Source organism: Panulirus ornatus, chromosome 40, assembly GCF_036320965.1.
Source record: "Panulirus ornatus isolate Po-2019 chromosome 40, ASM3632096v1, whole genome shotgun sequence".
NCBI classification, from domain to species: Eukaryota; Metazoa; Arthropoda; class Malacostraca; order Decapoda; family Palinuridae; genus Panulirus; species Panulirus ornatus.
Window position 1 is genome coordinate 15,545,870 of NC_092263.1, and position 71,611 is coordinate 15,617,480.

At 41.5% G+C, this 71,611-nt stretch overlaps 12 protein-coding genes across 13 annotated transcripts in view; 4 read left to right on the forward strand and 8 right to left on the reverse strand.

Moving 5' to 3' along the window:
• Positions 1–1,852: 1,852 nt before the first annotated feature.
• On the forward strand, positions 1,853–3,659 carry LOC139761592 (uncharacterized). The gene is made up of 2 exons (XM_071685850.1): positions 1,853–1,888; positions 2,517–3,659. The coding sequence occupies exons 1-2, from the start codon at positions 1,886–1,888 to the stop codon at positions 3,405–3,407; spliced, it is 894 nt and encodes a 297-aa protein (XP_071541951.1). The 5' UTR covers positions 1,853–1,885; the 3' UTR covers positions 3,408–3,659.
• A 3,406-nt stretch (positions 3,660–7,065) lies between these two features.
• Positions 7,066–9,181, forward strand: LOC139761593 (uncharacterized). Its single transcript, XM_071685851.1, has 2 exons — positions 7,066–7,095; positions 7,838–9,181. The coding sequence occupies exons 1-2, from the start codon at positions 7,093–7,095 to the stop codon at positions 8,663–8,665; spliced, it is 831 nt and encodes a 276-aa protein (XP_071541952.1). The 5' UTR covers positions 7,066–7,092; the 3' UTR covers positions 8,666–9,181.
• Positions 9,182–10,436: 1,255 nt separating this feature from the next.
• On the forward strand, positions 10,437–11,152 carry LOC139761594 (uncharacterized). The gene has a single exon (XM_071685853.1). The coding sequence runs from the start codon at positions 10,737–10,739 to the stop codon at positions 11,142–11,144; it is 408 nt and encodes a 135-aa protein (XP_071541954.1). The 5' UTR covers positions 10,437–10,736; the 3' UTR covers positions 11,145–11,152.
• A 5,240-nt stretch (positions 11,153–16,392) lies between these two features.
• Positions 16,393–23,046, reverse strand: LOC139761516 (uncharacterized). Its single transcript, XM_071685782.1, has 3 exons — positions 22,969–23,046; positions 21,060–21,764; positions 16,393–17,666 (listed from the first exon to the last, which is right to left on the reverse strand). The coding sequence occupies exons 1-3, from the start codon at positions 23,044–23,046 to the stop codon at positions 16,467–16,469; spliced, it is 1,983 nt and encodes a 660-aa protein (XP_071541883.1). The 3' UTR covers positions 16,393–16,466.
• Positions 23,047–25,199: 2,153 nt separating this feature from the next.
• LOC139761595 (uncharacterized) lies at positions 25,200–26,632 on the reverse strand. Its single transcript, XM_071685854.1, has 2 exons — positions 26,597–26,632; positions 25,200–26,055 (listed from the first exon to the last, which is right to left on the reverse strand). Exons 1-2 carry the CDS (start codon positions 26,600–26,602, stop codon positions 25,471–25,473), a joined length of 591 nt encoding a protein of 196 aa, XP_071541955.1. The 5' UTR covers positions 26,603–26,632; the 3' UTR covers positions 25,200–25,470.
• Positions 26,633–28,708: 2,076 nt separating this feature from the next.
• Positions 28,709–30,109, reverse strand: LOC139761596 (uncharacterized). The gene is made up of 2 exons (XM_071685855.1): positions 30,087–30,109; positions 28,709–29,549 (listed from the first exon to the last, which is right to left on the reverse strand). The coding sequence occupies exons 1-2, from the start codon at positions 30,090–30,092 to the stop codon at positions 28,980–28,982; spliced, it is 576 nt and encodes a 191-aa protein (XP_071541956.1). The 5' UTR covers positions 30,093–30,109; the 3' UTR covers positions 28,709–28,979.
• A 3,156-nt stretch (positions 30,110–33,265) lies between these two features.
• Positions 33,266–34,488, reverse strand: LOC139761597 (uncharacterized). The gene is made up of 2 exons (XM_071685856.1): positions 34,469–34,488; positions 33,266–33,942 (listed from the first exon to the last, which is right to left on the reverse strand). The coding sequence occupies exons 1-2, from the start codon at positions 34,469–34,471 to the stop codon at positions 33,475–33,477; spliced, it is 471 nt and encodes a 156-aa protein (XP_071541957.1). The 5' UTR covers positions 34,472–34,488; the 3' UTR covers positions 33,266–33,474.
• Positions 34,489–41,271: 6,783 nt separating this feature from the next.
• Positions 41,272–42,749, reverse strand: LOC139761598 (uncharacterized). The gene is made up of 2 exons (XM_071685857.1): positions 42,722–42,749; positions 41,272–41,900 (listed from the first exon to the last, which is right to left on the reverse strand). The coding sequence occupies exons 1-2, from the start codon at positions 42,722–42,724 to the stop codon at positions 41,283–41,285; spliced, it is 621 nt and encodes a 206-aa protein (XP_071541958.1). The 5' UTR covers positions 42,725–42,749; the 3' UTR covers positions 41,272–41,282.
• Positions 42,750–52,257: 9,508 nt separating this feature from the next.
• On the reverse strand, positions 52,258–53,548 carry LOC139761599 (uncharacterized). The gene is made up of 2 exons (XM_071685858.1): positions 53,516–53,548; positions 52,258–53,117 (listed from the first exon to the last, which is right to left on the reverse strand). The coding sequence occupies exons 1-2, from the start codon at positions 53,516–53,518 to the stop codon at positions 52,359–52,361; spliced, it is 762 nt and encodes a 253-aa protein (XP_071541959.1). The 5' UTR covers positions 53,519–53,548; the 3' UTR covers positions 52,258–52,358.
• A 10,185-nt stretch (positions 53,549–63,733) lies between these two features.
• On the forward strand, positions 63,734–65,528 carry LOC139761600 (uncharacterized). Its single transcript, XM_071685859.1, has 2 exons — positions 63,734–63,753; positions 64,344–65,528. Exons 1-2 carry the CDS (start codon positions 63,751–63,753, stop codon positions 65,196–65,198), a joined length of 858 nt encoding a protein of 285 aa, XP_071541960.1. The 5' UTR covers positions 63,734–63,750; the 3' UTR covers positions 65,199–65,528.
• Positions 65,529–67,521: 1,993 nt separating this feature from the next.
• Positions 67,522–69,102, reverse strand: LOC139761602 (uncharacterized). The gene is made up of 2 exons (XM_071685860.1): positions 69,007–69,102; positions 67,522–68,542 (listed from the first exon to the last, which is right to left on the reverse strand). Exons 1-2 carry the CDS (start codon positions 69,007–69,009, stop codon positions 67,796–67,798), a joined length of 750 nt encoding a protein of 249 aa, XP_071541961.1. The 5' UTR covers positions 69,010–69,102; the 3' UTR covers positions 67,522–67,795.
• Positions 69,103–71,164: 2,062 nt separating this feature from the next.
• LOC139761603 (uncharacterized) overlaps positions 71,165–71,611 on the reverse strand; it is a 1,665-nt gene continuing 1,218 nt past the window's right edge. For both annotated transcript variants that reach the window (XM_071685862.1, XM_071685861.1), the window contains one exon: positions 71,165–71,611. This exon is cut by the window's right edge. In XM_071685862.1, the coding sequence (XP_071541963.1) occupies positions 71,439–71,611 (173 nt within the window). In that variant the 3' untranslated portion in view covers positions 71,165–71,438.

The window sequence follows — 71,611 nt, forward strand, 5'->3', positions numbered from 1 at the left end:
CTAGGAACAGCACCGCAAGTTGTTCACACGACTTATACGGTGAACAAAGAAAGAAAATTACTGTCATGCAGCGCCAATATTCATCACAAAAGCAACGTACGTTTTCTGGTGCGGTAGGAGGAGTTCTGTATGAGAGCAGTTTGGTCGACAACCACTTGTCTAGGTTTCTTTATGAATGGGAGTTTGTTAGTAAGGAGGATGCTCCTCCACCACGAGCGTAAATTATCTTTTGTCCAGGTAACATATTCATGATTTCGATGATTGTTGAAAATGAGACAAAGATATAAGGTTTCATAGTAGAAAAAGATAAGTAAGTGTTATAGACTTTGAAAAAGACAGTTGAAATATTGTATGTTTGTAGTAGAAATCTGGTATACACAGGTAATATATCTATTTCCAACGTAATTCAAATGAAACTTTTATAGTCTTCATTCTAGCTCAAGATGATCATGATAACGTCTATTGAAATTCGTAAACTTTACAAGTTTGGTGAGGATCAAACCATAACACAAGAATGTGTACTGAAGAGTATGCTTTCCTGTCCCAGCCATAGTTGGTGGACACATGGCCCACACTCCTTAATCCTTCCTTCTCTTCTTCTTTCAGTATTACATCTTACTCACTCTATTGAAAGCCTAACGTCCATAAGACTTGTGTCTATGACTGGAGCCTCCGACATATAAAACAACAAGAAATTCCATCTCTATCATACGTATTGTATGGGTTAAAGATATGCATACGAGATCGTAAGGATACGTCCACGATATAATCGAGTATAACGTACAAACTTTTCCTGATACTCTGGTTATAATGTCATTGCCTTCTCATGGTAATAACACCATCTTAAAAAAAAAAATCTTGCATTAGATTGATGACATCAGAATTACTGATGGAAAATGGTTTTGCTGTCTCATCAAGAACGTTCTTTGGAAATTGCCTCGTTTTCCTCGTTACGATTTCGTATCAACATTCTTGGCTTCCCTGCTGTTCATCATGTTCCTCTCATTCTGTCAAGTACAAGGTCTTCACTCCCGCATAGAAAAATCTAACAATCACGAACGGGGAGTTCAGTCACTACTTTGTTGACGAAGCAGTTTCACATATGTTCTGATTATTCTCAACGTTCCGAAATAATGAATTTTACTTGAAAACAAGTTTTCTCACTCCTTGTGTCAACCTGATATTCATTCTCACTATAATAAATTCATAATAGAAAGCTTGCATAATCATTGTGGCCTTTATACATAAAGTGAAATTTTGCTTCATGAATGTTACTTCCATGTATTTGGGAAATACCATATAGATTACAACGACCTAGACTGTTCTTCTTACTGATACCTTAAGGCCGTAGTTCCCATGTTTCTTGTTTTAATCTTCATAAATCAAATCATCACACGAAGTATATAGGACTTCCAAGTTTGTTCACACTTAAAGCAGTCATGAGTCTCATAAACAGCTCCACAATATTTACAAATATACCACTTTTCACATCGTTTTCACTCTTAAAGCTACAGTCATTAAACTCCCCCTTTGTGCTTATCTAGCTCATCCATGACCATGTGTTTACAAATCAAGAAAGTGCTGACTCACACGACTGATAACCCATGGGTATGTTGCCACGAACGATTCATCAGTAACCCGACAAATTTAAATGCGATGTGGATCATGTAATACAGTTTCGTCCACAGCTCGAATCACAAGATGGTTCTGAAAGTTTGAAATTTTGAGTTAGTTCTTATCTCGTGTGTAGCTCAAGATATTACACGACTTTCTCCCACCTGGCAACGTATGGCAACGTTACGGCACGAAGGCGTTCATATAAAAGCCTTCACTGTAAGTCTTCCATCAACGTTATAACATCTCTCACTCCAGTCAAGAGTACACAATGGTAAGGTGTAGCCTGGGTAAACTTTTAGTGCCACTATAGTAGGTGAAAGCTAGGTTAACTTGTGGTGCCACTATAGTAAGGTGTAACGTGGGTAAACTTGTAGTGCCGCTTGTACCAACCATTCACGGTAGTAAATATCATCACTACAATGAAAAGCTATATATGAACTGAGAGAGTTGTCTCATATCAGTAAGTTGCTATCACTGTTTCATGATACAGGCATGGTAGAGGGTGCTTTATGTTCACTCGCGGTTGATGAATACGGTAAGATGCAGGGAATAGCAAAACCATTGATAAAATCCGTATGTATGTGTGCATGCGTGAGAGAGGGTTATCCAATCGTGACAATTTACCTATCTCTGCTCGTTCGGTTTAGAATAGTTATTGAGCCCAAAGTTAAGGTTATAAGTACCATTAAAGGGAAAAGTTAATGCAAATGACAGATGACAGTAGCTGCATAAGTTATTCAAAGTTATGAACCCGTGATAGAAAACCTAGTTTCTGCTTGAAGAAGTATAGTTTTCATGTAGGAAACTTTAGCAAATTACCCCACACACTGGAGGTGGTTTCATGCCTCACACACTGGAGGAGGTGTCAGCGTGTTAATGTAGTGTTCGTGTGTTTTCAGAGGTTGGTGTTGGGGTGTGTGTGCGTGGCCCTGCTGGTGGTGTCCAGTTGTGGCAGGCCCAGCGTCAGTTCTTTCTCCAGCTCCTCCGTCGGTGGACATAGTGGGGGCAACGGTGGAGGCTATGGCTCCTCTGGAGGAGGAGGAGGAGGAGGAGGCTTCGGTTCTTCTGGAGGAGGAGGTTATGGTTCCTCTGGAAGTGGAGGAGGAGGATTTGGTTCCTCTGGTGGTGGAGGTGGAGGGTATGGCTCCTCTGGAGGTGGAGAGGGCTACGGCTCTTCTGGAGGTGGAGGAGGAGGGTATGGTTCCTCTGGAGGTGGAGGAGGCGGCTATGGTTCCTCTGGAGGTGGAGGAGGAGGCTATGGCTCCTCTGGAGGTGGAGGAGGAGGTTATGGTTCAAGTGGAGGTTCATCTGGTGGGTATGGGGGTGGGACGGCCACAGCGACAATCAGCTTTAACCTCGGGGCTCCTCAGGGTGGCTATAGTGGTAGGGACTCCGGTGGTAATGGCTACGGAAGTGGTGGCTCTAACGGTGGAGGTTCCAGCGGTGGCGGCTACGGAGGTGGTGGCTCCGTTGGTGGCTCCGGCGGTGGCGGCTACGGAGGTGGTGGATCCAACGGTGGTGGTTCCAGCGGTGGCGGCTACGGAGGTGGTGGTTCCGTCGGTGGCGGCTACGGAGGTGGTGGTTCCAGCGGTGGCGGCTACGGAGGTGGTGGTTCCAGCGGTGGCGGCTACGGAGGTGGTGGTTCCGGCGGTGGCGGCTACGGAAGTGGTGGTTCCGGCGGTGGCGGCTACGGAGATGGTGGTTCCAACGGTGGTGGTTCCAGCGGTGGCAGCTACGGAGGTGGTGGTTTCGGCGAAAGTGGTGGTGGTGGTAGCAATTATGGAAAATAGATTGTGTTGTTACGTTACAAAGTGACCTAACATTGGAAGAAACTAATTCATAAACCATCTTCATCTCTTTACATACAGAAGATCGAGAGCAAAATTATAGTTCTTATTTTGGAATTTCAGCGCTTCTACTTTCCTTCCTACAATCGTTATATATATGGTGTATGGTAATATTGTAATGTTCTTACCAATTACCTTAAACAACTGTTCTCGATGCAGCAATGTATATATGTGAAATAAAGATGATAATGTAAATTTACTGACTTACTAACCTGGATGGTACCTACTCCTATGGATATCATGAAGATATGCATCCCTGTAACTGGGTCCAGTTGAAGGTTACAGTTTGACCTGGAAGAACTCGATTGACGATGACAGCTTCTTCTCTGATGGATGAAATACGACGAAACTGAGCACAAGGAGAAATACAATGCTTTTCCTTTGTTCAGTGGCATGGAAGACTTTTTCCAGCTGAGGAGTTTCTTCACCATTGCTGAAATATCTGTGCAAAACTCTGACTCACTGACCTTATGAGTCCTTTGATTTTAGAATCAGTCTTTATCTATAGAACTTCAGGATATCAGTGAAAGTTGAAACTGTCGTGACCTGATATGTGTGAAGTTATTACATCTACGTTTTGAGAATGATTTGTAGTCTAAGGAATTTCATTCATGTTACCGTCAGCTTCATTTCAACATGAAAAAAATATATCATTATTTCATATAACAAAAGAATCCTTTCTCCAAGGGTCCCTGCAGGTCTTAGGATGCGTTACAATCTCTAAGAGCTGCACTACGATTCCTTCTGAGCGAGAAGTTCTTCGACGTGATCGCATTCCAATAAAACAGGCTTGTCGAAGATGACTTTTCACACTGCGAGTGAAAACTCATCCTCGACAAGGTTGTATCACTGGAGTGCGATCTGTTTGAAGAACGCCTCACTCCAAAGGGGCCCATCCTTTCCCGCTGCGGATTGTAGCACAGACTAGAAGCAGCAAGAGCCTCAGGAGAGGGGATCCTTTTGATATATAGGCAGTAACGTGTGCCAAAAGTAAACATGTGGTGTACAACATTAGATTATGATGTTAATCATAGATAATTCATGAAAACAAACAACCAGGTGACGCTTCGGCCTGTCTTGTTAGAAAATTTAGACAGAAATACACTCCTTGTCCTCATAAGAAGAAGGATTAGTTATTTCAGGGATTTTCAAACTCTTCTGGTGACAAGAACTCTAAACCAATAATCATCCATTCCACTTGTATAAATGAGAACGTTCAAGTGCAGCTAAAAGCTGAGCAGAACAGTTTGTTAATGAAATCTTCCTTATCTTACTGCTGCAACCTGCATGATGAACAGTCTTTAAGTTGTTCTTGATAGTAACCATTTCCAAGTAGAGTTCACTTTTTTCGTTTTTTTTTTTTTTTTTTTTTTTTTTTTGGCATTGCACGTCTTCCTCCAGATAGGGTATGTATATGAATCATTTAAATCTCACCAGCTCTTTCTGAAGCTTCATAACAGACCCGTCTTTAGATTTTTACTCTCTTAATGATCATAACAAGTATATACATTAACAAGTATATACATCTAGGGTATGAAGCCACTAATGGCAATAGTCGTACACACACACTGTTCAGATATTCGTTATGATCCGCGTATTGATCTACAGCCTCTCAGTACCACCAGGGGAAGCTTACCTTCATCTCATGTAGGAAGGCCAAGAGGTCGTGTGTACTTTGTCAAAACACTGGTCCTTGGTCCGTAATGAATCAGCAGAGTGCCACTGTTTGCTATTCAGTCATTCCCCTCGAACACAGAGAAGGTGACTGTAGTTCAGCAGCCACTTTTACTTCTGTTCAATATCAATGTTGCTGAAGGTTGATATTCTATGTCTCAACTGATCATTTGTTTCACCACGCACTTGGAGATATTGTTGGTTTTGTGGTGTTTATTTGAATGATTTGTAGGTCCAAATAAAGCAACGACAAGTTTCTAAATCAGGGAACTAGGGCGGGATATATCATGTAACTTGTAGCTACAATAAATCTTTTGAATTGTGGTCGTAGATCAATTTTCTGACAACTATGGAACAAGATGGGTGAATCAACATGGTCATCAGTGGCACTGTACTGCTCTCCTTGTGCTGACGATGGTACCAGAGGTCTGGTAGCTCTCTCTCTCTCTCTCTCTCTCTCTCTCTCTCTCTCTCTCTCTCTCTCTCTCTCTCTCTCTCTCTCTCTCTCTCTCTCTCTCTCTCTCTCTCTCTCTCTCTCTCTCTCTCTCTCTCTCTCTCTCTCTCTCTCTCTCTCTTTACTTAAAATTATCACTTTCTCACGGGTGTCCATGATGAGTCTGTTTACCAAGTATCCGTGGGATCTTTGGACGTTTGCACCAGCCAATGTGTCAACCCGTTCAGGATTAAGTCAAACTGAGACCTAAGTAGGTCTTATGTGAGAAATGTTTCTACCATAGTATGTGCAGCTGTTGTTACGTAATTAGTGATCATAGGCATTAACGACGAGTCACCAGACACGTTGCAAAGAAACCCTTGGTTATGCAAAGAAGCACAGGGCAATGCCTGGTAGGTAAACATTGCACATCTCGGGGTCAAGAGAGACAGACTGGAGGTACCACGTCTTTCAAATATTTACAGGAAGTAAAACTTGCATAACGGAACTACTTCTGCAAGATGTATGAAAACGACTTATATAGTATCATTATTATTATCATTATCATTATCATTATCATCATTATCATTACCATTATTATCATTATCATTATTATCATCATTGTTATTATTATTATTATTATTATTATTATTATTATTATTATTATTATTATTATTATCATTATTATTATTATCATCATTATTATCATTATCATTATTATTATTATCATTATTACTATCATTATTATTATTATTATTATCATTATTATTATCATTATTATTATCATTATTATTATCATTATTATCACTACTATTATCATCATCACCATCATCATCATCATCATTATTATTACTATTATTATTATTATCATCATCAGTATCATTATTATCATAATCATTATTTCTACTGAGATTATCATTATCATTCTTATCTTTCTTGTGATCATCACGAGAATTTCCTGTTGATTTCTGTCTTCATCTTTAGTTCTAACATTATGATTAATGTAGAAATTATTAGATAACTTAAAAACACTCCAGTTAATGTAATGGTTAGATATAGTGCTCTGCAAATCATCTTTATAATGCTAATGAAAAATCAAGAGAAATTGTAAGAATACATTTGCTTCTGATGGATTCAGCAAGTTGTTGATCATACTCTGTTGTCTTAGCCAGTCAACCATGGGCATCGCCCTATATTCCATTCCAGAACGTGTTTTATCATTAGAAGGCAGATAAATCTGTGGTTGCCTGATGGGAATAGGACAGAATTTCCAGCAATGTTATAATTTACGTTCCAATCTATTTCAATTATAATCCCAAGTATATCCCCATGATTGGTTTGCCGGTCAACTGAAAATGAATTGTTTCGTTCATTTATTGATTTTACCCTAGGTTCAATTAGCATACGTGGCACCATGCCTGGCCCTGACTTGAGAATGGGGATGCCTCCAGCGGTGGTATAAAAGCTCTCCACAGTCTCTCCTTTCATGAGGCAACGACCTGTCTTACGACAGCCAACATTATGGTGAGGTGGAGTTCCTCTGGACACATTTAGTACCACAGTTAATTGTTAAGGACTATGGCAAAGAGTGGACACAGTCATTATTACTTGTTGGTCTCTTTGTTTCAGTACTCAGCCTTTCGGAATAATGAAATACCAGAATCATATCAAGTTTATTGTCAAGCAATCGTTATGGAATATCAGTGTCCTGAAACAGATTTCTCACAATAGGCTTGTGGCTGACAAATTTCGGAGTTAATAAGAACTGACCATGCAATGGTTCTTGCACAAATACCTTTTGTGAATATCTAATTCCATGTAAAGTTTCCACAAGGAAGTTGACTCAAGATATCTAGAGGTCTATGAATATGGAGTCTGCAATATTGCTCAGTGAATCGTAGATATTTTGCTTAATCAAAATGTTTATACTGCTTTTGTTATTATAGACAAGGATATTGTAAACCCTAAAATAATTTCTCCTTAAAAGGAATAGCTAAAAGCAGTTCAATATGCCATTCTTTTTGATGTGTCAGTAAAAACTGTACATTCAGACGTTCATTTACAGTGTATCCTTCGATTCAAGTTGGACATCCGTTCTTAAAAGTGAACTCGATTTGAAATGTCTGTTTGTGTTATGTAGTGACACAAAAACCGTCAGTAGATACAGCGAGGTCATTCCTTCCTCCCATTTTGGTTAAGAAAACTTTACACTCACATATATGATAAGACCATAGTAATATGACACTAGTGTTGCTCTCTGTTTCAGAAGCTGGTGTTATCCTGCGTGGGAGTGGCCCTCCTGGTGGTGTCATGTTGCGCCAAGCCTGAAGTGAGCTCCTTCTCTACCTCTTCTATCGGAGGAGGTGGAGGCTATGGCTCCTCTGGTGGTGGGGGCTTCGGCGGAGGCCACGGCTCCTCTGGTGGTGTTGGTGGCGGCTTCGGCGGAGGCCATGGCGGCAGCGGTGGAGGTTATGGCTCCTCTGGTGGTGGAGGCGGAGCTACAGCAAGCATTAGCTTCAACCTCGGAGCCCCCCAGGGTTCCTATGGAGGTGGAACAAGCGGTGGCTTTGGTGGTGGGTCTGGTGGAGCATTCGGCGGCAGTTCCAGTGGCGGTTATGGTGGCTCCGGTTCCGGCTTCAGTGGTGGTTCAAGTGGTGGCTTCGGTGTTGGTTCCAGTGGAGGCTACGGCGATAACTCTAATGGCGGCTTCGATGGTACCTCTAGTGGAGGCTACGGTGATGGTACAAACGGAGGCTTCGGCGGTGGTTCCAGCGGAGGCTACAGCAGTAGTTCCAACGGCGGTTTTGGAGGCGGATTCGGTGGTGGATCTGGCAGTGGACACAGCGGTGGCTCCAACGGCGGCTTTGGAGGAGGATTCGGTGGTGGATCTAGCGGTGGATACAGTGGTGGTTCCAACGGCGGCTTTGGAGGCGGATTCGGTGGTGGATCTAGTAGTGGATACAGTGGTGGCTCCAACGGCGGCTTTGGAGGTGGATTTGGTGGTGGATCCAGCGGTGAACACAGTGGTGGCTCCAACGGCGGCTTTGGAGGTGGATTTGGAGGAAACTCTGGAAGTGTTTCTTATGGGAAATAAACTGTAAATTGAGTACCTACGTGGGGATCACAGCTTGCAGTTGGCTTTGGTTGGAAATCTGTGCATTAAACCTGACTCTCTTATCTTCTATCTTTAAAGAATTATTCCTCACAAAACTATTTCTCTTTCGTTAAAACTGTTATGTTTCAGCATTCAGGAAATTATGGTTTATCTAGTATCATGTATGTGAGGTTTATCTGGTACCATGTATGTGCGTTCATCTGGTACCGTGTATGTGACATCTTACTCCATCTGTTATCATGTATGTGATATCATGTCAATTTCAAATACATCGTGAATAACGGTCAATGCTAACTGACTAACTTGATCAGTTGCTGTAAACCGAGTAAACAGGATTATACAACTTGAATGCTAAAGTAAAACTTGACCATCAAGAAAACTTACTTATTCATCTATATATTTATGATGTATGTATTTACAAATTATTCATTTTTCTATTCATCTTGCTCTCTAGCTGAATAGGATTTCATTTCAGAAATAAATGCTGTGAGCCAATGGAACGATTTTCATTCACCCTTTGATGATATCCTAAAATTAAGAACAAAAAGCCAATAAGAATGAGAAAAGGTTAAGATCAAAGATCTCCCCTTCAGCCACTGCGCATGGTAACATGTGAACAATTTGTCTTTACCATTTACCAGATGACTTATATTGCTCCATTGACACGAAAGATTTATTTCACTCTCATTGTAAACGTTTGCATGAATCTGCGTCCTTTGTGCCCCTACCTTAACATGCAAACAAACTGACAAGCCAATCTTGTTGTAAAAGACTAATCACAGAATTCTTGAATCAGGGGACAAAGAAGACCGTCACAATCGCAAGGGACTGAAACACGACCTAACAGGATCTGATGGTTCTGGCGCCTGCTATTGCCACATCTAGTCATGCTAGAGCTGTAGGATACAAATCCTTCGAAAGCAAATTGAGTAAACCCAAGCCTAACATTCCTAGACTTGTCAAAGGATCATAAGATGATAGAAGAGACGGAGCCAAGCCTTTTACGCAAGGTAAAAAAAATGTTGTCCATTAGAAAAATAGTCTAAGGATTTCTGATGGATTGTTTGGTTATTATTAGCTATCATTACAAGAGTTGGGTACTACTAAACAGAGCAGAGAGAGAGAGAGAGAGAGAGAGAGAGAGAGAGAGAGAGAGAGAGAGAGAGAGAGAGAGAGAGAGAGAGAGAGAGAGAGAGAGAGAAATGACTTGTAAGAATTGTAAAACTGTTTTCCACTTAAGTGCAAAACCTCAAGTCAGATAGTATCATATACACACACGTATCATATGAACACCTAATAATGTATTTAATGTACTAGTGAGGTTCGAAGACTATTTTTGTGGTATACGATACGGTGCCATGATATACGATACAGTGACAACATGAAATCATGTCATGGAATATGATACCATATTACCACGATATCAAGACCCATGAAACATGAAGTGGTGTAGTAACTTATATGGATACCATAGTCTGATCATGTTTCCTAAAAGAAGCCTATACTTACTAGATATATTGCTTGTTCTCGTGTTCTGTAACGATCCTCCTGGCTGGTCAGTGATCATGAACTTCTCAGATATTTCAACAATATAAGAAAAGTAATCACGTCCAACACTTTTCGCACAAGATATATAATTTTCGCACTAAGTATATATTTTCAGTACATAAGATTATCATGTGTGAATTAGAGAGACACTATACTTATAATTTTCATTACTTAGTAGACTTCTGTATGTTGTATATTCAGGTAAGAGAGAGTCTCACTACTACATGCAGATAGACTTTATTCAAAAAATAATTTTCACTCTGTAGATCTCTTTCAAGAAACTTACACAGCTATATGTTAGAACAGTCTGATCAATATACTTGAATTTCATACCTAATGAAGATACATTGGTTCGCCTAAGACACAAAAGGATTTCCATATTGCCAGTCAGTTCGTCTTCCACAATCCTGAGCATCTATTTTCCATAACCGCCTCCGTGGCTGCCACCGAAGCCACCTCCAAAACCACCGCCGGAGCCGCCGCCACCATAGCCACCACCGCCATGGGTGACAGTGACGACTCTTACGCCTCCAACACGTCCTCCACCATAACCACCTCCGCCGCCGCCGAATCCGCCACCACCGAATCCACCTCCGCCATATCCGCCGCCGCCGCCGAATCCACCACCGCCGAATCCGCCTCCGCCGTATCCGCCGCCGCCGAATCCGCCACCACCGAATCCACCTCCTCCATAGCCACCGCCGCCAAAACCGCCGCCTCCTCCGCCTCCTCCGCCTCCTCCATAGCCGCCACCGCCAGAGCGGGTGACAGTGACCACTCTTACGTTTCCGCCACCGCGGCCACCACCACCGCCAAAGCCTCCGCCGCCACCACCGTGGCCGCCTCCATATCCACCACCTGGCATGGCGGAGCCAGAGATGGCCAGCAGGGTCACGCCGATGGAGACTAACACAAGCTTCTGAAAATGGGTCACAGTTTTACTTAGATGAAGTTTCTGAAATGTGACTGAACATCAAATGAAACGTAGTGTTCTTGTGGATTGCGTCAGGCAGATATATGATCAGATAAGATGATATTACTTATGATAAGTATATCATTAATGTAAGTAAAATCCTTTAAGTAAGATACATTAACTCCCTGATGAGTCTATGAAACATGATTTGATTCCCCTGTGTATACCTGATCTTGTAGCGAATAACGCGTACCATAATAAGGAGGGTGAGAGGTTTAGTGTTTTGGTTTATAGCTACATACATTGAAGATGTAACACTGATGTCAAGTGATCTATCTGGCCCAACTACACTACAGTGAAGTGCCCTGACTGAAACAGAAGCTCTAGTTTTATCCTATCGTTCCTCTTATTTCTAACTTTCACCTCTTACAACCCTTTTCCAAGTTCTTCAGTCTCCAATAACTTATCCTTCCGGTTAACACCCATGAAAGATATTCATAGTTTGAGGTACAGCCACGGGGACAGGGACTGTGTCGTGAAAATGAGGCAAACTGCCTACTACATTCTACCGCACTGATTTTGGCTACCTGAGTGCAGTCAGACAACATTAGAACAATAGATGATACAGCTCATGTTTGTCTTACCATGTTGGTGGTGGCAGGATCAGCTCTAGCTGAGAACTTGCTGCCGAGAACTAGAGTTCACACCTTATATACCAACGCTGGTAGAAGCCTCGTCACTGCGTCCTTGCCTAGCATGACCATGACAACTTTATTTTCGAGCTAATTTGCCACTTATTCGAATTTTCATATTTCTACTTTTTTCCTTACCTACGTCAGGCACTGCTGAGAACAAAATCGGTAACGTCAAGGATGAAGGACCTGTATTCTCTCTTCCTTGAAATGTTGGGAGGGCAGTATGTCTGAAGCTATCCTTAACAAAACTCATATACACATGTATGATATCTTTCAGTTGGCTTTACCAAAATCCTCGAATGGCTGACATTAATGTTTGAGGACTGAATGTAGAGAAATTTACTACTATGGGAATGTTCATATATTTCTTATATAAAGACCTCATGAGAAAAAGAGCATCCTATAATGAGATGATACCCTATATAAGTAACATGTGAAATCTGTCTCATAAGAACGAAACACTTGGAGCAGTTGCATAGGCAGAATAGATTTTTCGCATCAAAATTTTCATTCAAAATCACTTTTACTTACATTAATGGGAAACGTATGCGACATATTTGTGAAAAGTGAAATTGATAAGAATCATATGAACTTCCCTATCACTGTATGACACTGTCATGATCTGTCACAGTGACACAGCAACAGTAGCCATACAACAGAGGGCATGCCACCAAAATACGGTAACAATAGTCATAAAACAGACAGCCTGTCATTGACAAAAGGCAACCACAGCAGTCATGCAACAGAAGACCTGCCACTGAGGCACAGGCAGCAACAGTACTGTCACAAAGCAGAACATCAGTTACTGTTAACACTTTGGAAAAAAATTTCTTGGATGTGAAATGCTTCATTTTTTTTTAACAAATCGTATCTGCTGACATATCCATTCCCTTATCAGCATTTAAGCTAAGTACAGCTTACCGTGCGTGAGACAGAATAGATATCTCTACCATCAGTTATATAATGGAGTACTTTTCATATATCCTGGAATACTATACCTCTCAGTTCTGCTGATTATATTTTGATAATTTTTCCTAACAGCCAACTTCTCAGCTGCATATGTCGTACATATGAATTATGTGAAATTATAACTTCCTATGCCGAGGACTGCATATAAATTTTTTCTTGCATTTATAGCACATACAGCATTAAGTCGAGCATGATATTATGCTAATTATTCATCTGTAAGGATCAGGACGCGCTAAGTGACGTAGAAGATCGGTAAAAGCTGAAGAAACAGCTGTAGATATATGTAAAAGGAAGATCATAGTGCTAAGTAACGTCAAACCACTACATAAGTCATGGAAATAATGTTTATAATGCTACACTCCAGAGGCGAATAAATTAACGAGAATCATAAGTTATCACGTTTTACCAGAGGATAATTCTCCTTTGCGTTTTACGACAAAATCTTCTTCCTGTAAGTCAACGAAAGGTTATGGATACATGAAATCTCAATCAGTCTAGAAGTTTGTTTATTTATTAGTTGGTTTCATAGTTATAAGGAAAGTGGTGATTTGGAAATACCGAGGTACTTGCGCGTAGTGTTGCTTCCTACAGTTTCTGTGTGAAGTCCAGCCACTTGAGGATTGGCTGACATGATGCCTTCTTCTTCCATCGAACAGCCAAGCAGTGGAAACCTCTTCCTTCATTAGTGTTTCCTACTTCATGCAACCTTCCTTCCTTTAAGAGCCAAGTGTACAAACACCTAACTAATTCGTAATTTCTTTTCCTTTTACATTTTTCTTCAATCCTGAATGACCTCGACTGGGGTAAATTTTGCCCGTGCCATGTTGAGTTCTACAAAAAAAGAGAAACCTTTTAAAGGATGATTTCTTCATCTACTTCATACATATCTATGTGTAAGACATAACACTGCTCAAAGTATTACCAAAGAGCTTTTGATATCATCGGTACATATACTTGATCGTATATATTGTGACACATTCACATAGAAATGATAATGAGGCGAGGAGTGTCATTAAAATTTAGTTTTTGATATTTAGATTTAGGTACGTTATTTGTTATCTAATGTGTTCATGGGAAATATGACAACAAAGAAAACCGTATAGTGCCAGACTGATGTTCACCTCTGCAAAATAAAGCTTTGGTTCTCTCCTCTATCGCTAATGCTGAGAGAACTGTCGTGACAGGTCACAATTGCGTCAGCTGGTGACGATTTATTGATACACTGATGACAGTGTATCAAACACAAACCTGTCTATTTTTTCTCTATTTTTTTGCGTTGCTACACTGCGTCCGGAGGATTTTCCCGCTCCCAAGGAAAAATCGATTTGACTCACGCAGTATCAAGAGGAGGAAGGAATGGCAGTTCTCCATCCTCTCTCTCTCTCTCTCTCTCTCTCTCTCTCTCTCTCTCTCTCTCTCTCTCTCTCTCTCTCTCTCTCTCTCTCTCTCTCTCTCTCCCACCCGAACACTGACATGATAAGTACTGACGAAAGAGACTCCATCTTAAGGATAATTTTCATGGAGCTCATCTCCGATGTCCTAATGATAATCGCATCAATCATTTATTTCTTATGACATTTCTTCATTCCTACATGACTGTGTGAACAGCAACCCGAACACTGACATGATAAGTACTGACGAAAGAGACTCCATCTTAAGGATAATTTTCATGGAGCTCATCTCCGATGTCCTAATGATAATCGCATCAATCATTTATTTCTTATGACATTTCTTCATTCCTACATGACTGTGTGAACAGCAACCTTTACCACCGTGAATTTCTGTACCTCAACGTGACACAGATAGCACCAGTTCTTCAAAGTTTTTCTACACCTTATGAATCGGTTAGAAGGTATGGTTTCAGTTTCAAGCATATTCATCTTGGCAATTGTCACAAGGAAGCGTCAGGACTGGGTCACTAGTTCCTGTGGCATTCCTGGTGATGGTTGAGCGCGCGACAGTCACGTGTTCCCTGCGGCGAACGGTAGCACAGTAACGGGTCTAAGATTACCTCTCTTTGTCCACTGACTGATGGAAGTTCGCGTCAAGGTAAAGGTGCGAATACGACTTTTTGAATAAACTAACATGAACAGATAGCTTACGTGTTAATGCCGTAGTTGTAAACCTCTTGATTCCCTATATATTCCCAACATCTATATAAAAGATTTCTTTGATACTCAGTAGTGATGCATACTTTCAGATAACTTTTGGTCCTCAATTTATTTATGACTCGGGGCAGGATAGTCTGATCTCTCTTTACTGAAAACAGCTGAATAAAGATATCTATCTCTTTAAAATCAACAAGAAAATTATTCCTTAAGAAGAAAATGTATATCGATTTTAAAGCTGATGAGATACAGTTAAATTCTCTGGTTCTATGTGGCCAGGTAAGGCAAGAGTCACCTTGGCTACCACTGTTTCCTGTGAGGGATGTGAGGAAGCGGATCGTTTATGATATAAAGAATGGTCAAGTGGTGTGAGAGGAGAAGAATAGAGCTTAGGCAATAAATCTGAATGTTGATAAACCAGTATTACTACAGATAAATTATTGATAGATTCTGTGGAATTTGTTAAGCGTTAGAAATTCATGATTTTTCAGTGATTCTTAACATAAGAAAGATACCCATCAACATTGATAAACTTTTTGTATTGGACCCTATACTTTGGTCTCCTTTAAAAAACGTGAAAATTAAAGTTACTGTTGCTATGTTTTTAGACAGAGCAGCTGTCGGCTCAGGAAGGACACGTCGAGTGTGAGGTCCTGGTGTAAATAATGGGTTAGGACCGACAGAACTAATGCAGTTGTAGTTAAGGGTGAGACTACAACGAGGGTGAAGTCACTTCTTTCATATTTACGACCCCATTGCGTGCAAGCAAATGCTGTGTCGTAGATATATCCTTTTTTTCTTCAGCTAATTCATGAGAATATCTTGGAAACTATCCGTGAAGGTAAAAATCATGTCATTCCTTTTTATATTTGGGGTTTATGGCGAACATTATCACTGCAAATTATTGGCATAATGCAAGAAATGAGCACTGTACTTCCTCAAGTTATGCAGAGAGGGAGGTCATGTCTACATCAGAAAGACATGTCAATATTTATGCGTGAGGCTGTCTAGTTCCGTTCTAGCATTTTGCTATACTACAGCAGACTATCTATTAGGCAGAGGATATATATATATATATATATATATATATATATATATATATATATATATATATATATATATATATATATATATATATATATATATATATATATCATTGATATCACTGACAATAGCCTTGTAGATAGTTTTTGTATATAATCTAAATTTTCAGCTATCATCACTTGATATTCGTCCACATTTAATGATGTTTTGGGATTAGTTTTGATTTCCCGAATCTATAGATGATACATTGTAAGACAGGAGCAAACTAATAGGTTGTTGATTAGTTTATTATTAAGTTATACACAGAAATTTATCATAATATTGTTTTATCGGTGAATTACATTCACCAGCACCAACAAGATTTAGGAACACATATACATTTCAACACATTTTGCTTTAATTGTATCAACATTGGCTTCCATCATCTGGTCTGCCATTCGTTTACCTACTAATGAAAGATAAACATATTTCAAATGCATTTCCTTTTCATATTCTCTTCATATCTATTTTCCGTATCCACCACCACCGCTGCTACTGGAGCCACCACCATAGCCGCCGCCGTTGCCTCCGTTGGAGCCACCACTATAGCTGCCGCCGATGCCTCCGTTGGAGCCGCCATTGGAGCCACCACCATAACCGCCGCCGATTCCTCCGTTAGAACCACCGATGCCTCCGTTGGAGCTACCACCATAGCCGCCCCCGATGCCTCCGTTGGAGCCACCACCATAGCCACCGCCGATGCCTCCGTTGGAGCTACCACCATAACCACCGCCGATGCCTCCGTTGGAGCCACCACCATAGCCACCGCCGATGCCTCCGTTAGAACCACCGATGCCTCCGTTGGAGCCACCACCATAGCCGCCGCCGATGCCTCCGTTGGAGCCACCACCATAGCTGCCGCCGATGCCTCCGTTGGAACTACCACCATAGCCGCCGCCGATGCCTCCGTTGGAGCCGCCATTGGAGCCACCACCATAACCGCCGCCGATTCCTCCATTAGAACCACCGCCATAACCGCCGCCGATGCCTCCGTTGGAGCCACCACCATAGCCGCCCCCTATGCCTCCGTTGGAGCTACCACCATAACCACCGCCGATGCCTCCGTTGGAGCCGCCATTGGAGCCACCAACGTAGCCGCCGCCAATGCCACCATTGGAGCCACCACCATAGCCGCCGCCGATGCCCCCACTGGAGCCTCCATTGGAGCCACCACCATAGCCGCCGCCAATGCCCCTACTGGAGCCTCCATTGGAACCACCACCATAGCCGCTGTAGCCGCCACTGGAACTACTACCATATCCACCGCCGGAGCCACCACTGGATCCACCACTGGAGCCACCATCATATCCGCCTCCGCTAGCGCCTCCAGCATAGCTCCCAAGGTTGAAACTCACGGTTGATATTCCCCCAACACCTCCAGAGCTTCCAGTGGAGCCGTAACCTCCTCCTCCTCCACTACTGAATCTACTACCACCATAGCCGCTACCGCCGGAGCCACCGCCGAAACCTCCACCAGACCCTCCTCCTCCGCCGCCGCCAGAGCCGTAACCTCCGTTACCAAATCCACCTCCGAAGCCACTTCCACCGTGGCCTCTGCCGCCGAAGCCACCACTTCCTCCACCTCCACTACTTCCATGTCCACCTGGCTTGGCAGAGCCAGACACGGCCAGCAGAACCGCGCCTAAAGACACTAACAGCAGCTTCTGAAAGTAAATTAGACTGATATTAAAAATCATGCCTAAAATTTTCTTACTATCGTACGGGCTTGAGATATTTTGCACTAATTTCTCCTAAGTATTGATTAATAACTATCATTCTTGACTAGATTTCCCTTATCAGATGAGCAAGAAAATTATTCTTCCATTAAGGATATCTTTCATGCAAATGAGACTTATCTTTAAAAGCATCTTATTGATATACAAACATTTCTTAAATGAACTTTATGATAAGCGTCTTAGAGAAATATTCTCTCGTCTTTTGAACATCTAATATGCTGACGAATCCAAGCTTCAGAAAATCTAGAAGACACTGATGTTACATGCATGAATTATCTTTTTCATTACTTGAACAGTATTATTGATATCAAATATGTAAGAAAAACAACCTTTATGTTGCAACAACCCTGAAGTTCCATCAAGACTGAGTGTCAACCACTTGGATATTTACGTCAAATTGTTGAACTGAAAAAAGCACATCCACTTATGGTGCGGAATAACTAATTCAAGTAGAAGTTTAAGACGAGCAGCCTTCATTACCACTTACCATTGTGATGTTGCCAGGACTGACTCAAGCTCCGAACTTGTGATGGAGATGCGCTGTGAAGAGCTTTTATACCTCCACTCTCGAGAGCCCATTCACCAGCTCTTCTCCAACCGTGACCGTTTCAGCGTTCATTTCTTTAATCAGTCTGCCACGTACTCACTTTTTTACTAACTGCATCTGCCACCCATGACAATATGAAGCTTTGTGTGAAGGGAAGACTATAACTGGAATTATGAATCTTTGTCTGCGGGAAAATGAGATTTCGTTGATGCAGTTCGTCCACTGTTGGTAAGTACCATATACACAGTGACTGTGGTCTATGAATTGTCCTTAACGCCTGACGTTGTCGGCTTTCATGACTTTAAAGGCGTAAACCCCAAACAACCAGCCGACCAATACTTCTACTAAACACTACATTTCCATATGATTATGGGAGAAGTTTTATCATTAGTTGAGTTGTTAAAATCCTTAAACAGTTCACCAGATTCCAATAGTAGTGATAAGACCTATAACAGTTTTTACACTGCAACAATGATAAAGTGCAAATATGCAGTAAACGTTGTTCAACATTATCATGCATGTAACGTCATTAGTATACATATAAATTCATGCATTATGGTCCAGTACCTTACATATAATGCATATACTAGATAAATAGATAGATAGATACATAGATAAATATATAGATTAGATAGATAGATAGATAGATAGATAGATAGATGTTACGAATGTATGCAAATTTTTTCTTGATGTAAGATTATTTCACCTATGACTAAAGTCTGAAAAGATGTTCATAGTCTTTATAAATGGCCTTGCGATTGTGATTCATAAAGTGGATTTCGAGCTATCGATATACTTTGGTTTCGCCTTGACAGACATTCCGGTCAGTCACCAGGTAAATGGTGCTGATCCAGGAACAGCTAGCTCTCTCTCTCTCTCTCTCTCTCTCTCTCTCTCTCTCTCTCTCTCTCTCTCTCTCTCTCTCTCTCTCTCTCTCTCTCTCTCTCTCTCTCCCTCTCTCTCGTCCGACACAGAGGTCATGAGAGTGTCAAGCGCTCACTCATCACCGGTATATCGAATGGAGTTAGTTAGCCACTCCCGAACGCAACCATCACATGTATTAGCCCGGGATACCGTGTTAAGAAATAGCAAATTCCTCATACTAAGCCTGACGCTTACCGCTCTTCACTTAACAGAAGACCTGGTTAACAGCACACCTAATTGAAAGGCTGTTATGAGATGTAAGTAGTCATAGCTGTTCAGAGAAAGGCACAAACTACCGTGTACGATTAACTGAGATAAAATCTAGATGTCTGGACTTAATATATATATATATATAAATTAGATGTCGGTAACAGATATAGGAGGTTTGTGTTTCGCAAATTTTTCTGGTAGCTACCTTGTCAGGCAGAGCAGAGCGTAGTGTCATCTATGATATTTTTTCAAGCATTTTCCATTCTTGAATAATAGTTACATCACCCAATTTCCCCGTTCATGAATCTAAGTTATCTAGTTTTTGAAGCCCTTAAGATTACCCAGTCATTTCCCATTTCCTGTCTGTCGATTACAATGAAAATTATCTGATTCTCTGGAAGTGTAAATGACTGAAAGGAAGTGTAATTCTTGGAGACTTGAGTACTCTTGCCTAACACATGTTTTCAGTCTCAATCATGGAAAACTATAAACTCAGAGGTCTTAGTGAAAGGTGCAATGCAGTGGTATACAACCGATCATGACGGTGTTTTCCTTAACTTGTCTATCAGCGTCACTCAAACCTGATGAAATCTTATGATGTTGTGGTATATTACCATCACACTTACTAAAATGCTTCTGCTTTGTTAATGGGCATTTACCGTCTCAATCGGCAAAATACTGATGAAATATGTTGTTACCGCCTAATGGAGATATTGAAGCTTCTCTACGCTGAGACATTTGTTTAGTAAAGACATAATGCCACATTTTCATTGATACATAAAGAACCAAAGCATCTGAGATATATCTGTAATTTGATTCTAATTATGTCTTCCCATATTCCGAGTTATATCTCGAAAAGAAAAAGACATTTGTTTTAGGGAAAGATAAAAGTATCTGGGAACTAAAAAACGTCAGGTTGAATTATGATTTTATTTCATTTATATTTCACTATGAGCCATTGTCTTCATAAACTCCAAGTCAACGACCTCATACCAAAGATAACACTCACTTTCAATCAGCCAATAACCAACATATATCATCATAATCGAATACAGTATCATAAAAGACAGCCTCTAAAGAATTCGGAACGAGCACTTCACAGAAATATTGTACGCTTTCTTCTTTCAACCACAGACTAATGAGAGATGCTGAGGGAGCGACATTCCCTACATATCATCAGTGGACAAATGATTCGTTATAAAGAGCACATCACTCATGTTCACTAGATCAAGATGACCATAAATAGCACCAGATGTAGAGTCATTATATATTTTCACTGTGCATATCGATCCACTCAAAGGGGTCTTAAAACTGTCTCTTGTTCTTAAAACTATAAGAACAGGATGTATTTGTACACAATACACACAACTTTTGGTGTAAGTGATGAGCTTGGTTTTACTACAAGTGGGTTTATCAGAATTAAACAGGTATACGTTTCTTCATATAATTACTTTTCTCAGTATTCTACAGCTTCTCATTACAGTACCTGTACAGAAACAGACGTATGCGTTATATACAATCATTTCTCCTTCAAGTTCCTTGGGCTAGAACAGTTGAGAACATAAAAGAAACTTGTTAGCATTTGCATGAAGTGGGATTAGCTTATTTTAGATTCGTTAGCATTACTTCTATTTCCCATAGCTTCCTCCACCGCCTGAACCACCACCATGGCCGCCACCGCCGGAGCCGCCAGCACCATAGCCGCCACCGCCGGAGCCGCCACCACCATAGCCGCCACCAAAGCCACCGCCGCCGGAGCCACCGCCGCCGGAGCCACCGCCACCATAGCCGCCGCTGGAGCCACCTCCATGGCCGCTGAGATGAAAGCTGACGGAGGATGTGCCTCCGCTTCCTCCGAATCCACCAGAGCCGTAGCCTCCTCCGCCGCCGGAGCCACTTCCGAAACCTCCACCTCCATATCCACCACCGCTGGAGCCACCTCCGAAACCTCCACCTCCATGTCCACCGCCGCCAGATCCACCACCAGAGCCGTAGCCTCCTCCGCCGCCGGAGCCACCTCCGAAACCTCCGCCTCCATATCCACTGCCGCCAGATCCACCACCGAAGCCACCTCCTCCGCCGCCGGAACCACCTCCATAACCACCCCCGTGGATGGTGGTGATAAATCCTGTGCCTGCACTACCTCCGTAGCCTCCTCCACTGGATCCTCCTCCGTGACCACCTCCTAAGCCACCTCCACCGAATCCACCTCCGAAACCACCTCCCCCATATCCTCCGCCTCCGAAGCCGCCACCACCACCACCACCACCGCCTCTATGTCCACCTGGCTTGGCAAAGCTAGACACAGCCAGCAGAGCTACGCCCAGGCAGACTATCACCAGCTTCTGAAAAAGAAATTGATGAAACTTTAGATTATGAAATATCTGCAATCGAATATCAACATTTGGTATAGTACATGAATTTCTCTGTTGCATTTTCGATTTCGTAGCTTCCCACTGTTAATGATCCTTTGTTATGATAGAACATGATAATACAGCAAAGCCATTCCTAATGTCAGAGTCATCAGTTGCACTCTCTTTGAAAAGCCATTGTTATAGCCATCAGTTGCACTATCTTTGAAAAGCTATTGTCACTGAGATAAGTTTATTTTCTTGCTAAAGATAAAAACTACAATGATATGCTTGAGTTGGATTCGTAATCGATTTGAGATACTGTCTGTGAAGGATCGATGTTCTCAAAAGAATAACGATTGTTTTTTCAAGAAACCTTTGGTATGATTTTGTATAAATCACAAGTTTAATACCCGTCTGTGATACTAGCTGCCTTATCAAATGATTTGCCTAAATTTGCATAACATATGGTTCACTCAAGAAACCACAACATCTTATCATACGCATGACGACTTTGTAAGCATTGGCAGTCTGGTTTAGCAGGATATGATAATTCTTGATTGAGGGCTAACTGCTCTTACCATGATGTGTTGGTAGAGCTGTCTTGTCAGGAAATTGCTGAAGAGATGCTCTGTGCAGTGGTTTATATACCAACGTCGGGAGATGGCCCTGTCACCGCGTCCTTGCCAAACGTGACCCGTTCACGACCTATATTTCTTTTTCTAACGTCATGAAAAAAAATTCTTTTATATATTCATCATTTCCTTTCGTGATGGTATGATTGCTGTCTTGGGTAGGAAGACTGCAAAGTCAGGTATAAAATGCTATCGTGTTCAATTCCAACTCTCAAAATGTTTCTAGAATCACCAGCACCTAATAACGTCTTTTGATAACACATTCTCATTTACCTTTTGATCGCTAATGATTACTGAGAACCTTCTATTGCCATGGTGATACTGGTTAGAACCATCATTGGTCGTAAAACATATTGCAATATTTCATTTTCAGTGTTTGGATGGTAATTTGATAGACCACTTGAGCGTCATTTGATGTAAACTTATCAACACTGTAACCTTAAAAGACCTCTCACCAGAGTCCTGTTCGACCTAAGTCCTAACAATTTAGCGTCACTGGACAAATCTCCAAGATAACTAGTCATCACACTGGCTTCTCTTTTCATCGTAAGATGACCATATACCTGACTCTGGTTCTTTGGGTCAATAGGAAGGAGTGTGACGTTGAATCCATTCCTAAAGATCATAATTTCAATTCTCATTCAGATCCTCCTCATCAGCCTATACCTCACCCTTCCTGTATATACTCCAGCTTGTCTTCCGTAAGGATGTATCGGATTTGGGTATGGTAGATAAGTAATCCATGATTTTGCGGGAAAACAGAATTTACGAAAGACTCGTTTGAGTGTATGTAGATATGAGAACACGTGTGTACCTTCGATGTACCTACTTACCTTGTCTTTATCTCTGATGACCTGTGTACCTTGTCTTTAACCCTGATGACCTGTGTACATTGTCTTTATCTCTGATGACCTGTGTACCTTGTCTTTAACCCTGATGACCTGTGTACATTGTCTTTAACACTGATGACCTGTGTACCTTGTCTTTATCTCTGTTTACCTGTGTACTTTGTCCACATCTCCAGTGACTTGTAATCTGTTCGTACCCTCCATGACTCATACCTTACTCTTGCCTCTCATAACATTTAACTTACTTGTTCGTGCGATGATACGTACCTTGTCCGTACCACTGGTGTCACATATCTTACCCGTTTCCCAATTGTGAAGTCTCCAGGTACATCCAAATATAAAAGAATGCAAAACAAGTGGATGAATAGATTGAAGGCGTTAGGAAACGTGGACTTCTGAGGTCACGGGATTACAGATGACATGTTGGTTACATAAGAGACTCACATCAATGTGTCGTGTCACACAAGAGGGAGAAATACTGCGTGAGTAGGAGGAACGGAGTCACGTTAAGATTCAGAGAAAAATATTGAAAGAGGAAAAGAGGGAAGGAATTCTTAAGACACATTCCTTCAGAAATTCCTCATGTTATGAAAATCAAGACGTTGACATTTGGTTTCGTAAAAGAGGCAGAGAGACGCAGTTGAAACTTCTTGGATCGGGTGGAATCGTGAACGTCACTGGCCATAATGGCGTAGTGATCAGGGTGACTGAGCTGGAAACTCGAGATTTGCCTGTTGCATATGACCGATTTATCTTGACGACATCTGGCTTTGTCTCTTGATGAAATGATCTCTGTTCTCAATTTGTGTCATGGCCCCATGGGCAAGTGGGAATCAGGTGATGGAAATGAAGCAGCCGGCTCGTGCACTGCAAATAGACGAATTAAAAAAATCGTATACATTTCAAAAGACAACAATAGGAAATCTTTTTAACCAGCAGATGTCCCTGAAGAAGATAACTAACGCCATCAGGAGGTAACTGAGGATATTCCCTCTCCCTAACACTATGAGACACTATTCTGGGATGCAGGGCTGGAGTCAGCCTCTCTCCTTACATAGAATCTACACCTACATATTTGGTCTAAACATCCCCGTACCTCCAGCGTTCGGATGGGAAACACAACCTCTGGTTAAGGGTGCAAACAAAATATTCTTTGCCCTGTAAAACTCACGATAGCTCTTCCTCTACCTGACAAGATAGTAAATGTGATAACTACAAATGTAATAAGTAGAGTACCGACTGGGGGACTATCATGTCTGGCGTACTGACTGGTGAAAATAGAGCTCAGAAAAGAATGGTAACTGATGAAAGCACGCCATTCAAATTGGTTAAAGAAAGAGGAGTTAATTCAGTCTTGGTAATTCACCATCACTCAGACCTCCTGTGTGTGTCATAGAAGAAGACTAAAAGCAGCGGAAGGCTAGATATTGTCACCTCCATTAATATTACACTAAAGCTAGGAACAGAAAATCGAGCAAACCGAGGATCTTTCTTCGAAGGCTCAACTCCAGTTCTCCCTTACTCTGGCGAGAAAGTTAGTATGTATGAGGAGAAATGATACATAGGTACACAGCCTACACTACCATAAGAGTACTGCCTCATCTTGAAAAGTAGTAATATACATTCAATTTCATGCTGTCCAGCTGTACGGACATTACTGTAACCTTACACCATGAAAGACGAAACTACGTGTGAGAGACGATCCATATTAATAAAGCTTGTTTAATTCTTGTAGTGGCATTGTTTTGGTAATGTTTGGTGTGCAGGTATGTATAACCTCTTTCTCTGCAAGACATACTTTGGACTGACTAATGGTATCCTCGCCTAAACCTTAACCTGGGAATGGATGAATACCAGATATTCTACATCCTAAGAATGAGCTTCGAATCCCTGCTATGTTTGCTTATCAAAGGTAAGGAAGATTTCATCGTATACATAGTGTCCAGTTTAATTATGACTAATATACAGATGTATTTTTTTTTTATATCTATGTTGGAAATGAATACAGAAAAATTATTCACATAGTGCTTTTGTTCCAGTTTGATAGATAATCATTGATAAACTTTTGTCATATAAATACTTTTTTAATGTTTGATTACTTTATCACTTCGGCATCACTCGAGGGGAAAAAAGTGTGAACATTATTCGTGATATTTCCTCTTGAATGTTCCTGGACACGACGAATCTTGTTCAGTTCTAGTATCACAGACAGGATGGTTATCTTCCATAACTTCCTCCACTACCTGAACCGCCCCCATGGCCACCACCGAAGCCGCCGCCGAAGCCGCCACCTGATCCTCCACCGTAGCCACCGCCGAAGCCGCCGCCGGAACCACCGCCGAAGCCACCACCGAAGCCACCGCCACCATAGCCTCCGCCGGATCCACCTCCATGCCCACCGACGTTGACGCTGATGAATCCTGTGCCGCCGGAACCACCTCCGCCGTAACCACCACCGCCGGAGCTGCCACCACCATAGCCGCCACCAAAACCACCGCCGCCGGAGCCACCTCCATGTCCTCCAAGGTTGAAGTTGATGAATCCTGTGCCTCCACTACCTCCTGAACCACCGTAGCCTCCTCCACTGGATCCTCCTCCACTGGATCCTCCTCCGTACCCTCCTCCAGAGCCTCCGCCACCAAAACCACCACCGCCAAATCCGCCTCCGAAGCCTCCTCCACCGTAGCCGCCACCGCCGGAGCCTCCTCCACCGAATCCTCCACCGCCACCTCCATGTCCACCTGGCCTGGCGAGGCCAGACACGGCCAGCAGGGCCACGCCCAGGGACACTATCACCACCTTCTGAAAATGTGAAAAAGCATCTTACTATTATATTTCAGAGATCGGAGCTGGACGTGGGGCTACATACATCACCTATTGACCAGCACTCCATTGCTGATGCCACTCAGCTGTAACAGAACATAATGCATAACAAATATAGGAAAAGATTTCCTAATGCTTGGGTTGGACTTCCCTTGAATATGTTTTTGGTACTTAACGGAGAAAACTTGCTTAATATTGAGAATAAAATCCTTCATATAACTACTCAAACTGGGGTTATGGTTCTGTTTGAGGTATTGCACATAAGAGTCCATTTCCTCGACATATATCTAGTCTATTAGAGGAAAAAGGATTTGTCAATCAGAAAACAACAGCTTAAGTATGAGCGTAGATTTAACACGCTGCTGTTTTTCTTCCAGCGTCGTTGCAAAATACTTCTGAATATGCACAAAGATGTGATTCTCATAAGTAAGGCACCACTCACCAGACTAATGTTGCCAGTGAGGTCTGGCATGGTAATAATAATGACGGGTTAGATTATTCTCTGGCTAACTGTTCTTACCATCATGATGTTGGCAGAGCTCAGTCTTGTCAGGAACTTGCTGAAGAGATGTTCTGTGCAGTGCTTTATATACCAACCTCTGGAGATGGCCCTGTCACCGTGTCCTTGCCAAGCGTGACCAGTGCATGACCTATATTTCTTTTCGAATCTTTCAACCCCTAATTTTCTTTTTTTCTCTCTTTTCCCACATGATCCCCTTCGTTCCAACAGACTTAGATAATTGAAATTTCGCACTCGTAAAACCGTGTTATGTTTGTAATCAATTCAGTACTTACTACTGAAGTATTTTTGTTTACATTTCATTTATCATATAAATTGGGTAATGTAAAAATTGGGTCTACTTTGAATATGGAATAATGAGAAGTCCTTTGTTCATTCTCCTTTCTTTGTTGGATTTTCATCATTCCGATCATCAGCTAAACCGCATCAATTTTAGCTTTTCAACAATCAATTTTACCTTAAAGAGTTATAATCAGTTCATACACCTCTGTCAAATCATTTATGAATTTGAACATTGAATAGCTTTCAAATATAATTCCGAAGTTGATTATCTGGAGTGACGTTATCACGAGAGTCGATATGGAGAATTACATTTGGCCATCGTGATGCTGGTTGTGTCGTTATGTACTGTAGAATATAACGCTTTGTTCGATGTTTGGCCAGTAATAGATTATAGCACCTCAATGCTGCTTTACTTGATGGAAACTTATTCTCACTGTAACCTCAATAATCTCTACCGCGACGCCTTGTAGTTCAGTTAAGAGTCCCTAAAAAAGAATAATCTCCAAACTAACCAATCACTACAGAGACTGCACATTTCTTCAAAACTATTCCCTCATCTTTGTATGATACTACCTATATCATCAGGGTCCTTTGTTCATAGTCTAGTCAACAGAAAAGAATCAACTTCGATACAATAGACGTCATAAAAGAATCCGAAACTCCTAATCTTAAAAGAATCTATGATTGGGTATTACATGAGGCATGGCCAGTCTCTAGAGACTGTCATGTCTCCTTTGATACCCAGTCATAGGATCTCTTAAGATCAGAAGTTTCGGAAATTCTTTCATGATATCTATAGCATTTAAGCTAATTCTTCTCTGTGTTAACAATAAAGATTGCTTGACATCTAATCTTGTTATTTCTCTCTCACATACTCCCACCATAAGTCCCAAGGCTTGTATCTCAACAGCTGGTCTACTTGCAACTGAATACAATTGAATTCAAACAGCAAGAGACCAATGGGTCATAACGAGGTTCTTTGTTATAGCGAAAGAAAACAGACACTAATGGATTAATGTGTTAGGAGTGGAAAGATATGCAGATTTTTCAAGGTATATTGTTTATTAGTGGAAGTTTTATGTTCACTCAGATTTCTGAGCGGATAAAGGAATTTTATCAAAGACTGAATTGACTTTAAATACGATTCTTTCAGGAACAGCATGTCTCATCTTGCGGTGATATGCTCCTCCATTACTTCTCTTGCAAATTCTTGAAATTCATTTCTAAAACTGGAAATAAATGAAAAAGATTTATGGCACTGAGAAAACTAAAAGCTTATGTCGACAAGGAAGGAGAGATTTTAGTCTGGTTATGAAGTAAGTTTAGGTTAGTGTGTGCCGTGAAGGAATAGATTGATGAAAATCACTGTCAGGAAAAGAGATTATAGTGCGCTATGTTTTGTAAAGTTGGAGAGGAAAAGAGGAATGAATATCTAAAACTCACAAAGTTGTAAACATCCAGAAAGTAACCATTGCTGCTGTTAAGAAGGAATATATCAAACATACATTCTACTATATGCTGTCCAGCTGTGCGGACATTAACCTTACACCATGAAAGGAGAACGTACGTGTGAGGAAACGATCCATATTGATAAATTTTGTTTAATTCTTGAACTGATTTTATTTTCTTTTGACAATGTTTGATGGGCAGTTGTGTATAAGCTCTTACTGACGCTGCAGGACATTGTTTGGACTGACTAATGGTATCGTGGCTTAAACCTGAGCCCGGGCATGGATGGATACCAGATATTATACATCCTAGAAATAAGCTTGGCATTCCTGTTATGTTTACTTATCAAAGGTGAGGAAGATTTCATCGTATATACCGTGTCCAGTTTAATTATAACTAATATACAGAAGTATTCTGTTTACATCTAAGCTGGAAATGAATACAGGAAAATACTTCTTACAATGCTTTTATTCCAGTTTGATGGATAATCATTAATAAACTTTTGTTATATCATTATTTTTCAGGTTTGATAACTTTATTACTCCAGTATCACTACAGGGGCAAAAATTGTGAAACATATTCGTGATATTTCCTCTTGAATGTTCCTGGACACGACGAATCTTGTTCAGTTCTAGTATCACAGACAGGATGGTTATCTTCCATAACTTCCTCCACCACCTGAGCCGCCCCCATGGCCACCACCGAAGCCGCCGCCGAAGCCACCACCTGATCCTCCACCATAGCCACCGCCGGAGCCACCGCCGAAGCCACCACCGAAGCCACCGCCGAAGCCACCGCCACTATAGCCTCCGCCGGAGCCACCTCCATGTCCCCCGACGTTGACGCTGATGAATCCTGTGCCGCCGGAACCACCTCCGCCGTAACCACCACCGCCGGAGCTGCCACCACCATAGCCGCCACCAAAACCACCGCCGCCGGAGCCACCTCCATGTCCTCCAAGGTTGAAGTTGATAAATCCTGTGCCTCCACTACCTCCTGAACCACCGTAGCCTCCCCCACTGGATCCTCCTCCGTACCCTCCTCCGGAGCCTCCTCCACCAAAACCACCACCGCCAAATCCGCCTCCGAAGCCTCCTCCACCGTAGCCGCCACCACCGGAGCCTCCTCCACCGAATCCTCCACCGCCACCTCCATGTCCACCTGGCCTGGCGAGGCCAGACACGGCCAGCAGGGCCACGCCCAGGGACACTATCACCACCTTCTGAAAATGTGAAAAAGTATCTTACTATTATACTTCAGAGATCGGAGCAGGACGTGAGGCTACATACATCACCTATTGACCAGCACTCCATTGCTGATGCCACTCAGCTGTAACAGAACATAATGCATAACAAATATAGGAAAGACTTCCTAATGCTTGGGTTGGACTTTCTTTGAATATGTTTTTGGTACTTAAAGAATACTTGCTTAATGCTGAGAACAAATTCCTTAATATAACTACTCAAAATGGGGTTATGGTTCTGTTTGAGGTACTGCACATTAGAGTCCATTTCTTCGGCAGATATCTAGTCTAATAGAGGAAAAACGATTCGTCGATCAGAAAACAACAGCTTTAGTATGAGCGTAGATTTAACACGCAGCTGTTTTTCTTCCGGCGTCGTCGCAAAATATTTCTGAATATGCACAAATATGTGATTCTCATAAGTAAGGCACCACTCACCAGACTAATGTTGCCAGTGAGGTCTGGCATGGTAATAATAATGACGGGTTAGATTATTCTCTGGCTAACTGTTCTTACCATCATGATGTTGGCAGAGCTCAGTCTTGTCAGGAACTTGCTGAAGAGATGTTCTGTGCAGTGCTTTATATACCAACGTCTGGAGATGGCTCTGTCACTGTGTCCTTGCCAAGCGTGACCAGTGCATGACCTATATTTCTTTTCTAATCTGTCTCCAATCCCCCCCCCCCCTCCCTTCTCCCACTTTTTTGTTGCATAATCCCCTTCGCTCCAACAGAGAGACATGAATATTTGAAAAATTGCACTCGTAAAAACTGTGAAGTGTTTGTAATCACATCAGCACTTACTTCCAAAGTATTTTTGTCTATATTTCATTTATTACAGAAATGGGGTAATGTAAAATCTGGGTCTACTCTAACGATAGAATAATGAGAAGTCCTTTATTCACTCTCCTTTCGTTGTTGGATTTTCGTAATTTGATCATCAGGAAAACTGCATCAGTTTTAGCTTTTGAACAATGAGTTTTACCTTAAAGAACTATAATCATTTCATACAAGTTTGTCACATCATTTATGAATTTGGACATTGAATAGCTTTCAAATATAATTCCAAAGTTGATTATCTGAAGTGACGTTATCACGAGAAACGATATAGAGAATTACATTTGGCCATCGTGATGCTGGTTGTGTCGTTATGTACTGTAGAATATAACGCTTTGTTCGATGTTTGGCCAGTGATAGATTATAGCACCTCAATGCTGCTTTACTTGATGGAACCTTATACACACTGTAGCCTTAATGATTACTACCGGACGCCTCGTAGATTAGTTGAGTCCCTGAAAAAAAATAAAATCTCGAAACTAACCAATCACCGAGTCTTAGAAAAATCTATCGCGGGCATCACACGAGACATGACCAGTCTCTAGAGACTGTCATGTCTCTTTTGTTAACCAATCATAAGCTCTTTTAGGATCAGGTGTTTCGGAAATTGTTTTATGATTTCTATAGCACCTGCGGTGATTCTTCTCTGTATTAACGATAAGGATTTTGTGATATCTAATCTTCTTATGTCTCTCTTACATATTCCCACCATATGTAGCAATGCTTGTACCTCAACAGCTGATCTGCTTACAACTGAATTCAAACAAGAGACCACTGGGCCCTAACGAGGTGAAAGAGTGAAAGAGAACAGAAACTCATTGATTAATGTGTTAGGAGAAGAAAGATATACAAATTTTCCATGGTACATTGTTTAACAATGGAAGTTAAATGTTTGCCCAGTTTTCGAAGTGGGAAAAAAAAACTATATCAGAAATTAGTTTTACTTTAAATGCAATTCTTCAAAAAACAGCTCTTCTCATCTTTCTGTGGGGTCCCTCTTTCCTTTCTTCTCTTACAAAGTGTTAGAATCTATTTCCGAAACAGAAAATAAATGCAAGAAATATATAGCACTGAGAAAACTAAAAGCTTATGTCTACAAGGGAGGAGAGATTTTAGTCTGGTTATGAAGTAAGTTTAGGTTAGTGTGAGCCGTGAAAAAAATAGCAATAATAGTAAAGTAAAAATCATCTTAAGGAAAAGAGATAATAGTTCGCTATGTTTTGAACATATGTAAAGCTGGAGAGGAAATGAGGAATGAATATCTATAAAAAAAAATCATAGTTATAAATATCCAGACAGTAACCATTGCTGCTGTTAAGAAGGGACATATCAAGTACGATGAGCCTGGCGGAACAGTGAACGTCAGTCAAAATAAAGATCTCATGATTGAGAACCATTGTAATCGAGACTGGTACTTTGGCTGTTGCCCATCGACTTGACGACTGGTTTTTGTCAGTTGATTACCAGGCCAGAGTTACCCAATCGTGTGATAACTCCATGGGAAAATCTATGACATGAGCAGGACGTAAATCGACCACTGCAGACAAACGAGTGGAAAAAGTAATATCCACATCAGTGAACATTGTTTTCAAGAGTCTTCCAAACGATCACAAATAACTATACAAAATATCCATCAATATCGGGACACGATTACCTGTAACAGAGTTCGAGTTTGACCTTTTCTCTGCATCGAAATCAAGAGGATTTTCATTTTTCGTCTCTATCTAATTCCATTATTCATGGCACATCAAACTTATGATTTAGGCTGCCAGTAAAAGTTATTACTGTATGTATACTTGAAGACAGTTCGCGAAAGCAATGGCAGAAGCGACAATTGTAGAACAGAGAAAGAAAGGCAATATCAGATCAGACGGAGAGGGGGAATCAGAAATAAATGATGGTAGAAGAATTAAGACGGTGGAAGGCTTTTAATTTCACTTTCTCTGAAAAGGAAGTATCAGAGGAGCCATCGCGATATACAAACGGTTCTCCACACAGGGGTGAATGAGACCGCGGTAGACATGGAATCATTCTTTTGAAGACAAATTGCTGATATACTTTTATAACATTCTTACCTTTTGAGATCTTTCTAGGTTCATTATAAGCAGTTTTCCAGCTCAAAGCGAAGTACATGTGTATGCTTAACATATTTATGTTATTACAGGGTCAGGTTGCAGTGACTTTGAATTCTGGGGGAGATAAAACTAGCGTGAACTAGAAAGAGCTGTATCTAGACACTGAATATTTTCACTTTTGAACGTTAACTATGTCACTTCTTTCCATCCTGGAGATGTTCGAATTAAGGAAAGGAGTGTGCTCAGTCCAAAAGGAAAAGGAGTAACGGATTGAAGAAAATTGAATGAAAAATGTAGAATGAAATTGTTAAAATAGGAGTAAATAAGGTAAGAGGCTGAAGAAGGAGGCTCTTGTACGGAGAAAGAGAAAAGAGTAGGTTACAGGCATGTACTTTCAGGGGCACTATATTTAAAAGATAAAGAAAGGGAAGAATTCGCTCCATCAGCTACTATCGTGATGGAACGACTGGAAAGAAAATTATGCATCACGGAACAGAGAGAAGCGGGGAAGCCAAAAGAAGTTTAATGGCCAAAATCTTTCTCTATGTTCTTGCCGTCTGCATAGCCTCTGTATTCTATATTTCTCTCTATAGTTTTGCTGCTCTATATTCGTGCTCTCTTTAACCCCTGAAAGACAAAGTCAGATTCTTCATTGAATGTCTAATTAATCATGTAATTGATATACAGAAATTCTATCTATATCTATGATAAAGACTGCAACAAGGTTCTTCAAGGAACCAGCAATAGATTCCATGATTTTGGCCAAAGATACAGATGATAAGATTCAAGTAATCAATTTATTGTTTTAATCCGATGAATATACAGTGTTTATTCACATCTACATGTAACTGGATTTCAAGTTTTACAATTCTTTACTTCAGTATCTCTACAGAAAAAGACGTTTGTGTTATACATAGGTAAGTAAGTGTTAGAAACTTGTTAAGATCTGTAGATACTCGAGAATTATCCAATACATTTTCAAAATTATTACGGTTATTTCCCATAACTTCCAGAGCCGCCACCATAGCCGCCCCCGAAGCCGCCGCCAGAGCCACCACCATGGCCGCCACCGAAGCCGCCGCCGAAGCCGCCACCAAAGCCTCCACCAGAGCCGCCACCATAGCCACTACCGCCGGAGCCACCACCATGGCCACCGCCGCCGGAGCCACCACTGCCATAACCGCCACCGAAACCACCGCCGCCGGAGCCACCTCCATGTCCTCCGATATTGAAGGCGATGAATCCTGTGCCTCCGCTACCTCCTGAACCACCAGAACCTCCTCCGTAACCACCTCCGGAGCCACCTCCACCATAGCCACCGCCACCACCGCCAAATCCACCTCCGGATCCACCTCCACCATATCCACCTCCACCGATGCCACCTCCACCTCCATGTCCTCCTGGTCTGGCGAGGCCAGACACCGCTAGCAGGGCCACGCCCAGGGACACTATCAACACCTTCTGAAAATAAGCCAAAAAACTGAATGAGTGTTGTACACTTCTAAGCATCAGATCTGAATGTTCGGATGTTTACAAAGAAACCACTTGCTCTGCCAAAGTAGTCATGAGACACTCCTACCAATGACCACAACTCGAGAATCTTAACTCAGTTGATGAACTTTTTAGTACCTTGTAGTGAATGCAGACTAAAAATATAAACATATATACCTGCTATCAATGAACGATGTCTACATGAAATAAAATCTTCAATTACTTGTTCCTGCAATCATAGTTACCTTGTACCAGCACCAGGGTGGTGTATGGACAAGTAATGATGTTCGTTTTGAAACACATCAAAACATACCAATGTGAGGCAGGATAACATCTCATGATTAACTTTCGTCAATCAATGTTAGATATTAAGAAGATTTTACATTTCCAGACTGGAGATGGCTGTATTACGGTAGGTCAATACATGTACTTAATGATCCAGAGACCAGACCTCGTCACAACGCTGGTAGGCGATGCTACCACCACAACATCTTACCATCTTCGTGTAAGCGTGAGGCTCCTACGTCTTGATCTGTGATGAGATGACCTGCAGAGAGCTTATATACCACTGACGGAGGAGCCCAGTCACCGACCCCTCTCCAAGCGTGACCACTCGAAGTTATTTCTTAATTAATTCCCCCACCTGGGTGTTATGAAATGTTTTCATTACCTTCCAAGACAATATGGTAACCGTGAGGCAAACTCCAAGGAGTGAATGGGGTGGAAGGTTTTTCATTTATTTGTCTTCATGGTTTGAATGCTTCTTGACTGTTATTTGCATTCTATTAGTATTCATGATGGTTTTCTTTATATAAGTGTTACTGTTCCATATTCTATGTAAATGTCATTCCTTCATCTGGTTGAAGTAGGTTAATTTGTGGATGTTTATGTTAAAAGTTTAGCGATGTTATGGGTGAACCATGAACTCTCTTCTACCTTCAAGTAATATCACTTACACTATTGGGCACCAAGTGATATAAACAGAAAGCAAAGTATTTATCTATGACATGATTTTAAAAGGTTATTGAAAACATTCTTAGAATATTTCTGTAGCAATGTTGCTTTCTATGATATTACGAATCACATTTCATTATATCAAAAGGCTTCAGACAGTTCGCGTTGAAGATATTTGACTCATTTATGAACCTTGATTTTCAAAGTGTCACAGTTCATATCTCTGATGCACCATCGTTGTGTGGCTAGAGTGACCTGCGGTATAACGGATAACGAAGGTTGTGAAACATTGTGTAACATCTGCATCACCAATGATGGTCTGAGTCGAGACAATGCTGGCTACTTGACTCAAGTGTTGGTGCAAGAAGAGAACTCGAAGCCCTATTCACCAGCGTACATCTCATATAAGCCACACACCTTCAGATGGTATTAATTCAGACCTTAAAGAATATTAATGATTTTGATTTTTAAAGACTTATGGTCATCTATTGAAAACCGAATATGGTTTACAACGTGTTGACATCTCGGATGTAATGGTGAACTCAGTGGTATAAGTGATATAAGAACTTTTTTAATGGAAAAAAGTTTGCGCCATCCATTTGAGACAGGAAAAAGCAACAGCATATGTGTCAGCAATAGCAAACCTTTCAGACATATCATATAGCACAGAATATCCCTACATGTCTTGAAGGATGTATGTTAACAAAGAAACCCCTAAATTATTCATTGCCTATTCATCTTTAACGTTTCCTTCTGTCTGTAGTAGTACCTGTAATCAGCGTATAAGTATATTTCGTCATCTATTGAATAAATAGAATTACATATAGAAATGAGAGAATGTAGGAGACGGGGCATAAGAAGAGCTTGATTACGGACGAGATCCGATACGTCTTCGTAACCTATGTATATATATTGTTTGGTCATCATAAATGGAAACTGAACTAGCTTTTATTATACCTTCCCTAACGAATGTCATGAGGAGGTTTTAGAATTAGGTCACCAGTTTCAGTGGAAATCTTGGTGATGGTTGACTGCTTGACAATCTCCTGGCCTCTGGAGCCGCGAGACGAGAGAGAGAGAGAGAGAGAGAGAGAGAGAGAGAGAGAGAGAGAGAGAGAGAGAGAGAGAGAGAGAGAGAGAGAGAGAGAGAGAGACGAGTAGCGATTATTTGATCAGATCCTTTTACTTACTAAGTGATCGAACTGTTTAACAGAGAGCTAACAAGAGTACTTCATTAATCAATGTGAGATTTCGAAAATGTTTAAGTTTATGTGGACATAATACAAAACCGTTTTTCTAGAAATACTTTGCGTCTTTAACATCACTACATTCACTGCACAATATTCATCACAAGTTAACACCTTCAAAGAAGTTTATATTCAACATTCATTCAGGAACGAAGAGTAAAGAAATCTGCTTTCAAATGAGTTCACTTAACTGTGACTATCTGTCACTCAGACTAACGCCTGCAATATCAGTTTAGGAAATCAGTAAATCATGTTTGATCAGATGGAAGGGAACAGTTTTGCGCCCATACGCTGACTAGTGGTAAGGTAAAATTTTTGCCTTATCATGGTCATAATGGTGTACCCTTGTGTGAGGCTGGTACCTGATATGAGTATTAAATCAAATATTCAGCTGATGTCAAGTATGAGTTAGTGTGAGGTTCCTGCCTCTGCTGGTGAGAGAGTGGTGTTCTGTGGGACGGGAGAAGGGTGACACATTCAGGGAAAGGAGCATCGTTGAATGCAAATGAAAAGGAAGATTCTAAATGTAAACCTGGTAAAAATGTAAATGAAATGTAAATCAGACTTTTGTAAGTACTTTCTTGTATATGATTTCGTTACCATTTCTACACACACACACACACACACACACACACACACACACACACACACACACACACACACACACACACACACATGATGTACTTAAATAAATCAAAGCTTATCTATTTCACTCATTTACTAATACATAGATGTGTATTTTGGAATTCATTTCAAAAGATACAATTTGGCTGCTATCAGCTACCATGCAATTCGCTATCAAAATCGCTCACTCAGGAGTCAATTAGTAAAGAGACTTCTTAATATGTAAAGCAAGAAATGATTTTTCCTGCTTTTCGCTCTGAATATTATTCGTCGTCAGAACCAGAATACAAGTAGAGACTTTTATTATCATTGATTCTTATTTTAGAAAAAAGTTATGATATATTTTCCATAAGTTTCACACTACAGGCACTACTGCACCTTGGTCGCCGACATGACCACTTCTTCAGCCATCACCACTGGGGCCATCACCAAATCTGCCACTGGTAACGCCTCACTCATAACCACCGACAGCGGAACCACCACGAAATTCGCCACCCCTAGAGCCAGTTCCATACCGCTGATTCTGGACCGAACATCACTGTTCTCCCAGCGCCTCCCATACCACAAACTACACCACATCCGGAATCATCTTCCAAGTAGTCGCCATAATCATGATGAACAACACTGCCGAAGCCACTTCCGTTGCCAACCCTGAGATTGGAGATGACGCCTCCGACTCGTCATCCACCTCCGTGTGTACAAATTCCTTCTCCACCACCTCCACCGCCACTTTCACATCCACTCGGCTTGACAGAGGTGGATACGGTCATAAAGGCCTCGCTCACAGACACTGAGACCAGCTCCTGGTATAGATAGATAAACAGTGCATCAACATTATACAGACCTTACAACAAGCACTATATATCGAACGGTAATACAGCAACTTTCCCTCTGACTGGAGTACTTGCTGACTGATTCGTATGTCACTTTACCGCCTCAGACATGATGATGTACGTCCGATAGTTTCTCAACTTGGAAATCTCTGTTTCTTGTTCTGTAAGACGTGAGATGACTGCCGTATTCTTGGCCACCATCATCTCTGACTGAGCCAATACTGGCAGCTGTAGGATCATCTATGTCTTTGCATATATTTCTTACTCTTATTTGTAAAGTTAATCTGATTAACATAAAGAAAGTATCGGAGCCGTTTAAAACGTCTTTTTTCCCCTCTTCTTTTCGATTAGTTCTCGAACGCCTTTAAAAATCATTCGAACCAATTATACTATGCAACATCTGGAGTTATTGATCATGAACCTTATGATTCATATTACATTAGACGGTGACTCTACGTAGGTGTAGTGAATGTAGCATGATCACTAACATAACCAAAACGAGCACGAAAAAATACGTCTTAGGAAACAACAATGTCTCTCTTGGCTTCTTCATCCAATCATAATTTCGTTTCGCATGTGATCACTTTATTGTGGAATGCAAAAGAGCCTAAGAGTAAAGACTTAACAACCTTGCCAATGTGCCTGTGGCATGAGAGAAAAAACTTATCACTGTAATGATGGATAATTTGCAGGAGAGTATCATTACTGCATTGATTTAATGATAGCTGAGACTGCGCGGTTAACTGAATGCCTAAATCATAGCTATCTCAAATGCAATATATATATATATATATATATATATATATATATATATATATATATATATATATATATATATATATATATATATATATATATATATATATATATATATATATATATATATATATATACATATTCCTCTAGCAAGCACTGAGTATTAATAAAGTGTTAAGAATATTCTATAGAGAGTGCAGGGATAAACCTGCAACCAAAGAAGTTATGTGCAGTGTAAGATAACTATCAAACGTAAAGGTCTGCCTCTGTTTCGTCAAGCATGTATTTGCCGTCATATAGAATGAATTACTTTGGCAAAGGAACACTAGCATGTATTGTCCTGTACAGTAACACAAGGAACACACTATGAATAAAATGTTTTGGGGAAGAGCACTATATATCAGCCATAGGAAATATGAACAGTAGAGAGGGAGTATCGTATATGGCTAATCAACGATGGCTCTTTTTAAACGTATGTCCTTAACGCGAAATAGTGTGCTGAGTTAAAACACAAAGAAAGAAATGGTACTTTGTGGAAGTGACAGACACCAGTATCATTAATGACATATCTGAATGACATGGGAGAGGTAAGTCTCACCATGATGGTGTTGGCAGGACGAAAGTGTCTAACCAACTGGTTGGAAAAATGTCCTCTTGAGAGCTTTTATACTGATGCTAACGAGGCTACCTCCCACCCCTTCCCTAACACACACACACACACACACACACACACACACACACACACACACACATACACATCGTCTTTGTTGAATACAAATCTTTACCACTAACTTTGTCACGCGGTTTCCGTGGCAGTGTGGCTTGTCTCATCATCAAAGAAAATGACTTCTTATTATTCTGGTATGTTATAATCAAATCTTAGGTGAGATTTGTTAATAGTAATGACAGTGGTTATGATAAGAGAATTATTATCATAGATATATTTACTGCATTCTATTAGTTTCCAGATATTCGTTGATATTTCGTTGTCTTTATTTCGGGATAGATGGAACAATGTTTGTTTACTCCACACTGACTACAAACAGCTTTTCAAAAGGGAGAGATTAAAAGATATTTGCCTTTCAAAAATATTTATATTTCTCTTATGTTCAAAGTTACAAAGTTATGGTTTATGTTTTCTTGTCATCCTCAGTAGTCGTATGAATTGTGTAGACTATGATGTGTCTGTAATTATGGAAACAACTTATATATATATATATATATATATATATATATATATATATATATATATATATATATATATATATATATATATATATATATATATATATATATATATATATATATATATATATATATATATATATATATATATATATATATATATATATATATATATATATATATATATATATATATATATATATATATATATATATATATATATATATATATTTACACATATGCATGTGAATGTATACATATATTTATTCGTTTTACTAGATATTGTTGTTCATGGAAATGCCTATAATTCCATGAGGCACCGTGGCTTCCCTGGTCCACTGACAGTCATTGCGGTGCACCGAATCATGAGTAACCTCCACTTAAGATTATGAACTCGCAAACGTCCATCAAGGCAAAGGAAACCAATTGTTCGTCAATGAATTGATAACTTTAGTATTTTTCTACTAGTCATTGACATAGATTTGATACATCATCGAGCTGTGGAAATCTCCAGAAAAATATGATAAATATCTGTTTATCAAGATACGTGAGCGCTTGATAGATATAAAGTTGAATTATGTATCTTATTTAACATAAATCTGCTTCATCTTCAGCTTAGGTGTAATAGAGGAAAATGAGGTGATGGTGCGTACACATCGCTATCCCATTTCGCCATTGTTTAGCAGCTTCTGCACTATCAATAATATTGAGTAGTAGCAACATGGAAATTCCTTTCTCTCCATACAAGACGCCCCACAATACATCATTTGCACGTCTCTGAAAATTCTTTTCTGTGTTTGCAAATATACAATGAGTGGTGGTAACCTGACGGCACCACACACAGCGAGTGATGATGGCCTGACGACACTACACACAGTGAGTAATGATGACTTGACACTACACATTTGTGAATTATATTGACCTGAGACACCACACACAGTGAGTAATGATGACTTGACACTACACATCAGTGAATTATATTGACCTGAGACACCACACACAGTGAGTAATGATGACATGATGACACCGCACACAATGTCACATCTGATTCCTTAGCGTAGTATTGACAGTCATATTCATAGTGACCATGTGACCCATACAAGTAAGATCCTCCATGATTCATCCTCGTATCTTTATCTCTTTCCCTAATATTTCTTTTATTAGTTCGACATTTCCTGGATAGCGAGGAAGCACCAGGCACAGACTTGCTTCGGACGCCTCACTTCTTCACATTCACATCTGGCTGTCACATAAAACACACCAAAACCAGAGTCCTCTATCCAGAACGAAGCCGTACGTAGCTTTCTGTAGCTTCTGATCACTTCATATGCCATGATTCAGCCCACTGATAGCATATCGCCCGCTATATACACCATCATTCCAATTTGTTCTATCCCAGACACAGATCTCACCCTCCTTCATGTTCAGGCCCCGATAACCCAAAGCCTCATTCATCCCATCATTCTATAATATTTCCTACTCGGCCTGCCTTACCCACTTACTATCTCCACTTCTGACACATATAGCCTCTTAGTCAGTACGATTATATTTCGTAAGATGCAAGCTTATCCACACTGTATTCCATACATGTGTTCACCATCTATAATTTCTGGCATAGATGACATTGTTCTTCGTTTGATTTGAATTCTCTTCCAGTGTTACAGCTTTCAGGACAAGCAAATAGGTAGAATATTGTTGAAATGTAATTTATTTATAGAAACATTAACATCTGTGCATTACATGAAGTTCTTATTTCATTTATTTTCCATAGCCATATCCATGGCCTCCATGGACCTCCTCCGAAGCCACCACCACCATGACCGCCGCCGCCACCGCCGAGGTGAGTGGAGAATGATGCTCCTCCAACACCGCCGAAGCCGCCTCCGCCTTTTCCTCCACCGAAGCCGCCACCGCCGAAGCCGCCTCCATGACCGCCGCCACCGCCGAGGTAAGTGGAGAATGATGCACCTCTAACACCGCCGAAGCCGCCGCCGAAGCCGCCTCCTCCTTTGCCTCCACCGAAGCCGCCACCGCCGCCGCCGCCGCCACCTCCATAGCCACCACCGCCGAGGTATGCAGTGAATCCTGCTCCACCACCGAAGCCACCGAAGCCTCCTCCTCCTCCTCCTCCACCTTTGCCTCCACCAAAGCCACCACCGCCACCGCCACCACCGCCGCCGCCACCTCCATAGCCACCGCCGCCGAGGTAAGTGGAGAATCCTGCTCCACCACCGAAGCCACCAAATCCTCCTCCTCCTCCATGTCCACCTGGCTTAGCAAAGCTGGACACAGCCAGCAGGACCACGCCCGCGCAGATTAACGTAACCTTCTGAAATATGCCAACAAAGACTTAAAATCATACTGCTTGAATGATGAGTATTGAATGATAATGATGCAAGTTTTCCCCTTCATTATTAATGAATGATGTATACTTCTATCTATCGGTTTTGTTTTGTTTTGTTTTGTTCCTTTTCATCATCTGGACCTACAGTTAGTTTCTCTGTCCATTTAACCATGTCGTTAGAGTGATCCTTCATCTCCGTGAGGAGAGATTTTCGGCTCTCTTCACATGCCCTGAGCACGGTCGTAAATCTATCATGAAATTAACTTTTTCTACATCTATTACTAGATGTTGATAAATTTTCATTAACCTTATGCTACAACAACTTGTGTTTTCAGATATTCTAAATGCTATCAAGAACATTATAGTCTCTGATATAAGAAAATGTATGCATCATGATGAGCAACATATTCAACCAAAAACATTACTTCTTTCAGCTGCAAATTCTCTTTTCTATTCTTATATAGAAGGCTTAAAAGTAGGTCATACTTCACGCAAAATTACGGGAGATTCTCCCCAAAACATTATATCCTTTAGCATGAATTTTGTCTATACTAGAATCAATTTCTGGTCATTATAGACACAAAGATCATTCTTTTCTTTTTAGCTAATACAAAACATAGCCTAATGTGAAGATTGCTGATTGATCACTAGAATTCATGCAGTCTGAATGTGCTCAAATCAACATGACCAACTATCAGCTTCGCAAGAGACAAGCACCTTCACTGTGTTTAAATTTTCTGTACTAACTATGAGGTTTGCAGCTTTGTTCTCATGTGGAAAATGATATAATCCAATGCAAGTCTTACCATGGTGGTGTTCGTAGGACTGATTCTCCACACGAACTGGATGAGGAGTAGGTCCTGTCGTGAGCTTTTATACCGACAATGGAAGAGCTTCGCCACTACATCCTTGTCAAGAGTGACAATTTACTTTTGTTTTAATATCTGTGACTCACTTCTCATTGGTTCACTGGTCTCCATGACAACATGGAATCTCATCAGCGGATATATATCTAATTGTTTAAGTTATGTAGTGATGTATCATCTCAAGGGCGTTCGCATTTTGCTTTTTGTGGTTATGGAATTGTTGATTACGAAAGAAATGCCATCTCGAGTACAGTATTTCCCTCCTTAAGATTTTAATATTTTTTCTCATACATTTTACACTTTCTGCCACTCAGACTTGCATGAAGTATCTGCGTCTCCTGTGAACTAAATTTTTTTTATCACATTGTGCTGTAATGGTATGCAGTAACTTCTGTAGTTGCAATGTTATATCTACTCCGTTAGTAACTGTTAACAAAAGACATTTCAGCCGAATGAAGTCTTTTATATTTGTGACAACTTCTCTTTCATTAGTGCTAATTTGCAATTCTTAGCTAAACAGACTTTATTTCTCATACAGCAATATACCTTCTCCTGACTTTATCATTAGATCTGAAAATAGAATGATGATCAACGTAATCATTTGTGTTATCAGTCCCTCTGACATAACAGGAAATAGTACTTTTCTCAATTTTAGTTTTAAGATCTCGTCTGCGCTCATAAACTCGTTTAAGTCTCTCCCTGTTTCACCATATATCTACGTGTGTGTGTGTGTGTGTGTGTGTGTGTGTGTGTGTGTGTGTGTGTGTGTGTGTGTGTGTGTGTGTGTGTGTGATTATTTACGAAAGGGAAATAACACATAAAGAATGACGTCATATATCGTATATTTCAGATTTTTTTGTTGGGGTAGCTTTTAGGACAAAAATAGATATATTCATTTGTTAAAGTGTCATCTGCAAAAGAAGGTTAGAATCTATCGTTGCAAGGCATTCCAACTGCAGTTATTTTCCATAGCTCCCATAGCCGCCGCTACCTCTGTGACCGCTGAAGACGCCGACATGACCGCCGCCGAAGACACCTCCAAAACCTCATCCATGGCCGTCACCTGCACCAGAGATGATAACGGCACGTCCTCCACCACCTCCATAGCCACCCCCGCCTATAAGGGCGGTGAATCCTGAGCCTCCACCACCTCCGAAGCCTCCAATGAAGCCGCCTCCTTGTCCAACTGACCTGCCAGAGCTGGACACGACCAGCAGGGTCACGGCCAAGGATACTAACACCAGCTTCTGAAATCTCACCAGTGGATCACCATCACATCAGTCTAACCCTGAACTTAAGTGTTTCATTATACGTCAATCTTCCCACTCATCATACAGATAACTCTACATCGATCTTCCCACTCATCATACAGATAACTCTACATCGATCTTCCTACTCATCATACAGATAACTCTACATTTACAATGATAAGAATAACTAACATCGACGGAAAGATAGAAAAATGCATCTAAGCAGTTAGTATCTTTTTTCGTAAAATTCCCTCTTTACTGACACTTATTTCTAAGTAAGAATTGAAATAGAAACCCACTTATAGCGTCTCGAGGTGAAGTTCTGAGCCACTGGTCGCTTTGGTGGTTCTCATTTCACATTAAACTTTTCAAACATCTTTCCAAATCAGTCTTCGTGCACGTGTTATCGTTTGAATTTCCTGATTCTCTTCTCATTCACCTGATATTCTCAGATCCAGATCACTTCAGTCAAACAGGTAATATAATCTCGATGTCTTATAATGACAAGTACACACCATGATGAACAAATTTCCGGGTTATCATAAACGCCAGTCATTTCTTACTTGTTGAAATTTCTTGAAGCGAATACATTGTTGCGGTTCAAAAGGAAAATCTAACAGCCTTAATGATAACTTTCATAGTTAGATACTAGGCCAGATAATGTTTATGAGTTCTAAAATCATATCTATATCTTTGTAATTCATAGGCTTGTTCATCATCATATTCTTTTTTATCTAGCTTTCCTATGTCAACGAGACGTATACCATACTGATGTAATTTGACTGATCAGTCACTAAATGTAATTCAGATCCAAAATAATCACCTCAAAGAGATTTTTAACCTATCCTTCCCTTAACACCACTGTAACGAATTCGTATTCTCTTTGTAACACATTAAACTCACATAAGAATATAACAATGGTTAGTAACATAGCAACATATCTGTCTTGCCATATTGGTAATGGTGGGACTGATTCACAGTATGATCTACATGAGGAGCGCGTCGTCCAGTGAGCGTTCATGCCAACATTGAAAGCACCCCCGCCACGTCTCTGCCAAGCGTAACATCTTGCTTTTTGAGAGCAATATTGTGTCGCTTTTTACCTTTTCATGGTTGTTCAGGAAATTATGGAGTCTCGTCACAGAAGAACCTAGTTTTTTAGCTCTGTCCTGAAGCTTCATGTTATGTGCGTTGATTATTTTCTTGTGTGTGTGTGTGTGTGTGTGTGTGTGTGTGTGTGTGTGTGTGTGTGTGTGTGTGTGTGTGTGTGTGTGGAAAAAGTTGTCACGATATGTGATTGTGATGCTACATGTGTGCTTCTAAAACTTCCATACACAGTACACTAAATGTGCAGTATATATTTGTAAACTAGATTGATCTCTTTTCAGAATAGGTAATATACAAATACACTACAATGTTGCATGGTAAAGAAATATGAAAATAACAATGATGCAGGTCAACATCTGATCCCATAATGTAGCTACCTTAACGAACACATTATTTTTCGTTCTTACGTCTAATTCTATGTATGTTTTCCCCTTATCTGTTCTAACCACAAAGCTAGATATGAATACAATATTACCGTTACCGGTACAGCTGATTGAGAAATACTGGTATCTGCAGTCATTTTCCAGTATTTTGGTTGCAGCTGATTTTAGGAGAGAGAGAGAGAGAGAGAGAGAGAGAGAGAGAGAGAGAGAGAGAGAGAGAGAGAGAGAGAGAGAGAGAGAGAGAGAGAGAGAGAGAGAGAGGGAGAGAGAGAACAACTATGTATTTTTACCGTAAAAATAAATAGTGACCCGTGAAAGAAAATAAGCATCACAAATCTGGCCGGTGATTTCAACGCTAAAACTAAGTAGTGATCCAAAGTATTTCAGAATTTATTCCAAGTAACAAATCACACACACACACACACACACACACACACACACACACACACACACACACACACACACACACACACACACACACTCAAACACACACTCAAACACACACACACACACACACACACACACACACACACACACACACACACACACACACACACACACACACACACAAAGATGGTATAATCAAAGGCCATAACATGAACATAAGCAAGAAACCTTCTATAGTACAAATGCAAAGAATAAGTAAGAAAAAGATATGATTGTGGACAGCAGCAAGTAATAATCTAAAATGTTTTATGACAGAGGGGAGTGTTCAAGGAATGGGGCCCCACTAGACCTTATTAATGAAGCACACTAGGTAATACACACATGGTTAAGTGAGCTCAGACATACACATGCAGGTACCTACAGGATATCATATGTTTTTTTATGAGTCTTTAGATATCAAATCTCATTCTTGTCCGAGATCAATAAAATTCTTTCCTTCTCAAGATGTATCCTTATTTTATAAGTCAGCGCTCCAGACGTTACAATGTTGAGAATCTAAGAACATATTACTAGTTCTTGTTATGATAATATGTCAAACCTGTATTGAGTTCCGCTCTCATGACTATAAGGGTTAATGAAAAGATTTTAGTGTTATCATTATGATGACCCTAACAATGCTCTTGATATTCCAGTCATATACAGCAAACAGGTACATACTCTAGTTCCCTCACCCGTCACATCCAAGAATGAGCGGAGGGATACAAGAAATGCACAGTAACAGCTCTCTCATCAAAGTATCTAAACCGGAATTTCGGATGATTGCTGACGAGTCTGTCTTCATTGATAATACTAGGAAGTTTGATTTGTCCCCAGGCAACAATAAAGCACTTTCTATCATTAACCAAATCATTATGAGTGAATTGACAGGAAACGAAAACAAAAGAGTGGTCCAAGACACACCTAGCTACCCAGTTCAACCTCCACCACGTAACCCCTTTTCATCACTCTCCCTTTTAACGGTTAATGTCGGTCAGGCCAGTTTGTTGTTGACATTGCAGTATACTGCCAGCAGGGCCACGCCCACAGATACTAACCTCTGAAATAAATGAATAAATCATCGTTATACAACTCTGTGAAATGCTGAATGTGAATACAGCAACGTTTCCCATTAAGAAAAAAATTCTCTGGTTGGGTTATCCTTCGTTTGAAAGAGATTTAGGTATGTGAGAGGTCTCATTTTCTGCTCTAGAAACTTGAACATGTGAAGGGTTGTCATCATTAAACTGGTTCATGGTTCGCTTGAAAGAACTTCTAGAGTTATGGATATGTTTATCCTGTTTGTGAACGTTTGTTAAAGCTGAGTTTCTTACTGGAAATTAGCAAGGATGTCTTCCTTGAGCAATTCTGATGATTAAGAAATTGAAAACTATAATGATTTGATAATTTGCTCAGTCATAAAGAACTACACAGAGTGTAACTCTGACCAGCTACTTTCGATATCTTTACTTAGATCCCAAGAACTTCTCAAGGCTAACGTCTGAACCAACCAAGGACTTTGAGGTCCTCCAGTGGTAAAGTGTTCAAAATTCGTTTAGCAAATCAATCTTCAGTGAAAAGGTTTTGTGAAAAACAGGAAAATGTGCACATTATGGCAAGCTACAGTTTTTCACTCACAATTGATAAGCAATATACTAGAGATGTGTTCATGCAAATGAAAATTGAAATACATATAATCCTGCAAAACGTTGTATGTTTTATCATTCATTTAATGTTAATCACTTCAGGTTTTGAGAGTTATAGTTTTATATACACTAGTATTCAATCAAGGTAGAACAAACATGGAATATGGTTTATCAAAACTTGTATTCTAGATGATTTCAGCGGTTCAGCTTACAGGAAAATATAACAGGATGAGTTATGGTAGAAAGTAATCCATTACTAAGAGATGGCATCTGTCCACTGAATTACATTCCAATTACTTTTATTTTCCATGGCCATATTTATAGCCACCGCCTCCCAAGCCATGACCTCCTCCCAAAGCCACCTCCACCGAGGCCTCCGTGACCGCCGAGGTTGAAGTTGCTAGATCCCGTTCCTCCAGCACCTCCGAACCCTCCATGAAAACCAGCTCCTCCCCCGCCGCCACCACCGAAGCCGCCACCTCCACCCCCGATGTTGAAGGAGATGAATCCTCCGCCTCCAGCACCACGGCCTCCTCCTCCTCCTCCTCCTCCTCCTCTTCCTCCGCCAAAACCACCTCCAAGTCCACCACCGCCGAGGTTGAAGGTATTGATGCCTGTTCCTCCGGCTCCTCCGCCGCCACCACCGCCACCGCCTCCGCCTCTACCGCCACCTCCAAAGCCACCGAAGCCTCCAAGTCCACCACCGCCGATGTTGAAAGTATTGATGCCTGTTCCTCCGGCTCCTCCGCCGCCACCACCGCCACCGCCTCCACCCCTGCCACCACCTCCAAAGCCACCGAAGCCTCCAAGTCCGCCACCGCCGAGGTTAAAGGTATTGATACCTGTTCCTCCGGCACCTCCGCCGCCACCTCCGCCGCCACCGCCGCCGCCACCTCCGAAGCCACCACCTCCGCCTCCGATGTTGAAGGAGATGAATCCTCCGCCTCCAACTCCGCGGCCTCCTCCTCCTCCTCCTCCTCCTCCTCCGCCACCTCCGCCTAGGTTGAAGGTGTTAATGCCCGTTCCTCCAGCACCTCCGAATCCACCACCGAAACCGCCTCCACCGGAGCCTCCTCCACCTCCATGGCCACCCCCGATGTTGTAGGAGATGAATCCTCCACCGCCACCGCCATGTCCACCTGGTCTGGCCACGGTGGCTACGGCCAACAGGGCCACGCCCGCAAAGACGAATGCCAACTTCTGAAAGGAAAAAAAGTCATCGTTAAACAACTAGTAATACAAAAATATATATGAATTCTGAATGCTAAATTGAACTAGACTGATGTTCCCCATTCGAAAATATCCATGAATGTACTGGCGATTCCGATAATTTGTGGTATAAAACAACATTTCTTTGCCTGATAATTCAGAGCTGCATTGGCGGTACGTAGCTGTAATGGCTGTCTTCTTTAAATATCTTCCTTTGAATCCCGTGAGGGTCTGGAAGTTCATTTCTGAAGCATTGATTCTTTAGAGGTCCTATGGAGCCTTTTGTTCATTGTCATCTAGAAAGTTATTCGGCAACGTTTTTCTTTCCATTTTCAAATTATCATGCCTGATTTTTGTCTTCATGTCACTTATTCAGGTAAATGAGATCTCAATGACAATTTGAATAAAACAAGTCACTGTGAACATCATAACAAGCCAAATAGCTCAGACACCATAGATGATCTTTTCTCGCGTTCCAGAGAATTTCGGGATGAATACATTACGAAAATGAAAACAGGGAGCATTTATTCACTGCACAATTATTTCCAGTGCAAATCATTCGGCTGATTACGTATACCTTATCCTTTTATACATTTTTGTTGTCATTTAGTATACCCTGGGAGCAGGATCTTTTTGCAATAGATTCAAGTCTATTTTCATAGCAAAAACACTACGTCATTTGTCCTTTTTGCATTTTGACATAAAATAAGTCATAATCATATAATCTTAGCTGATTGTTTGATGATAGTCAACTAAATTTCACTTGATTATCTCAACTGGAATAACATATAGCATGGGTTATGTACACGGTGAGGGTGAATGACGTCATACGATTATCCTTAACACCTGAAGAAGGTGTTAAAGATTTGTTGGTGGGCGTAAGTTGGTGGTGACGGCTTGAACGACTCTAGCAACTGATAGACCAAAACCCATCCAACTAACAAGCCAAAACATAACCTCAGCAATGTGAGGTTTTGGAATGATTATAAGTTTCTGTATAATGAATTCATATCTTCTTTTCTGTAAAATATGAAGATCACAGACTTTTATCAATCCACTGATAACCGGCACTGGTGTCATCTGACAATCGTATGTTCTGCAGGAAGGAATCAGTCTTACCATGTTGATGTTGGCGGGACTAATCCACCAAACGAACTACATAAGAAGAAGGTCCTGCCAAGAGCTTTTATACCAACGGTGGAAGAGTCCGCCACCACATCCTTGCCAAGGGTGACGAATAGATTTTTGAATAATGCTGTCATTAGCTTCAGACTCATTTAATGACGTCCACGAGATTATGGGTTTCCGTCATTGAAGTTATTTATCTTCAGTGTTTTATATTCAAAATCTATTCTACTTTCGTTTATGATTTTTAGATAAGAAATGTAACGATAGTAGATCTCTTTCGCTGAAAGAGAAGTTCCTTACTTAGGCTCTTTAAAACTGAGTTCTCCAGTCATTCTCGAGCCAGACATTTGATCCACTCTTAGATATCCATCACAACTGAATTTACCATCTCTTCCAGGTAGCTAATTATATTATTTGTGTCTATATTAATCATTAGCCTAGCACATAACGCGGCTTTTTGGCATACTAATCTAAATACAAACAGATTGCAAGCTTATGTACAGCATGAATACCAGAATAAATACAGTGATCGCTACAGACAGTCCCGTCTTTGATACACCACACTTAAGATACGAATGGCTCATAGATTGTATGAAAATTTTTATACCGTCTCCATTCCCTCCCAGAATATCTCTTCGGTTACTGGATCTCCTCCAAGATGCTTGTCTTCGTCGTCCTTCTTTTTATCTTATCTTCACTGCTTTATATTGAGTGTCTCTATCCAACAACAAGTTTCAGCTTGGATCCTTCTTTCCCTTAGACTCGCTGATAGTTTCTAAGTACGACAGATAACATGAAATTGCTCTTAAGATTGGGTAGTTTCATGATCCATTGCAAAATAGATGGTTTTCTTATTAGATGCGGCAGCAACTGCCTCTAAACGACTCTCTTTTAGCTTTTCATATGAATTGTTGATTGACAATAAGTCTGCAGACTTGAGCATGTAGTCACATTTATTCAAATTTGATAATTTGATAATTTCTTTGTCAAGATTTTCAGGATGTGATAAAACACGACTTATTTATTTCTTGAAAATGTATCATTTTATTGACACCATGATATACAGCATGAATAGGGTGAAGGTCTCGTGACAGTCTTGTCACCGAATAACTTACTGTAAAATGTTTGGTTCCTTGGATGACGTCAGTAGCCCACCTCTGTCAAAATTTGGTTATCAAAAATTCTATCAAAGCGAAGGCCAATGAAAGCGATCGTCTTTATCTAAGTCTTTCTTTCCTAGGAAGATTAACATAAAAGCCATGGATTATTCTGCATGGAAAACGGAAAGGTTAAAAGAAGTATTTTCATCACAATCAAGCAACATATCGTTGAAGTTGATAAAGGAAGGATTGGAATCTTTTCCAATATACTTAAAGTTAGTTTGTCCATTACTGTCTTTGAAATTCAAATGAGTGAAACTGTTTTAAAGAGAACGGAGACTGTGTACAATATCAAGAGCAGGTCTTAGTCGCTGTTTGATGGAGTCTAGCACCAGCAAGTCTTAAACAGACGCAATGACATATGAATACTTTTAGAATTCAAATGTAGATAAGCCTTCAAATTCAATCCTCTATGTTGATGAGGCTGCTGCCTCTGGAGTTTTAAGAAAACTATAAATTCTAGTGTAGTGTCTAAAGGGAAGGAAGTTATTTATGACAGGTAATGTAGCTATAACAAAAATGTGCTGGGTTTCAGTTTTTTCCTTCTCCAACGACTTTCCACTAACGTGTGGTTGGAACTCTACTGGTCTAGAGATAATGAGGAGAGTACTCATAGCTAAGAATTTCTTTGTTTCCACTGGAGAAAGATGAGCCACTACAGAGGGTACGACTCAAAATATTTCAAAAATATATCAGAATGTATACGTGAAGTGTCTGTTTTCTTCAGTATATGTCTTATATCACCAAACTAAGGCCTGTTTTCGCTGGTACGCTGCCTTGGTAAGGAAATTCAGATGTACGTAGGATATAGTATCTGCCAAAGCAAAATAAGATATTACTGCTTAGGTATTCTCCCTGCCTTGTCTGTTCCTCCAGCTGTGAACTCCTCAGCATGTGTTAGTGTAAGAGCTCATACATAACGGAAGACGCTGAATTGCAGAAAGGAAATATTATAGATTTAGCATATATGAAGATATCAGAGAAGACTACGCAAATCTGTGATCCAGAACCGCCTTAAACAGAAGAATCATAAAAAACAGAAATGATCACTGCCACATCAGATTATCAGAAGCAATAATTTTCAAGTGTTAGGGATTAATTTTTCCATATAATCAACTAGGAATCATTAACACAAATCATTATGTATCATATTGTATATTTATGATTAGTTTCAAATGACTGATATTCCTGAACAAGATCAGCATAAACATGATGATTGATTGAGCCGAAGAGGAAATGTATCTTGCCATTTCCAAAGCGTTAAATTGGGATTATTTTCCATATCCACCATGGCCGCCGCCGCCATGTCCAAAGCCACCTCCTCCACCCTTGCCTCCACCACCACCGAAGCCACCACCTCCACCTCCGATGTTGTAGGTGATGAATCCTCCGCCTCCACCACCATGGCCGCCTCCTCCTCCTCCACCTCCAAAGCCACCTCCGTGACCACCGCCGCCGAGGTTGAAGGTGTTAGTGCCTTTTCCTCCTGCACCTCCGAAGCCGCCACCGCCGCCGCCACCGCCGAATCCGCCTCCACCAAAGCCACCTCCGTGACCACCGCCGCCGAGGTTGAAATTGCTCGATCCAGTGCCTCCTCCGAAGCCGCCGCCACCGCCGCCTCCGCCTTTACCGCCACCACCAAAGCCGCCTCCGCCGAAGCCTCCTCCTCCACCCCCGATGTTATAGGAGATGAATCCTCTGCCTCCATGACCTCCTCCTCCTCCTCCTCCTCCTCCTCCTCCTCCTCCTCCTCCTCCAAAGCCGCCTCCGTGACCGCCGCCGCCGAGATTGAAGGTGTTAACACCTGTTCCTCCTGCCCCTCCGAAGCCTCCACCGAAACCGCCTCCGCCTTTGCCTCCACCACCACCGAAGCCGCCACCTCCACCACCAATGTTGTAGGTGATGAATCCTCCGCCTCCACCACCATGGCCGCCTCCTCCTCCTCCTCCACCACCACCGCCATATCCACCTGGCTTGGCGAGGCCAGACACCGCCAGAAGGGCCAGGCCCAGGGAGAGTATCACCAGCTTCTGGAAGTAAAGATGGATTGTTAACTTCGAGTACTTATCATTTACATATAATTAGTTATGCAAATCATGTGTAAAACATATACAAACAGCACACACACACACACACACACACACACACACACACACACACACACACACAACACACACACACAGCATCCTCTACAAGCAACATTGTTGAGTCTAAGCAAAATTAGGTTATATTTACATTGATATTCCATAGGGCTAAGTAACTTGAATTTCCCTCTGCCAACCATGAAAGCCTCTGCCATAAGGAAAGGACATTGCTTGAGCCACACATAAGGAAAAGAATCTTTCACTCTAACCGTTGACGTATTGGTAGCATCAAACACTACTACTGTACGAAGACGAGAACTGATTTAACAAGTGAGCAGCCTTACCATGCTGATGCCGATAGGATCAAGACGCGTTGTTAACCTGATGAACAGATGTGCTGTTGAAGGCTTTTATACTAACTCTGGGAAGACCCTTGTCACTCTGTTCAGGTCAACCACAACGACTGAAAACTTATCTATTTTCTTTTATTAATCACCAATACGCTTTGTTTAATGGTAACCCACAATGAAAAAATAGAATGGTCACTGTGTTTACACACGAGGCGAACAAACAACATTATTTTCACTTTCCCTAATTACAAATATGCTTTTCCAAATTTGGATAGACCTCGTTGGCAACTATATCTTACGTTGTATTGTGAAGACATTCTCGTTTATAATTTATTTTGAATTGCTGTGGTTAACCGCTTACATCAAGAGGTGTATATCATTCCATTGTTCGCTAATCTCATTTAAAGTTGGTTATTTTGCTACTTCTCTGCTCCCTAAGTGATTGCGTTATATGACTACTTAAGTCTCCTGTAAAACATTGGGATAATTTGCATTCTGGATTTTGAAATGAATTTTTTATAAAGTTTGGAAGCATAAACTTTCTGCGCACACACACAAACATACACACACACACACACACACACACACACACACTAGTACTCGAAAACCCTTCGTCTCATGTTCCATGAGCAACGGGGTTTCGATCAGTCAGTCCTGGCAGGCTCACATGACCAAGTAATCATCAGTTTTGCTTAACGTGTCGTCACACAAGGAGGTATATGAACGCAAATGTAAAGCAAATGAACCCTTGATGGAACTGATCCAGTCGAGACCCCGTCGCTCATGGACGTGAGACGAAGACTATTCGAGTACTTGTGGTCGAACAGTCATTTTCCTATAAGGGGCAGCATTGCCGAGCAGTTTGTGCATCCAGCTACTGCACAAATGGTAAAGGGTTCGAATCCACGCTGTTGGAGGGTATCATATTCTTTATGAAAGTTCGTGTTCATATTCATTGTTTTTTAGTATGTATATATATATATATATATATATATATATATATATATATATATATATATATATATATATATATATATATATATATATATATATATATATATATATATATATATATATATATATATATATATATATATATATATTACATGACCAAGCCTGATACAGTGTGAGTGCTTGCTACATAATAGATCAGTTGTTATAACTTATGTAACTTCTCATCAGTGACCAGTGTACAAAAAGGAAGCTGAACCACAAGCAAAATCTCTTCTCTCTCTCTCTCTCTCTCTCTCTCTCTCTCTCTCTCTCTCTCTCTCTCTCTCTCTCTCTCTCTCTCTCTCTCTCTCTCTCTCTCTTGTTCCATTCCGTGCACAAGATCTTTCACAAACCACGGCATTCAGAGAATATTTCACACTACACTTGTGAGCGATACCTCGCGTCGTGTCAGATCTTATCATCAGCAATGTCATTGTTGTCTGTGTGATTCTTCAGTAATAAATAGTCACTGGCGGCGCGCGAGATAGATATCTGATATTGCGACGTTAGGGATCCCATCCTCGGCGTTATACATCTTATCAAACCAGTTTCCTTTCCTAACAGTTGCAGCCTGAAAACTGCACCGACCGATGATGTGAGTTAGTGTGTCTTAAACTGGAATAGGGCAATAGTGTGGGTGTGTGTGTGTGTGTGTGTGTGTGTGTGTGTAATCATCCTACTCAATCCCACCTTACAAGTTTATGTTACAGCCAATTGTAAATGATTAAACAAGTCAGTATTAAAATGTAGGTCAAACGTGTTTCATGGAAAGCTTTATGTATGAGTTATGGCTGGACGACACTGCTGGCTTCCCTGGGCTAACAGGAGTGATGCCACAGATCTTGGATAGCCTCCATTACTCAACTGGATGATCAGAACGTGTGTCATTGAGAGCACAGATAAAACCAATTGTTCACAAGTGACCTGAAGTGTTTAGAAAGTCTGCAAGTCACTGAAAAGAATTTATTCTCACGTCCTTTTTAATATTTCACTGTACGAGAACATTCAGTCTAGTCAAGGCCCGGACATAGCGAGTGTCTGGACTTCCAACATTTTAGGTATCATCAAAACCTTTGTCGTGTAGATAACTGGTGCTTGATAGAACTTTTGATCTGTACTCCACTCTTTCGAACAACTGTTGATGGTAGTTAGTTGATATGATGTGATCGCATAACAATTTGGAGAAATTTGCTGTATTTTCTGGTAGTTATCACCTCCTACCTCCGAAATTAAGTTATACATTTTAGATTTTTACAACATTCAACGAAATGTTTGATATGTAGATTATTTTCAGGAATGTAATTAATATTCATTGAGGAAAAGAGTTTGGAATTATGAAAGCATGACAATACGTCCTGGAAAACTTATTAGAGCTATCCTTTTGGATACTTGTGGATGCCATGCTATAGATATTATATAGAGGCAGAATATGTTCGATTGCACATCAGATGATTTTTATATCACGATCAAAACTGCTAATCCAATCATCATGAATGTTATTTTTTTCACTTTAATCTGTTGTGAATAAATCATAAGTCATGATTACAAGAACGTCTCAATCTAATGTCTCTCCAGATTATATTTCATGTACTATAATCTATTTCCTTCTTTGAATTATTACTGAGAATCAAATATGGATATTCATTTCATTTCAGACGTATAACTCTAGTCTCTGAGTGATATAAATCTTATGACCATTTAAAGGCAAAGGGGGAGATAAGCTGTGCTGAAGTTTTATGCAACTTGTTCTCTGCATATTCCAATGCTTCCATGTGACAGCTATTTACTACTGTCATAAATGTCATCGATGGAACCTCAACCATCGTCAGTGTCGATCATTGTCACCACACACGAGCTCTGTACAGCAGCCACCGCCGCCGCTCCAAAGACCTTGTTGACACAGATGTCTCCACCACTCAAGTACCTCCCAAGGGAACTTCATCCACCATCTCCCCGTCGCTGGGACGCGCCTGAAAAGTCGCTTTCCTCGGTTTCGTGTCATAACCCGCCCCCCGGAAGTTAATATTTATGGTACCTCCTGCGGCCACTGCGTCACGAAGGGTTAGCCTCGGCCACCGACTCTGCCTCCAGCGTCCTTGCCACCAGATGGATCACAACAACTGCATGTCAACATCTGTTTCTGGAAATAAGCATAAGATCTGGCAGTTCTCTTCATACTGAGCTAAGACGACCTGCAGACTATCCTCAAAATTGTTCTTTGAGTGACTTCTTAAAAGAATCGTTTATGTGTGTGTGTGTGTGTGTGTGTGTGTATATATATATATATATATATATATATATATATATATATATATATATATATATATATATATATATATATATATATATATATATATATATATATATATATATATATATATATATATATATATATATATATATATATATATATATATTCCTATGAGTCCACGGGGAAAATGAAACACGAAAAGTTCCCAAGTGCACTTTCGTGTAATAATCACATCATATGTATGTTTCAGCAACGGTGGGTGGGAATTCAATACCGTTCAAATGTCGATAAATTCTTAAAGAAACAAAGAGAATCTCACAGAAAATTATGATAACGGATTAGAAAAAAATGCATATAAAAAAAACCTGTCATGTTACATATTCTCAGTCCTAGTAAATGCAGGACACTTAAATTCGGATGAGAAATATTCAAGACAAAGACATTGCTTCTCTGCACAAAGAAAAAGAAAGATAATTTAGAACAAGAATTCCTTAATAATCCTTCCCATGATTCAGCAGGATATAAGAACGCAGTATATTCATGTTCCTCGTATGTCACTGGTCCGTTTAGAACCATCCTTGAGACCGTTCCTTAAGTATAGTTCTCACACACAGCAACTCACTCGGTATTCTGCAGTTGGGACTTTGTGAGGTCCCTTAACCACATGCTACACTTGCTATGGAAACGCAATGCTGTTTACAGATGTGAGGGTTGAGGTAAAACTTGGAAAATTTACTTTCGATGATATTATTCCTACGATACGACCATACGTACTCAATGATCTTTATGGTTTGACTTTGGCAGAGTTACTTTAGTTGACATCCGGCCCAGCTGGGGGCTGAGCAGGTCATGTGCCTTACCTTAACACAGATGTCTGGGTCAAGAGTTACTCTGCCTCTTTGTATAAACGACTACTTTTATCATTCTTTATGGCATTGAAATCATTAGTATTCATTTTGAGCCACATTTGGTGTTTGAAGCCATCAGCTTTGTGAGTCCCACTCCAGGAAGCGGCTTCCCTTGTGAACACTGGCTCTTCTCATCCATGAGCTTCCCGGTCGATTGGATAATGATGTCAAACTTTTCTTTAAAAAAAAAGAAAAAAGAATTTGATCATCACAATAGTGGTATGTGAGGCCACGAGTTCGAAGTGCCCTGGAAGGATGAGGGTATGTAAAGATCATCTGTGATTACTACATATGATAACTGATTACTAACAATATTGTCAATACTGTAGGAAAACAGAGATTCTAAGTAATCTCTTATGATTATAGAAAACCCTAATCTCTTGATTCCTAGTTTTTTTCTATACGTAACTTTGAAAGTCACTGTTCGCTTACCATAGCCTTCAAACTGCTAGAATATAACTTTCTGCAAAAACCTGGGAAACCCAAGGAACATGTATTCACGGTAATGTCTTTCTTCTACTTCTGTCATTATGAAAAAACTCCGTGAAACTATGTGGTTCACGTAATGATTCTCGGGGTCCGGACCGCCTGGCCAGCAGGAACAGAAACAGTAACTTAATTCCTGGATACATATTCAGCAACTCCAGCCCAGAGACCCGTGTTTGAGTGTGGGGTTTCCCCTAGACGGCGGCCCAGCGAGGTGTGAGGTGTGTGGTGGTGAGTACTGAACGTATCCGGGTCTCATGGCGTGCTGGAGTGTCTTTATTTACAGAGATATGGATGAAGGACATCTTGTGTGTTTTGGTGAAATGCTTTGTGTTCGCGTGTGTGTGTGTGTGTGTGTGATTATAAAACTGCAAGACATGTTTTTATCTTGAAACAGATTCATTGTCATAAACAAGGTTTGTAATCCACGTATACTGCACATAGCCTAAACCCTTGACTTAGTTCTCCGTTTTTTATATGACACTATCGGAAGTGGTTCACCAGCCACGACACATGGTTCGTTGTGGTTCTCTAGTCACAAGAAATGGGTCACTCTGGTTCTCGATACACAACGCGTGGTTCATTGTGGCTCCTCAGCTACGATAAACGTTTCATTCTGGCTCCCCAACCACGACACATGGCTCACTGCTTTTCGAATCTGCAACACACGGTTCACTGCTGTTCTAAGCTGCAATGCCTGCCGCATTTTGATTCTTCAACCACAATACATTATTCACTGTGGTCCCGGAACAGCAACATATGGTTCTCTAGGCCACTTTAAAAGCATTTTTATTTTGTACTATATCTACGAAGACTTTACACTACTGGGCATGACTCTGTGGGCCATACTGGGACTTTTCCTTAGTGTTCCACACCAACGAATGGAAATGTGTTAGTCTGCGTAAACCAGTTCTGTTGAGTGTCTCCTTGAACGGTGTCTGCATCTGCTCCATTTTCTGTCTAGCTCTGCATTATTCATTGGACAGATCATAATATGAATCTGCAGACCCGGTTTCATACACTCCTCATGATTTCTACAAGGTGTTTCAATTGGTATATGGTTATCTGCGTTTCAGTTAAGGCTCAGCAGCAAGCACTGTTGGCTCTAACGTGATATCTTTTGTGCCTTGACTTTATAGAAGAGTTTGTCGGGATGCTTCTGTGCTGACCATCTGGACCACTGTTACCGTGGCTGCTCAAAGATGATATATGGCCCCAAGTCCACCCACCCTGACCTGTCTGACTCCAGAGTCTCACAGTTTTGTCTCCCTTATGTCTATGTTTTCTCTGACACTGTGGGGCCTCCAACATCGTTGAGCTAAATGTTCTCGTAAGATTAATCGTCTCGAAGTTGAGCTCTGTGGAGACGAGTCCATTATCCAGGTCAGAATTCACGGTTTAATGTTTCTGTTGTGACTACCTCTCAGACACAGTGTCCGAGGGGTGACTGACACTGCCCCTGTTTACCACCGCGGACAATAGCATAAGTCGTGGGAGACTAACACGCACAGGACATGTCTCTCTCTCTCTCTCTCTCTCTCTCTCTCTCTCTCTCTCTCTCTCTCTCTCTCTCTCTCTCTCTCTCTCTCTCTCTCTCTCTCTCTCTCTCTCTCTCTCTCTCGCCTTTTCAGACGACACAGCTGAAGGCTGGAGCGGTTTTACCACCCTAGTTCATACATAGATCAAGTGCAGTTTAATTCTATAAGTGTAGGAAACCATCATGGTTAAGCCATTATCATGACGTTAAAGCCATCTAGAAAGCCAAGGTATGTTCATAAGACTATCTAAGGACGTGAATTATCATCGTTATCTTCACATATCTTCAACACAAAATGACTCGACCACGCCAGCATACCGGTCACTAGATAGCGTTATCCCCGTCGGCGTCTAATTTCCCAGTTACGTGAAATTCTGTCCACATCCTCCACCAAGTACCACTCCTCCACCAACGACGCCACTTCCCTCCCGCCTGCCACTTCCACTCCGCTCCCACCAATTTTCTTCTTCATGACCACAGACGCCCACTCTGCCTGGTCTCAAGCCTCAGCACGACTCTCACCTGTGCCTCTGTCCGTGTAAACCTTATATCTGCGTAGCTAGGGAGGGAGGGAGGGAAGAAAAGGGAGGAAGGGAAGGAAGAAAAAGGGAAATGAAAAGAGGGAGAGAGGCTAAGGAAGGGCTAGGGCTTGAAGGACGTGAAGGGAAGGAGTGAGAGTAAGGGAGGGAAGGATGGAGGGAGGGAGGGAGGGAAGGTGTTGCCTCTCGTCACACTTGGAGTCCCACTACCCTCCTGCTGACTCACTCTCCCTGCATACAGACGCACGTATTTACACAAGTTATTTTGGTCAAGTTCCAACAACAAAGATGAATGTGAAAGCAGCAAGCTGTGCCTCACCTCCCCGTCGGCATCTGGAGTACGGCTCAGGGACAAGAGCCCTTTCCAGTGGACGGTTTACGAATGTCTTCCGTAAAACATGTAAAGATACCACTAAGCTCTTCCCTGATGAAGGCAACGTGCAGAAACTGCGGTAAATCACTAACAAGGTCTGAGTGGTGAACGTGCGCTAAGATATGATCCTCTTATGGTTCACCAGATGAAGGTCTTACAGTCTTGTGCACAGTTCGCCTCCTCTGGGCTTCCCGTTTCATGGGTCCGTCTCATGTTGCACTCGCGGTGTGAGCTCTGGCTTGATGCAGTCTACAGGTAATTTGCCATGAAGGATTACCGGTCTTTTCAAGTAGCTTGGAGTGTGCATCTTGATTGTGCCTCATTTAGGATACACCTCATTCTTTTCATATTTGGTTCTCAGCATTACAACATGTTAGCAAACTGCCACCTTTTTTTTATGGAAAACTACATAATTACCTCATCGTTTCTTGACTGCATGAGATTGAAGCCACGTATATAATTTGATTCACAAAAGTTTTCTGTCTTGTCAAGAAGGTCGTCACACAAACGAGTAACAAAAGAAGAAAAAGATAAAGAGAAACACAAAATCTTTCGTTGGAGGCCACCCAACGTTCTAGGAAGTGTCGAAAATGCAATTTGATATGCAATTCACCGCTTGTTAACACGAGTGTGTGCTGTTGTGTTCTCCTCACTCAAGGCTCTCCAAGGTATTACATACGAGAGAGAAAAAGATCAATATCGCAGCATTGTAGGTACTGAACACAGTAGAACTAAGAGTAAGTGTATGGTAAGTGAATACTATCATAGTAATCACTTCCGCTACCCCAGCAACACTTCCATGCAAAAACGTGAGCTACCGACCAGCTCCTCTATGCTACAGCCTCCACCCACACACATGTACTCATTCTTTGTTCATAGGTGTCACACTCGGCCTTCATCTTCCTCAGTTTCCTCTCACCTCACACATACACACACACACCTCTGGTCATCCCACGAGCCTCTGTGTCTACCCCATGTCTAGGCCGTCTCACATGTCAATCTTCCTTAGTTCTACTTTCCTCGTCTTCCTCCTACACACCTTACTCTAACAACTTCATTCATCTGGCAATATCATTAAGCTCTCTTTACTTGTACTACGAAGCTTATTCACAATTATCATAAAAACTGAAGGATCTACTTCTCATCATTAGAGAATTATGGGGGGAAAACATGTTATAAACATATCTGAGACATGACATAATTTCTATCTTTCTGACGGGAAAAATCAACGTTTTCCCCGAGACGTTTCCTTAAATATCTTATTTCTGTCTTCATATTGTACATACATCGTTATCATGTTATCACAAACCAACAGCATAAGAGTCATAACCACTGAAGATATCAGATACAACTGATTTTGGATATGTCTACCGAACCGTAGAAAATATATTTTTCTCTTAAGGTCTGAAGTACTGGAAAATTCCTGCAGATGACACTATCAACATAATTGATGATAGTGACATTAGTAGTATCATTATCATGAGGACCGACGTACCTCCTTGTGTGTAACGCTTGAGCAGCCAAAACCTTGTCTTTTGAGGAAGAAGCGTCGACGTGTAGCTTAACCTTAATCCTCTCCTTGTTTGTTGCCGAGCCAGATCCTATCTTAAGGCTGCCTCAAGTAGCATGAGACTGTAGGACATCCTTGCTTGGGGAAATTCTATCATTTTATGAAGGTTAGGTTTATTGTGGCAGCTTCATTGCTCAGCTGTTCAAGAGGGCAACAAGATACACATCTTATCTTCGCCAGATTATGTCCTGTGTTGACCACAATAGCATCGAAAAGAAGATGACAGAAGTATAAGGGTTCAGGGGAGTTTTCAGGTCAAAAGTTTTAGTCACATTCATTGTACAATTACTGCAGCTCATCGGTAATGGATTAAGTGATGGAGTCAGTCTGGATTTTGTATCTTTAATGGTTTTTTCATTCCGTAGTATAAGTAGCGCTTCACTGTAGCTTATACGGAAGAGAATATAGTCATCTGAAGCAATGAAAACCAATCATATCTGAAATTTGTTGCTACGAAGCTGGGGAAGAATAGTATTGAGATGGTAAATTCGTTCGGTGAAGTGGTCGTCCATGTTCCACTAGGAAGCAACATTGGGATGTGAATGTATCAATCACCTGGCCCTCTCGCCAGACGGGAGGACGTGACATGCAGTTTGAGTAAGTGAGAATCGGTGTGGAGTAATATCCACCATGTCAAGAGTTAGCGGTGGCCACTTCCAAGTCACGCTTGAGAGGCTCACGCTGTCCTCAGAGGGCGTTATAGCTGTGAGGTGGGTTAATGACATACGTGACGCTTACGTAATATCTGAAACCATTGTTTATGATTTGCGAAGTGTTCTGTCGTGACGCTGTAAAGCACAACGTACAGAAAGGTCATCTAAGTGGTACTGACAGACTTTAACCTGGTGAGTAAGATATGAAATAGAAAATTTGATTGATGATCATGCCCTGGTTATGGAACACTGCATATTTATTTGTGTTGTATTCACATAAATGTAGAATCAAAGCTTGGTAAATGTCAAGCAATTCGAACGATTAGAGTATTAGAATTATTTGTTGTAAGATGTTCTTTCCACCTTGCGAACCTCCTCAAGCTGAAACTAAGTTGTGGTATCCTAATTTTCTTACCGGACCACCTTAATTCCCTTCACTGGGCCACCTTGATTGTTCCGTTGAACCATCCTACTCTTCTTGCTGGGTTATAGATACTAAAGTCCCCTTTCCTGGGCCATCTTGACGGTCCACTCTAGCCATCCTCATTTCCTCGCTGGTCCATCTTAATTGTCGAGCTCGTCCATCTTCATTATCCCGCTCTGTCATCGTTTCTCTCCTCCTAAGCCATCCACGAAAGAAATCCTATTGCTCTTTCTTGATCAATCTTTTCTTTATGTACATTGCATATCATGCGCTTGATGTGTGGAATAAGAAGAAAATCCTACGTAAGGCCAGCTCAACACAAAAGTGCACAAAAACACATTCTTATGTTATAGTATTTGTGTTTGTAACGGTGACGAGGGTTAGCATGTTCAAGGGCTGACCAAATGTAAGTAGCATGACTGAGTGATAAATCATGCTGGATATATAAGACGGTGCAAGACGTGACAGGACCAGAGTCAGCCAACTCCTGCAGACATGGTGAGATCTTGGGAATCACTTCTGTACGAGTTATGGTAGATAGTGGAGTGTTAGACCTAGTGGGGTACATTCTCACGATCCTCGAGCGCTACGGCACCGCCAGGTCAAAGACCAGGCAATCATATCCAAGGGTCATACCGTTGTGATCAAGAGTGGAACCGTTGTGTTCAGGGGTCGCACCGTTGTGCTCAATGGTCGCACCTTTGTGCTCAAGGGGTGAAAGGCTAAGATTAGACCAGTAATGGATTTCTATGAAATATCTTTCCAAACCCTTTTGGTGTTTAGTTCAATTAGAAGATCCTGGTAACGCGATTGAGTGTACATTAGACAAGGCTCCCTCGTAGAGGGTAGTTCAAAGTAGTTAAAAACACCGTTGCATCAGAGTTGCAAAAAACCCTATAATGTCCTTAATCTTAAAGAAATGTTCATTTTTATGCAACCTTACCCTGTGCACGGGATGAATCAAGGCTCCTAGAGAGAGAGAGAGAGAGAGAGAGAGAGAGAGAGAGAGAGAGAGAGAGAGAGAGAGAGAGAGAGAGAGAGAGAGAGAGAGAGAGAGAGAGATCTAACACAGTCTTCAAACATTTCAGAGGGCGTCCCACACACTATTGCTGGTTCTCCTGGTCAACGCGACATCCGCCGACCATGGTGGTGGTGGTGGCGGTGGTGGTAAAGGTGGAGGCGGCGGAGGAGGAGGCTCAATCTTTTTGAGTCATGGAGGAGGCGGCGGAGGAGGCGGCGGAGGAGGTGGAGGCTACGGTGGAGGCGGCGGAGGTGGAGGCCGTGGAGGAGGCAGAATTGTCATAAGCCATGGTGGAGGCGGCGGAGGCGGAGGCTACGGAGGAGGCGGCGGAGGTGGAGGCTTTGGAAGAGGTGGCGGAGGCGGTGGCTACGGGGGAGGCGGCATAGGCGGAGGATTCGGAGGAGGCGGAGGCTATGGAGGAGGTGGAAGCCATGGAGGAGGCAGTGTAATTGTAAGCCATGGCGGTGGCGGTGGAGGCTACGGCGGAGGTGGCATTGGTGGAGGATTCGGAGGAGGTGGTGGAGGTGGAGGCTATGGCGGAGGTGGAGGACATGGAGGAGGCGGTGGTGGTGGAAGCTACGGTGGAGTTAGTGTAGTTGTCACCCGTGGAGGAGGTGGCAGAGGCGGTGGCGGAGGCGGAGGTGGAGGCTACGGAGGAGGCGGTATTGGTGGAGGTTTCGGTGGAGGTCTTGGCGGAGGCTATGGGGGAGGCAGTATAGTTGTGAGTCATGGAGGAGGTGGTGGAGGTTATGGAGGAGGAGGTATAGGTGGAGGCCGTGGAGGAGGAGGCGGAGGTGGAGGCTACGGAGGAGGCAGCATAATTGTAAGTCATGGAGGAGGAGGCGGAGGTGGAGGGTATGGAGGAGGAGGAGGAGGAGGAGGAGGAGGAGGAGGTGGTCATTCCGGTGGTTACTATGGCTAGTCAGGAGGCAACTGCACCTGAGGTTCTACTCCTGGTGGTGGACCTCTTCACCCGTTACCTCCCTCCTTCAGGAGAACAAGATCTCGTGGACGCCTGCTGCAGGAGGACCACGGTCCCTACCCAGATCACCCTCTCAAGAACCCCCTACTCTCATCTGTCGCTCACTGTCTTCAGTCTGTCTTAGATTCAGTATATGTTACTTGGCCATTATTTCTCAAAAGCTCATGTAAAAGATTATTTTTTTACAATTACTCTTACAAAATGTTTTATTTTTCTACAATTGCTCTTATAGAATGTATCATTTTTACTCAGTAAATCTTATGAAACGTATTATTTCTTCTTTTTCATTACCATTCATACATATAGAGAATATTTTCCTTGAAATGACTACTGATACTTGATAGATAATATCTGCTTTACTGCAAAGGAGAAGTTCAAATAGAAAAATAAAGGCAGTGGGCAGAAATACAGATTTTTGTATTGCATGATAATTCAGAGGTATGTAACTAAAACGTCATTTCTTTGTCAACATTGTGCTTTTGATGTTTTCACCATACATCTCAAGGGTGTTATCTAAAGGATAAATGGAACAATCTAAAGAATCAGAAGTATTTGTATTGCTAAGGGAAAGAAGAATCGTAAATTTCATAACAACGAAACTATATCTAAGCCCCTTCAAAATCAATTTCCCTAGGCATAAAGAATACTATATATATGCTTTAAACTGTATTGTCAAGTGTAAGGCTTAACTGTATATGTGTTTACATACGGACCTGCTGTACTTTGATAGACTTAGAAGAGGTTATCTCCTCATGATAACACATACAGCTATACTGATTTCTTTACCAGAACCATTTTGCTACAATACAGTTTCATATACTTCCATAAGATATGCACTTCTTTAACTACATTCTTAGAAGTTATAACATTCAATTAATTATGCATTGCAAGCCCTGAAATTCTGATTCTTTATTGATTTTTTCCTCTCATTTTAAGGCTCGTTCAATGAAAGGATTTATAGTAATCTTCAAAATTTGTATGACTGATTTTCTTTATTCAGAAGACTATAAATTACCATCATGGAAGATAGAACAGTACAACAATGTAGCTTCATCTGCAACGAAACCCGTTTATATAATCGCACAAAAATTGACGGAGACCCACTGGCTGTTGCATGGTGGAAATGCCTGGATCTTACTTTCTGTATATACTGTGGTTAAGCTGACCTAATGATAACATCACAATGATTCATTTCGGTCTGAATAAAAGTCTGCAAAGCACATGGAATGGCATCTCTTATGCATGGCTTGCATATATTTTTCCTTCGGTATCATTGCAAACATGACATCTACAGAATCGAGCAAACTTTCGTGAAAAGAAAGCCTGCTTAATTGGCTTCTTCCTGTACCGATAGATATATCATCTGCTTAACCAAAAGCGTCTCACCTAACATTCCTTGCCAACGTGATCGGTCTAATGCTAACTCTCCAACCGATAGAGCCGCTTCCTTGTAACCTTAGATTCTTGTAATTTTAGTCTAGATGATTTCACATCAATATATTCTCCCTTTGAACCTCCATAAGCTCTACCCTATATTGTCCTCGACCAGAGTCATCCCATATTCTACCAACATAAGTGGACAAGACGTATGGTCCGGAGGGCAATACCCTCTTCTGCCGTATGTCCATGACGATACCTCGCCAACGTGGGAAACAGCGAGGTAGCGCCAGTGACAGCCGAAGAAAAGCCGCGTTCGTACACATCCGTACTGTACCGTCATATACAATGCACCAAGACTACTGCCACCTGTTCGTTTGTTGCATAACTAATGGTCTCAGCTACAAGTTGTGCACTCTCCACCCTTCCCCTCCTCCAGACTCCTACTGCAGCTACCAACATGAGGAAGGCAGAGCTTGTCTCCCATACCTTATGTATACGTTACAGCTCTATAGACGACTCCTGTCAGTATGTACGGACATCCCTCGGTTATGATCCTTTTTCGCTGCATCCCATCTTCTTTGTTTTACATTTACTCGGGTTGAATTTCAACTTTGTCTCAAACCAACTTTAGAATTGGTTTCAGTCCCCTTGCAAATTGATGCAGTCCCCTACAACATACACAGAACAAGATGATTTCAAGTACCATGCTGAGCTGGGTAGATATTTTATCTCTAATTCCACAACATTTATGAAATCTGTATTTGGTTGTTAATCAGAATTTAAGATTTCTTTTTCTCTCTATTCATTAGTATATAAATTCTTTAAACAAAAACATATGTGCAATTAGTCTCCAATTATCTAAGGTATTTAACAAAATAAGAACTTCATGATGATGAATTTATTGAGCTTATACATGTCAGTCATAAGAGCCGCAAGAATTCAAGATAAGAGCAGTGTTGACAGCATGATCCTGATGAAGGGGTTCGTTATCTTGGTTTTTAAGAGATCTTCTCTGACGTCTTAATTTCTTGAAGAAGGAGAATATCTGCCGGGAGATCCTCCAGCAGAGCAGGACTTCCTGAGTCCCTAGTGATGATTCCTCCAGATGAACCACCAGCATGACCTCCTCCTTCTCCAAATATTATTCTGCCATAGAATTAACCGTAGTAGCCACCTCCTGAGCCTCCGCCAACGATGATTCCTCCAGATGAACCTCCTCCACCGTAGCCACCGCCGCCACCGCCACCGCCTCCGCCGCCGCCTCCATGGCTTACAACAACACGTCCTCCTCCGTAGCCTCCACCTCCGCCACCTCCTCCGATTCCTCCGCCTATACCTCCTCCTCCTCCATATCCTCCACCGCCTCCCCCATGGCTTACAACTACACTTCTTCCTCCAAACCTTCCACCTCCAGCTCCTCCTCCATAGCCTCCACCTCTACCTCCTCCAATAAAGCCTCCACCTATACCTCCTCCTCCGTAGCCTCCACCTCCGCCGCCTCCTCCACGAGTTACAACGACACTCACTCTTCCACGGCTTCCACCTCCGCCACCTCCTCCGTAGCCTCCGCCTATGCCACCTCCTCCGAAGCCTCCACCTCCGCCACCTCCTCCGTAGCCTCCGCCTATGCCACCTCCTCCGAAGCCTCCAACTCCGCCACCTCCTCCGTAGCCTCCGCCTCCGCCGCCTCCACCATGGCTTACTACAATACTGCTTCCACCACGACCTCCACCTCCGCCGCCTCCACCGTAGCCTCCGCCTCCTCCGCCGCCTCCTCCATGACTCAAAAAGATTGAGCCTCCTCCTCCGCCGCCTCCACCTTTACCACCACCGCCACCACCACCACCATGGTCGGCGGATGTCGCGCTGACCAGGAGAACCAGCAATAGTGTGTGGGACGCCCTCTGAAATGTTTGAAGACTGTGTTAGATCTCTCTCTCTCTCTCTCTCTCTCTCTCTCTCTCTCTCTCTCTCTCTCTCTCTCTCTCTCTCTCTCTCTCTCTCTCTCTCTAAATGCTTACCTTCACATCATATCTCTTTAGTAAACAATATCGTCTTGCTGATGCATGAGGACTGCATGGATCTATGTTTTCCAACAAACTTTTCACTTCACCATAACTAAAGAAATGCAAATCCTTTTAGTATCACCGGCGTATCGGCTATGAATATGCTGTGTGAGCCTTCATGAACTTGTAAGTTAAACCTCTAAAGTAATTCTACACAATAACCACCACAACAACATTCTAATACTTAAACTTTCTAATTGTAAGAAACTTTGATGAGAAATGGTAATTGATTTTCCAGTCCCTGTGTGGCGATGGGACTTCAGTGGATCAGATCATGCACTGCAGGATGCCAGGAAGCTCACCATGTCTCCAGGAGTTGGCTGACTCTGCTCTGGTCACTCCGGCTCTGCCTTATATATCCACTAGGATCGGTCCACCAGGGTCAGCTGACTTCTAACAGGTCAGCAGTTGAACGATCTATCCCTCAGGACCGTTACGGGCGACACTGCTACACTATGGCAGTATTGTCTTGTTCCTTGTGGCATGCTGGACAGTGTAGGTAATGTAGGTTCCTTCTGTATGATGTGCCTCGTCACTCACTTAAATTAGCCAAGATGGTCGAGCAGGACTTTGTCTCAGAATCGTCCATGAGTTAAGTAAGAGAAGGAGCACTGAACTGCTCCTTAAGTGAAAAGCCATAGTTCGCAGTTTTAACTTGAATTGATCCACATAACGTAGTTCTGATGTAGAATGACTTCTTTATTGGCACAGACACCTAGTGTAAACACACAGTGGCTACACTAATACACTTCCTTCAGACTAGCTTATTGGTACCAACACGCTTTAGATATTTTTCATAGCATTCGATTTGTCAATACTAAAGAAAGATGGAAAATTTGAGTCTGTGAATATTTGATACATATGTAAAATTTTAGCTTTTTCAAGAAAATGTAATGAAGAATACAGGGTAGAGTTACCTAGTCCAGATGTGTGTTGAAGGATTACTGTGAAATCCGTAATCACTGGAGGCTTGAGGTTTCCGGATGATATGTAGATTATTTTGCTGATTCTCTTATAATCTTAAGCTACCAAGGACGCATTCTGGCTTCATTTTCACTGCATCATACCTTATCGAAACTTTCTTGCAATTGTCTAAACGCGAACCATCAAATTGAACAGATCTGTATTCCTCTAGCTACTGTATATACTAATGATATAACCTGTCCTTCATCGGTAGTCGAACCAACGTAACAGAAAATAGATTACTAAAGCATTGAAACCTTTATATAAGAAATCTGTTGAATTTTTGTAAATTAGAATATGTCTAGAGAGTTTAAACACATAACAAAACCAAGAATGACGAGTTGGAACTCATATTGACACTAATAAGAGTGGGTTCGAACACATAACACGACCTAAGATGTTGGGTTTCACCTGATGAATGAACTGGATAGAAGTTTAAACTCTCACTTTTAAAGTATATTTGAAGGCTGACTGCCAGTCATACAAATATATACAAAGGAATTCAAAGAACAACCAAACAATGGGTCATGCTCCTCGTTTAAAATCCTTTGGTTGTCCTTTTCTTCCATCCGACTAGACTTACTGCTATCTAAAGACATGTTTGCTGATCGGAGTGTTAAAGTTAGGTATGTCAAGGCGAAGACTCAATATTGGTCCTTGGTAGTGCACGTCCACCTGGTTACAAGGCTGCCAAAGTAATCGTGGTCACCGGAACTGGATATTTAGGTTGATAGTCCTCTGTGAGTGCGTCGTCACCTCCCAGTGAGTGTTGTTTTGAATGACAGATTCTACAGCTCATGATAAACTCTGGTAACATTCAGCCTTTTGTTCACATACGCGATGGGTGAACATCATCATTGTGTAGCACTAAAGCAAACAAACGTATATTATTGCATCGCTCTTCCACTGTGGCAAGCTTCAGTATGATTAAGGCAAACCCGCACTCTAGCGTCATGTGCAATGCACCGAAATTAATGCCACCCTTCCGCGTGTTGCATAACTAATGGTCCCAGCTTCAAGTTGTGCACTCTCCATCTCCTCCTCCTCCAGACTCCTACTGCAGCTACCATAGGAGGAAGGCAGAGCTTGTCTTCCATACCTTAAGTATAAGTTACAGCTCTATCAACGACTCCTGTCAGTATGTACGGACATCCCGCGGTTATGATCCTTTTTCGCTGCATCCCATCTTCTTTGTTTTACATTTACTCGGGTTGAATTTCAACTTTGTCTCAAACCAACTTTAGAATTGGTTTCAGTCCCCTTGCAAATTGATGCAGTCCCCTACAACATACACAGAACAAGATGATTTCAAGTACCTTGCTGAGCTGGGTAGATATTTTATCTCTAATTCCACAACATTTATGAAATCTGTATTTGGTTTGTTAATCAGAATTTAAGATTTCTTTTTCTCTCTATTCATTAGTATATAAATTCTTTAAACAAAAACATATGTGCAATTAGCCTACAATTATCTAAGGTATTTAACAAAATAAGAACTTCATGATGATGAATTTATTGAGCTTATACATGTCAGTCATAAGAGCCGCAAGAATTCAAGATTAGAGCAGTGTTGACAGCATGATCCTGATGAAGGGGTTCGTTATCTTGGTTTTTAAGAGATCTTCTCTGACGTCTTAATTTCTTGAAGAAGGAGAATATCTGCCGGGAGATCCTCCAGCAGAGCAGGGCTTCCTGAGTCCCTAGTGATGATTCCTCCAGATGAACCACCAGCATGACCTCCTCCTTCTCCAAATATTATTCTGCCATAGAATTAACCGTAGTAGCCACCTCCTGAGCCTCCGCCAACGATGATTCCTCCAGATGAACCTCCTCCACCGTAGCCACCGCCGCCACCGCCGCCTCCGCCGCCACCGCCTCCATGGCTTACGACAACACGTCCTCCTCCGTAGCCTCCACCTCCGCCACCTCCTCCGATTCCTCCGC

Coding starts and splice junctions, on each gene's coding strand:
- LOC139761594 (XM_071685853.1), top strand. CDS start 10,737: ATGGGTGACAGTGACGACTCTTACGCCTCCAACACGTCCTCCACCATA.
- LOC139761516 (XM_071685782.1), bottom strand. CDS start 23,046: ATGAGAATTGAAATTATGATCTTTAGGAATGGATTCAACGTCACACTC. Junction 21,765..22,968: donor ACCCAAAGAACCAGAGTCAG/GTATATGGTCAT, acceptor TTTCTTTTTCAG/AAGCTGGTGATAGTCTGCCT. Junction 17,667..21,059: donor GTTCAGGCGGTGGAGGAAGC/TATGGGAAATAG, acceptor ATTTACTTTCAG/AAGCTGCTGTTAGTGTCTTT.